Here is a 71547-nt window from a genome sequence, read left to right on the forward strand (position 1 = left end):
GCCATTGTGCCACTGCAGAGCCAAGGAGACCATTGTTATATCACTGGGCCTCATGGAAACAAAGATCTGTGGTGATCCTACAGGGCCTTATGGAACAAAGGGGCAATTTTGATGCTGCAGGGGCCCAAGGATCCAAGAACATGGAACAGGTCTGGGTGGCTGGGCCTCCTGGGGGCTGCTTGACTGGTCCAGCTGGCCTTGGCATGTTGAGAGTTGCTTCTTATCAATCCCTGAAACCCCGGAGTTCTGTGCATTCCTTCCTGTGGGAAAGAACTGTCCTTCTCCAGGGGTTCAACGCTGAAATTAGGATTCCACCTCCGAATTTGATTATATCCAAGAATTATTCCCATATGAAACCTGCCAGGACAGACTGCTCTGGCTGGCCTTGGCCTCTTGGGGGCCACTCCTCATCTGCCTTCAAAACACTGGGGGCCCGTTCTTTTCTTCCCATTGAAAAAAACACTTTCAAGTCCAGACATCCATGGCCAAAATTGAGAATCCGCCTCCAAAATTCCTTATACAGTTTTCCAATGGTACCTCCCAGACAAAAGTTGCCAGGGCTATCTAGATTCCCTTGGCTGCCCTGGTGGCCCTAATGTTGCTGCAGGGCCTGAGTGCTCTTGGGGCCGGGCACAGTCCTGGGTGTGGCAGTGCCGCGGCTGCAGCAGGGACAGGCCATGGGCACTGCTGGGGCAGTGCTGACGCCTCAGGCCAGGCCCTGGGGGCTCCAGGCTCCTTGCCCAGGCTTTCTCAAGAACACAGCCAGGCCAATGCTCAGCACAGAAAACCCCGTGAGCAGTCCCAGGCTGGCCGTGGGCAGGCTGGGAGCAAACAGCATGGCTGGGGCTCTGCAAGGGCCCTGGGGGAGATGGGAAGGAGCAGCAGAGCAGGGGCTGATCCATCCCCAGTGCGCTGCACAGCCCAGGACAGCGTCCCAGAGCGTCCTGATGGAGCTGCCAACAACATCCCCCCTCTGCAGCCCTGGCCTCTCCCCCAGCTCACACAGGTGCCCCATCCTTGCAGGCACAGACACGGCAGCACTGGCTCAGCAGCCCCTGTTTGCATTGCACACAACAGGCAGGAGCACCCCCATGCTCTTGGTGTGGGGACATGAACGTGAGGGAGCACAAATGCCATCAGCCCCTGGGGCCAGCAAGGGTTGAGGGACACCAGGGAAACCACTCAGCTTTGTCCTGGCCTCTGCAGTCAGCCAGAAAGTTTGTTCCCATCAGGTGGGAGTTTCCTGTCCCACTGCAGACGCTGTTGCTCAGAGCCAGGGCTGCCTGGCAGCCACCCCCAAACTTCCCTGAGCATTTCCTTGGCTTCACCTTTGCTTTCTTTCCTCTTCCTGCTGCAAATTTCTTCCTATTGCCCACCCCTCTTCCCTCCCCTGCAAACAGCTCATCCCTGTTTGCCCTTTCCTCTCTGGCTCCACTCCCCATTGCAGTTCCTGACTTGGCCCCATGGGAACATCCCCTGGGGAGCAGAATCATCCTACAAGTGCTGCAGGAATTGTCTGCAGGCTCCTGCAGTGCCTGGTGCTGCTCCCTTGCCAGAGGCACCCCAGGCCAGGGGGGCACATCTGGGCTGCTGTGTCTGCCTCTGGGGCTCCCTGTTCTGGGCAGTGAGGAGGAGCTGCAGAGGCTCTGCAGGACTGACAGGATGGGCTTTGGGGCTGGCAGGAGAAGCTGAGGGACCTGGGCTGCTGGAGCTTCTCAAGAGGGGGCCCAGGGCTCATCCTGCAACTGCTCCAAGGGTGGTTCCAGAGAATCCCAGAATCAGCAAGGCTGGAATAGGCCATGGAGATCATCAAGTCCAGCCTGTGCCCTGACACTGCCTTGTCTCCCCTGAGCCTCCTCTTCTCCAGGATAAACAACCTCAGCTTCCTCAGCAACTCCTTACAGCACTTGTGCTCCTGACCCCTCCCCAGCCTTGTTGCCCTTCTCTGGACACGCTCCAGCCCCTCCATGTCTTTCCTAAATTGGGGGCACCAGAACTGCAAACAGCACTTGAGGTGCTGCCCAAGCATTGCTGAGCACAGGGGAAGAATTCCTGCCCTGCTCCTGCTGGCCACACCATTCCTGAGCCAGGCCAGGAGTCATTGGCCTTCTTGGCCAGCTCGGCACACTGCTGCCTCATGCCCAGCCTGCTGTCCATCAGTCCCTGCAGGTCCCTTTCTGCCTGGCTGCTGTCTGGCCCCTCTCGCACCTTGTGGAGGAAGGGAAGGGAAGGGAAGGGAAGGGAAGGGAAGGGAAGGGAAGGGAAGGGAAGGGAAGGGAAGGGAAGGGAAGGGTCCAGATCCAATCCTTCCTGAAATGTGGGGTTTGCTGGAACTGCCAGTGCCTTGACCTGAAAATTTCCCTATTCTGGCACAGCTCAAGTGCAGCAATTTGCTGGCACAGAAATCCAAAACCCGGCAACTTCCTGCTACTGGGTCTGGCACCTCCCATATCTTGTGTTTGCTGCCCCAGTACCCAGATTTGGAAATTTCCTGGTGCCCGCACAACCCAAGTCCAGTGATTTGCTGGCACAGAAATCTAAAATTTGGAAATTTCAAGGTTCTGACTCCAGCACCATCCAGATCTAGTGTTTGCCTAGACTGCCAGTGCACAGATTTGGAAATTTCCCGATGCCTTCACAGCCCAGGTCTAGCAATTTGGTTTTAGCTAGCTTAGGAAGAGAAGTTCCTCGGACTGTGACTTTCCTTTTTCTTGGAACTGTTTAAACCTGCTCTGGACTGAAAACCCAGACAAACACCTGCAGCTCACACCTGTGGCCCCCCGAGCTCTGGGACGCTGCATTCCAGCACCAGAGGGACTTAGAAGAGACCGAGTGAGCCAACTACAACCCACAACAAGGACTTTCTGAATTTTCCATCTCTTCAGCACTGTCAGAGGTTTTATTTAATATTATTCATTTTTCATGCTTGTGAATACTTTACTTGTTTAATAAACTGAGGTTTTTTTCACTTTTCTCGAGGGAAGTCTTTTCCTGAACTAATAGGGGTAGGGGCTGCTTGAACTTTCTTTCTAGATGTATTCCTTTTGGAGATTTCCTCCCAAAATTTGCCCTAAGCCAGCACAAACAGTCACAATGAAAACTTCACCAGTGGCATAATTTCCTGGTGGCAAATCTTGTGACAGAAGCTTGACCTTGTTCTCCATGAGAAATTCTTGGGAAGAGCAGACAGGAGAAGATTCCTGTAAAACTGAAACAGCTTTCCAAAAGTGAAATGAAAATGGAAGAAACAATCCAAGATGTTTTCCTCTATTTATTTCTATGCTCCCCTTTTCCATGCTGCATCCCAGTAATTCCAGATGTACCTCACCTCTAAGATCAGTGACTTAGGGATTTTTAGGCGTTCTAAAATACCATGAGCCACACACAGTTTTCCTTCTCCTCTTTTTACTGGAAAGCAACACTGGACATGTAAGTGCAGTGCTGGGCTCAGGTAGGAATCCTACCCCAAGGGAAGGTGGCCCGACAGTGTTTGACCCTCAGCAAGGACAATGCACAGCAGCAAGCGAGGGGATCGCTGTGCCAGTGCGCAGGAGTCAGGGCTCTGCATCTGGGCTCAGCGCTGGAAGGTTCCCGTGTTTGGGCAGACGGAGGGGCTGTCCCCAGGGCGCGCGGGGCTCGAACGTGGGGCTCGTGGGGCGAGCGGGGAACGGACACGGGGACGAACGGCCCCGGTGCCTCAGTTGCAGCGGCGGCAGCGGCGGCAGCAGCGGCAGCAGCAGCAACAGCGTCGGCAGAAAAAAGACCACAGACCCTAAACACTGCTTCTCATTCTCATTCTCATTCTCATTCTCATTCTCATTCTCATTCTCATTCTCACTCTCATTCTCATTCTTCTCTCTCTCTCCCGCTGTCGGGCGCCCTTCTCTCGGGGTCCCTTGCCCGGCGTCCCTCTCCTCTCCCCGCCTCCCTCTCCCCTGCCGGGCCAGGCCATGCCCCCGGCCCGCCCCCGGCCCCGGGCGGGGCTGCCCCGTGCCCGGCCCCGGCCGTCCCGCCGCGGTCTCGCCTCCGCCTGGCTCTGGCCGTACTGGCGGTGGCGCTGCTGGGCGGGCATCAGTGCCTGGGGCGGGGGCGGCATCGCGGCCCTTCGGCTCCGCCTGGCCCGAGCCCGGCCCCGGCCCCGGACCCGAGGAAGGCTCTAGTCCCGACCCCGGCCCCGGCCCCGGCCCCGGCTCCTCCCGGGACCCGCGGAGGACACACGCGGCGCGGCCGCTCCCGCCGCTTCCGCTGCGGCTTCCCCGGCCCGAGCTCCGCCTCTCGGCAGCGCGGCCGCCAGCCCCGAGCCTCCCGTGCCGCGTTCCCGGGAGCGAACGCCTGGGCATGGCCGGCCCGGGGCGCTTGAGAGGCGCTCGGGGGCCGTTGCTGGCCCCGGGCCGAGCGCTGACCGCCGCGTCCCGCCCGCAGGGCAGACTCAGCAGGGCCTGCAGGAGCAGTACAGGCTGGGTTCGCTGCTGGGGCGCGGCGGCTTCGGCAGCGTCTTCGCGGCCACGTGGCTCTCGGACGGCGCCCCGGTGAGCGGCGGACGAGGGGAGGGGGCGGAGGAGGAGGAGGAGGAGGGCAGAGAATGGGGCTGGGCAGGGAAGGCGGTGAGCTGAGCCCTCTGCTCCCCTTGATTTGCAGGTGGCCATCAAAAGGGTGCCACGGAACCGCGTCCTGCACTGGGGCAAGCTGGTGAGTGAGCAGGGCCAGCGGCAGCAGCCAGACCGTGCCGGGCGGGAATGAGCCGAGGCCCGGCACGGTGGGAGCCGCCAGGACGCCCCGAGGGAGAGCAGGCGTGGGGCCAGCGCAGAGCGCAGAGCATCCCGGGCTGGCTGAGGGCTTCACGAGCCCCGGCACGGCATCGGCTCCACTGACGGCATCGTGCTCCTCCCGCAGCCCGATGGCACCAGCGCACCCCTGGAGATTGTGCTGCTGGCCAAGGTGTCCACTGGCTTCCCCGGTGTGGTCCAGCTGCTGGAGTGGCTTGAGCTCCCCAAGGACATCTTGATGGTGCTGGAGCGGCCAGAGCGGTGTCAGGACCTGCATCGTTTCATTCGGGCACGGCGGTTCCTGCCCGAGGAGGAGGCACGGGAGCTGTTCCGCCAGGTGCTGGAGGCCGTGCGGCACTGCACCAGCTGCGGGGTCCTGCACCGTGACATCAAACCAGGGAACATCCTGGTTGATCTGGCCACCGGGCAGGCCAAATTGATTGACTTTGGCTGTGGCACCTACCTGCAGGACACAGCCTACACTCACTTTGCAGGTGAGCCCACGCAGGGCTCCTGGGCTCAGCATCTCATGACCCAACATCTCCCAGCCCAAGCTGACTGTGGCAGCAGGGATTCTCTCTTTTGCGGCCCTTCATGTCACTGAGTCTTCAGCGAGTTTCTTTTGAAACTCAGGGCTGAGTGGGTAGCCATCTTCCAGCCCTGCTGGCAGCCTTTGCCCCCCACTCTGCCCAGAACTGGTGCTGGGGCAGCCAGCCCAACAAAAATACCCGTGGGTGGGGGTAGCAGAGAGGGAGAACCAGAACCTGTGCCCAGCCGGTTTGGTGTGCAGGTGAGAAAGGGCTTGGACTGCTCCACTCACCTGGTCTGTTGGGGTTCATAATGTTTTTTGGGGCAATGCAGGCAGGGAGGATGAGAGCATGGTTTTTCCCAGCACTGGGTAGGTTCTTCCTTATGGTCAGGCCTTGCCAGGGCTTCCACTGCCCTCTTGAAACACCAGTGGCTTCTTTTCCAACCCCAAGTCTGTACACAAGTCCCAGGTGCTGGTGAGAGGGCAATGCTCACCCTGTGTGCCACTGGGGCAGCCCCCACATGCCTAGGGATGCTGGGGCCAGGCTCTGGGAACAGCCTCATCCCCCTGATGAACTCCATCTGCATTCCATAGGAACACGGTCATACAGCCCCCCGGAATGGACCCATTTTGGCTGGTACTATGGCAAGCCAGCTACCATCTGGTCCCTGGGCATCCTGCTGCACCAGATGGTCTGTGGGGAGCACCCTTTCAGGAGGTGCCAGAACATCAGCTGGGACCATCAGCTCTCGCTGCCACAACGGCTCTCTCAAGGTGGATCCTCATCTCTGGGCACGGGGGGAATCCCAGTGCTGGGAGACAGCAGCAGGCTCGTGGGCATCCTGCACTGGCAGCTGCTGAGGAGGTGGCAAATGTCCTGCTCTCCTCCAAAACAGGGAATGGATGGGAAAGTTTAGGCCCAGCTTTGAGCACATCCAGCATGGCCTGTGCATGGGAATGGTGGGGCAAAGCCAATAGGAGCCTTCTCCAACTAAGTGGTGGTTTCTGGTTTCTCTGCCCAGAGTGCCAAGATCTGATCAGGCGGTGTTTATCCATGCTGGACTTGGAAAGGCCCTCATTAGAAGAGCTGTTCTGTCATCCTTGGATGCAGGATATTCATCTGCCCTAGAAGAAGGGAGAGAGCCACAGGCATACTTTGATCCAGGGCCCTGGTAAGTTCCAGCTCCACACATGCCTTGGCAATGAGAAGCAAAGGAACCCAGCCCTTTTTGTGCTGCCAGTGTCACTGCACCGGGGTCATGGGATGGGAACACGCAGCCCTTGGGCTGGAGCTGAGCTGCTCTGCCCAGCACTGGTGGCCGCCATCCAAGCTGGTTTTGCTTGTCCTGGTTCCCTGACAGCTGGGGCCCTGGGCAGAGCCCTGGGAGCCTGGTCTCCCCCCAGGGAAGGAGAAGAAGCCCCTGGAGAAGCTGTACCGGGTGGGGCTGCTGCTGCTGGAGAGAGTGAGGAGGACACCAAGGATGACAAGCTCTTCCTCAGCCTGGCCAGCTGAAGATGATGGACTTTGATTCTGGCACCTTCTTCAAAGCCAGGCTCCACAGTGAATTTGCAGATGAGTCCACAGGCAGGGGGATGCTCTCAGATTTGGGCATTGCCCAGCCTGGCTGGGAACCAAAGGTTCCCCCTTTGCTGGGGCAGATGCAACTCATTCTTCAGTGGCTGCCCAGCTGCTTTTGGCAGGGCTGGGGCATGGGCTGGGGTGGGTACGAAATGGGAGTGGGCTCCTGGCCCTGCCAAAAGCCCCCAGCACCCACCGTGCCCCGGGCTGGGGCTGGGGCTGGGGCAGCCAGGCCAACACAAACAAACCCCTATGGTGGGAGCAGAGGTGCGACTCCAGAACCTGTGCACAGCTGCTTTGCTGTGCAGGCAAGGAAAGGCTTGGGCTGCTTCACTGCCCTTGTTTGCTTTGGGGTCACCGTGATTTTGGGGGGCAGTGCAGAGGGGAAGAGAGAAAGTGTGGGCTTCCCTCACCCATGGCTGGGTTTTTCCCTGGCATGTGAGGGTTGGGCCTTCCTCAAGGCCCTGACACAGATAAGAGTTTTTACCGTTTTTCTTGTTTTCCCTTTTTGCATCTAATCTCTTTTCAATAATGTGTTGTTTATTTTTCCAGAGGAAGCATTCAAGGTGGTCCAGTGTGGATGGGGAAGTGCTTGGGAGCAGCTGTGGTGTGGATGGGCCATGCCCTTGGAGAAGGCTGAGGCCGTGGTTTGGGAGCAGCTTTTCTTCCAGCTGTGGCTGGTGTGAGGTGGGTCCCTGTGTGCTTGGCAGGGTGGGATCAGAGCTTTTGGGAGATGGCAGCGAGCACAGGAGCATCCTGCTCTGGGCAACTGCTGAGGGCTGGATGTGCCGTGGCTGGCTGCAGGCTGGGCACATGTGCTGCCCTCCTGCTCTGCTACCAAAGGCAGCAGGGATGGGCACAGCTCTGGGCACAGCCAGCATGGCCTGGGCACCGCATGCCTTGGCACAAGGGCACAGGAGCCCTCAGCTGACGGGAGCTTTCTGCTTTCTCTCCTTGCAGCCGGGCTCTGCGGGTGCTGAGGCTGCTCTGGGCTCTGCCAGGGCTCTGCTGGGCTCAGCCCTAGGCCCAGCTGGGCTGGCTCTGCCCTGACATTGCTGTCACAGCTCTGCATCAGACGAGCCCGTTGCGAGCACAGTGCCTGAGCTTTCTGCTTTGGCAGGTGAGTGAGACTCTGCTGCAGGCCCAGAGATTGCAGCTGGGGACACACATCCAACTGGCAAGGACCCAAACTCTCCACAGTCCCAGCTGAATGCCTGGATCTGCACAGGGTGTTTTGTCTGTTCCATTCTTCCTTCTTGATTGGCTGGAATTGTGCAATTGCACTTTCTTCCTCCTCTAGAAGTGCCACAAGTGGGCCAAAGCTGGCAAGTGGGCCGTGCTCCTGAGGCAGTGCAGTCTGGAGCTGGTGGATGGAGAATTGCCCTTCTGCACTTCCAAACCAGAGCAAAAAGCCGTAAGTGGGACTTTGTGTCTCTAAGAAATCCCTGACAGTTTCAAAGGGAATGTGCAGCTCATTTTCAGGCTGAGAAGGAAGGTCATCTTCTGAAGGATTTGGGGTTTGACAGAGTTTCCATTCCCAGTCCTGCTTGGAGCTGGAAGGGCACAAAGCAATTTCTTCTTGCTTCGAGCACAATTTAAAATACAAATTTCGAATGTTTGGAAACAAAGCCCAAAATCTTTTAAAAGGCTGCTGAGGTCAGTAAAATGGATGCATGCCATCAGCACATTTACAATGTAAATACCTGAGTTCTCTTTTTAAAAAGATCATTTACCTCTTAATGCAAAGAATTTAACTTTGCCTTTATGTTTTGTTTTTTCACTAACACCTGGATTTTATTCCTATCTTTTACAATTTACCTATTTTTTTTCCTTTTTCCTTTTTTTTCCTTTCAATAGAAAACATGTCCTATCAAAGGAATGTCCTTTGCTCCTGGTTCCCGTGTGGAACAGCTCCCTTCCTGCTGGCTGAGCTGCGCAGGCAGAGCCCGGCAGCTCCTGGCCCTGCAGGGCTGAGGCTTTTCCCCGTTGCTGGGCACAGACTGATGGAGCAGCACTTCTGAACACGGGCACACAGAGGGAGCAGCAGCAGCTGCCTTTGGCCACCTGAGGCTCCAAGGCCCAAACTCTGAGCAGCCAGGGCTGGAAGAGACTGGCAGGATCTGATCCCTGACTCTGGGCAGACAGGGCTGCACAAATGACCCCACAGCAGCAGCAGCAGCAGCAGCAGATGGAGCTGACTTTGAGCACAGCCCCTGCCCCTCTTCCCTCCCGTGTGCAGCGGTGTCACGGCAGCCTGAGGCACCTGGGAGCCCCCAGTGCCAGCAGGGACTGGAGATGGCAGCCCGGGGCTCCTGGAGGCTGTGCAGGGAACGGAGCTGGGCACTCCCTGTCCATGGGGAGCTTCCAGATGGAAAAGGCTGCTGTGCCCAGGCAGCTCCAAGGGCACAGAAAGGAGGCTCTGGAGCACTGGATCTGTGCCAGTGCCACAGTCCTGGGCAGCAGCCAGCGAGCCCTGGGGAAACAGAGGGCACAGCAAGAGGGACAGAACCAGGCAAGGGCAGAGACTGGAGAGAGCCAGGCCTCGGAGCAGGAACAGCTGCTCCATTGCACTCTTGGAGAAAGCTCTTGGCTGGTTCAAAGCGCTGAAAGGCGTGAAGGGCAGAGAGGAGGCCACAGCAAACAATGCTCCTGTTTGCACAGCCTCCCCTCTCCATGTCCCAGAAGGAATTGCATGGACTGTGTTCTTCTCTCTGATTCGTCTCGTTCAGCAGGAGCAGCTCAGCACCAGGAGCTGAAGGAGCTGAAGCCTCAGGCCACAGGAGCTGGGCAAGAGGGAACTTTTGGAGCAAAGTAATGCTGCTAAAATAGACCCAGCTGAATGCAGTGGATAGAATAATGGAATCACAGAATCCTTTCTGTTGGAAAAGCCCTCTGAGCTCACCCAGTGCAGCCGCTCACCCAGCAGTGCCAAGCCCAGCACTAAACCACGTCCCTGAAGTGCCAAGGCCTGGACACCAGCCCTGAGTGAGGCCTGGACAGCAGGCCCTGAGCCAAAGGTGGCCTCTGGATGAACCTTCCAAGCAAACGTTATCTTTGTATCTGCTCCCTGATGACATATGCATGGTCATCAGCCCTGTGATAGATGTAGCCACTCCTTAGTGAGACATGGATTGACCTTTGTGTATTTAGAAACCAGATAAGGCCATGAAATCTGACATCTGGCCTTGTTTGGGGCTGTATGGTCAAAGTCAGCTCCCTTGGTTCCTCCTTGATCCCTGGCCAGGCTTTGAGAGAGACCCAAGAGGAGGATGAAAGCAGATGTTGCCACACTAGCAGTGCTGTCAGTTTGTTCATTCAGCACTGTCAGAGCTGGGCCCTCTCCCAGCGGGGTTGGAGCCTCACCTGGGGCTGGAGGCACCTGCAGGCATTCCCAGTGCCCAGGAGTGGCTCTGCAGCCCTTGGCTGTGACAGCTTCCCCAGCTGCTGTGTGGGTCCGGGGGATGGTAAAGCCTGAGGGTAAATGCTGCTGGATCTTTGTTAATCTCTGCAGGCAATCTTTGGTGGGGATGGTTGGGTGCATTGCTGAGCTGCTCCTTTTGTGATTCTTTGCTGCTCTGAACTGCAGGAAATGACCCTGATCCCTTCAGTTGGTGTCTGTGTCTTTGGTGCTGACCCTGCCCACTGGCAAAACAAAACTGGCACAGTCTGGCCAGATCCCAACAAAATGTCACTTGTTCAGTGTCAGTGTGAGGAATCAGTCCCATCAGAAATTCCTAGCTGGGAAGCCCTTCCCTGGAGTTCCCTGGCTCTGGAGTGGGCTGAGGTTGGAGCCCCGTGTGAGCAGTGAGACTGTTGGGTAAAAGGAGCTGCACCCCTGGATGGCTTCAAATGCATCCAAAAATTGCAAATGGAAAAGGAAAAGACCTTGTGGATTTGGGCAGACAAAGATGAATTTGTTGAGAGTACATAGGAAACAGCACCTTCAGAAGGAACAATCATTGTTGGAATGCTCCCACATGGAGCAACAAAAGAAGGTTTTCATCTTGAGCTCAGATGCCCTTGTGCAAGTGAAATATCAATATAATAAATAACTATATACATATTTATAGTATAATAAGACCTTCCTGTTTATATTTATAGATTTTTATGTATATATGTCTATATCTACATGTCTATATCTGTATTTATATATAAATATGTACATATAATAATAATGTGAAATAGTGCTGACAATACTAATTTGGTATCTTTGGCTGCTCAGGGATGTAACACGAAATACCCTACAGAACAGGATTGGCCAGGACCCTAATGTCAGTGGTCAACTTTGTGAGATTGTATACAATGGAAAAAGGAGGAAGGGAGGAAATTGGCTATTTCTACAGGGTGTGCTGATACTGTGATGCAGAGTGTTTTGTCTGTTCCTGTGAAAAATACAGTGATTTTTCCTGCAGGGTTTTTCATGTACTAGACTATGCACAAGCTGCAGGATTGGTTGAAAGGGTGAAGGGGTTGTTAAAAGAGCAGTTGGAAAGATGAGGAGATGGGAACCTTTGTCCACGGAGAACCCATCTCCCAGATGTGCTCCATGCCCTTCACAATGGCCCACGGGGGAAATGAAACCCCCTGGCTGTGCACGGCTGCCCCCAATTTGCAAATCCAACCATTGGCAGTGAGACTTGGGCTGCCTGGGAAATTGTTCTGGCTGTGATGGCCCCTGGCAGGGCCAGCCCAGAGGCTGCAGGGCTTGGCCTTCATGCACTGGAATTCATTAGGAGAAATTCAAAGCAAATGAGAGCTGTCAATACTGAAACAGGAATTCAGATTCCTTCAGGACACTTTGCTTTGGTAACTGCTCCCTTGGAGCTTGGCCTTGCAAAGTGTTCCTGTCATGGCAGGAGGAATTGATGCAGAATATCCAGGAGAAATTACAGTAATTCTGTTAAACAATAATGAACAAGATTGGATTATTCAACCCCATGACAGGGTAGCACAATTATCGATATTGCAGTTTTAAGAACAATTGTGAAAACAGGAGATCCAGCTCCAGTCACCACCGTTTGTGGAGATAAAGGGTTTGGATCCAGTAGCGCTAATAATGGAGCCAGAGTGTGGGTCCGGAGGCCAAAAGGCCCTCCCGAGGCAGCTGAAGGAGCAGCTCCTAGGAAAGACAACTGTGAGTCCTGAACCCTGGGCAGGAACAATGGGAATGTGTCCCTGCAGCCAAGTATTGTGTGTGAGAACAAGTAGATCTGACAGGATATTGTTTTACACATCCTGCCAGACCAGACCTTCCTGTTTGCCGTGACACTGAGGGACTTGCACAGGAATTCCATTCAGGAGCCTGGGTGCCCCTCAGGGACTGGGACCCGGCCCCTTCCAGCCAGAGGGGAAAGGGGCCCCCAAGCCTTGTTAGCCACAGACAGCATGGTAAAGCTGAACAGCAAAGGGCCTCGGGGCATTATTCTGGAATTAACTGTGGGATCTCAGTCTCTCAGAACTGGGGGGCTCGGGAGTCCTGGAATGTTGCCAGAAATGTCTGGTGGCTGGACTTTGATCCCACATGGGAGATGACATCAGTATGAGGACGGGAGGATTTCACTGGGGTGAATGGTGAAGGGACAAGTTAATTGGAGTGTGAGATACAGGGTTTAAGATCCCTGTACAGGGGGGTCTAGAGAGGTAAGATGGAGGAATTGGGGCGTGCCCTTCTCCTTCTTCTTCTTCCTCTAGGCCTCCATCTTCTGTGGTGGAGTTGGCACTCCAGGATTGGACCTTACTAGAGGAACACTGGTTAATAAGAGTAGAGGGTATTGGAGAAAAATGATAAATATTGTATACGTAACTCCGGGTATAAAGATAGGTGGCCGCCCCAGGGGCTCTCAGTGTGTGCCCATGGCTGACTGCTGAGCAGAACTCTGTCAGGCCAAGAGAAAATCTTTTAGATAAGCAATTAATAAACACCGAGACCGAGAACAATTCTGAAGCTTCCTCTCGTCCTTTCGAACCCCGGGGGCCCAAGGCCATCTTTGGGCTTTTCCCAGACCATCTAAACAGCACCCAAAATCCGACAACTGGCGTCCGCTGTGCGGGCTATCTCCCACCAAACCTTTCGGGGGGGGGAAAGCCCTGAAGAGCTGAAGAGCCAAGAGGACAGCACTGACAACTCCTGAGGAGGGAAGCCTGAAGAAAGAAAGAAGAAAAAGAAAAAACCGGCCGGGAGAAGCTGCAAAAATCAGCAGTCACTGAGAATCCCATCTCTCAGCTTCTGCTGAAGACAGTTCGTAGCAGAGCGGCCTGGACTGGGACCAGAAAGGCGCCTCTGGATCCATCTCTTTTAATCTGCTGGACGGAGAACAGGAGCCTCCAGACCACTCTGACGACAGGTTCGGTAAGAAGGCCAAAATAATATCATGGGGGCCACACTCTCCCAGGAACAACGGGAAATCTTATCCACCTTACAAAGTGTAGCAGAATTATATACAGAAGGGATCCCAAAGAAAGAATTAAAACAGCTGTTACTATGGGCAAGGCTTAATTATCCACTTGCAGAGACATATCTGTTGTTCGAAGTGGGGTTTTGGCAAGAAATTAATAGGCATTTATATATTTTAGCAACAAAAAAAGATGAGACAGCGTTAAAGCTACTCTCGCCGGCAAGAATCATGTTACAAGGTATTTCAGTGCAGTCTAAAAGACTGGAAAAGCAGCGAGAAGCTGCGGTACCCTCAGAGAAGGGGGCGGAGCGGCAAAGCTCCGGGAAAAAAATTGCTCTGGCTTTAAAAAGCCAGGGGGAAAGGGCTCTCGAAAAAAGAGAGCAGGAAAAAATATTAAAACCCCCGATCAAAAAATGCAACAAACCCCAAGGGCGTCCTGAAACTCCAGAGAGTGTGGAGGAGTCAGGAGCGGAAGGGGGGGGAGCAGGAAGATAAGGGATCGGGGGGGGGCCTGTTCGCGGTGAAAGCGGCGACGCGGCGGCGGCGGCAAACGCGGGCAGTGCGGGTGAAGATGAGGAGACGCGCGCGGAGGGCGAAACTCGCAAAAACCGGGGTGTAGACTCACACACGGGCGCGGGAGCGGCGAACGCGGAAGGCGGGCTGAAGGAAAATGTGCAGGCTCAGAGGGCCGCCGCGGTGAGACGCAGGAGGTGCGCGGTTGTGACGTCAGACCCGGTGCGACGGTCAGCTCGAATCGCGGGGAGAGCCGGAGTGCCGGTGGGAGAAGTGAACACAGCGTCAGAGGAGGAGGGGTTGAACTCTGGGACAGACCGAGGGGCGGGAACCTCGGAGGTGGGACAGGGGGGAGACGATGACGTCAGCTTGGGGGACACAGGGAGCAGCTCGGAGAGTATGCATGCGCAGAAAGTAGGACGCGGGCGGACCCGAGCCCGGTCCCCTGTGACGTCGCGGGTGAGGAGGGGCCGTGTTAGGGATTCTACGTCCCGGGGCTCCACACCGTCTCCAGATCTGGTGCCTTTGGTTCAGACCCTCGGAGTCCCAGTCCCTTCCCTTCACGGGAGACGCCGAGCAGGAAGAGGAAGTGGGGCACTCGAGCTTGCTCCGTCATCCGAGCCAGGGAGGCCGGTGGCAGCGCCACCTAGTGGCAGGAGGGCGGAAGTGCACGACATGCCGGGTCGGCTCGGCGGAGCCACAGCGCCATCTCGTGGCGAGACTGCAACAATGCAGCAATTTTTTCCAACAATATATAAAGAGAAAAGCACCTCGAAGAAGACAATGTTAACACAACAAAGGGATTATCCATCCTCGGAACCTGATCCACCGATCGTGAGACATTTTCTAAACAACACACAGGCAAAGCTAAGGGAAAATCCTTTAGTTTTGATCAGAAACCCAGAGACCAGACAAATAGAGGGTCCTTTCAAACTAATCACTTGGGGAAAGGGTTTCGCTTGTATCTCCACAGATCGAGGTCTGAAGTGGGTGTCGGCACGGCACGTGAAGCCATTCCGAACGCGAGAACACGAGAATGCTGATCCGAGAAGCAAAGAGACGAGTACTCAGACAGAAGTCGAGACTCAGACTGCGAAAAACGACCCAGAAGAGAAATAAAAAGAAACTAAGGACTTTGGGGGGTTTTCACATAAAAGCAAAAAAAAAAGGTCTTTTGGTGCAAACAGAAGGGGGAGATGTGGGATCTCAGTCTCTCAGAACTGGGGGGCTCGGGAGTCCTGGAATGTTGCCAGAAATGTCTGGTGGCTGGACTTTGATCCCACATGGGAGATGACATCAGTATGAGGACGGGAGGATTTCACTGGGGTGAATGGTGAAGGGACAAGTTAATTGGAGTGTGAGATACAGGGTTTAAGATCCCTGTACAGGGGGGTCTAGAGAGGTAAGATGGAGGAATTGGGGCGTGCCCTTTTCCTTCTTCTTCTTCCTCTAGGCCTCCATCTTCTGTGGTGGAGTTGGCACTCCAGGATTGGACCTTACTAGAGGAACACTGGTTAATAAGGGTAGAGGGTATTGGAGAAAAATGATAAATATTGTATACGTAACTCCGGGTATAAAGATAGGTGGCCGCCCCAGGGGCTCTCAGTGTGTGCCCATGGCTGACTGCTGAGCAGAACTCTGTCAGGCCAAGAGAAAATCTTTTAGATAAGCAATTAATAAACACCGAGACCGAGAACAATTCTGAAGCTTCCTCTCGTCCTTTCGAACCCCGGGGGCCCAAGGCCATCTTTGGGCTTTTCCCAGACCATCTAAACAGCACCCAAAATCCGACAATTAACATGGTGGCAGCTCCATGCACAACAGAATTCTTGTTCCTAATTGGAATGAGATTGAGAAAAAAGAATGAAGAACGGTGTCACTAAAGTACAGCTGATGTCTGTAAGGTGTACCTTGATAGTCAGCCAGAATCTTTGTCTGCCACAAACACCTCTGGTGTTTCACCAATGGATTGGTCATCAAAATGTGATGATGGGTTATGATGGATTGCTGAGCTTCTTTTGTAATTCTTTGCTAATGATGATGTGCTTTGCTGAGCTTATCCTTTTGTAAATCTTGGCAGCTGTGCCCTATATAAATGACACAGTTCCTTAAGTTGGTGTCTGTGTCTTTGGTAGTGACCCTGCCCACTGGTGAAACAGGGCCCCCTCTTGCCTAAGTGTTCCCTGGGAAGGCAAAAACCCTCCCTCCAAAATTCCCCCCTTCCTCCCTGTTCCCCCCTTCATACCCTGAGCATGATGTGCTCTTGTCTGGGGTACCCCGGGGTCAGTTGGGGTCCCCTGTCCTGGCTGTGTCCCCTGCCCAGCTGCCCCGCAGCCCCAGCCCCTCCCCAGCGTGGCTGGACGAGGGGCAGGACAGGCCTTGGCTGTGCTGCAGCTCAGCAAGAACAAAACCATCTCTGCGTGCTCAGCCCTGTGCTCAGCACCCGGCCCAGCAGTGTCTCAGTGCCAGGGGCTGTGCCCTCAGTCCCTGCCAGGGGTTTCCATGGCAACTGCCAGGACAGGTGACCCAGGTGTCCCCCCCAGTGCCAGTTGCCATGGAAACAGTGCCCAGCCCTGCCCCTTTCTGTCTGGCTGACCTGGCCTTTGGCCCTGGCAGTGCTGTTGGCTGCTGGTTCCTGGTGCCTGAGCGGCCAGCGCGGCACAGGGCAGGTGGCCATGGCACAGCCCCCAGCAAGGGATCCCCTCTGGCTCTTGGCAGTGACACCAGCCCTGAGCAAGGGCCCAGGACAGCTTTCAATGGCCACCAACCATCACAAGGGGGCCGGGCATTGGTTGCCATGGCACCAAACCAAGGAATGGTTCCTCATGGCCATTGCCATGGCACCTGGTGGCACCAACGAGTGTCACTGCAATTGTACCTGGAACAGCCCTGGCACCGCTTTGTCCCATGGTTGCCATGGCAACCGAGGGCAGCAACAGCTCTGCAGGCAAGTGGCCATGGAACCTGGCTGCAGAAATGGCTCCTTGAGCTGGTTTCCAAGGAAACCTGAACTGATGGGGGTTGCCATGGCACCCAGACACGGCATTGGGGTCCCTGAAGTGTCCGTGGAACAGTCCCTTGCAATGGCACCATTGCATGTTGGGATGATGATGCACCCTCACAGCTGGCCCGGGACAGGTCTGGAGTGCTCTGGGTGGCACCTGGGGCTTGGCACACACTTGAGGAGGATGTCTGTTTGCAGTGGGGAAACTCAGGAGTTTTAGATTGCTTCAAAAAGAAATGAAGAAAAATCCCTCTTTGGCTGTGTGCAGCCAGTTCTTCAAGCAAAGCAGGTCCCAGGTGAGTGAGGAGGGACACGATGGGCTTGAGGAATGTGGAGCAAGTTTGTCTACACTGGCTCAGAGCTCAAGACACAGCTTCTGTCAGCAGGCCAGACCTCCTTAGGAGAGTCCCTGCATCAATATCAGTCACTGAACGCTGCAATCATCTCTTGTGTAATAGGAACAGCAATAAAAGACACCCTTTAAAATAGGACTACATATTTCCTGGAAGCTCTTTGAACTATTTCTCCATAACTGTCAAAGGAAAACCTCGTAATGAACTACACTGGAGCAGAGGGAAATCAAGGCAGAGCCAGGGTTTGTCAGGACTTGCTTGATCCTCATGAGCCTCACTGTGCATTTGGAGCTGAGCCCTTGAACATCAGGGCCTGGGAGGAGATTGCACAAACCTTGCCAGGAGTCAAAGGCAGAGGAAACGCCCAGAGTGTCTCCAGGCATTCATGGCTCCCACTGAGGTCCCTCTCCAACACAGGCTCCTCATGGACTCCTTGGAGGAAAGAATTGGTGGCCAGGATGGCACAGAAACCTCTCAGACACTCAGTGTGGGAAGGAAAATCCAAAGTACCTTCAACCCATTGAAGTGTCTCAAAGCATTAATTGAGGCCCCTGGGATGTGGGCTAGGGGAGGATGCTGAGGGCAGGACAAGGGGCTGACAGTGCCTAGCCTGGCTGGGGCTGTGCCAGGAGGCCCCAGGGCCTCAGGACAAGGTGTCTCCTCACAGCCCTTGGTGGCACAGACCCTGCTGTGCCCCAGGGCACCAAGACTTGGCTTCTCTTTGTCCCCACCTGTTGTCACTTCCTCCAGTTCTCTGCTGTGCCTGGGGCCTGGGGACACTTTCTCAGTCGTGTCCCTGACAGGGATGTCTTCAAAGTACAAGAAACTTCAGTGTTTCAATGGAACTGAGTTCTTGAGGGTTCTTGAGGGTTCTGTGACATCACAGAGCTGGCTGTGACATCACAGACCAGAGTGTGAGGCTATAGAGCAGAGTGTGCCATCATAGAGGGTGGCTCTGAGGCATCAGAGAGTGGGTTGTGACATCACCTGGTGACTGTGTAACATCATAGAGGAGGCTATGACATCACAGAACAGATTGTGACATCACAGGGTGACTTTGTGACATCAGTCTTCTGTGATGTCACAGCATTGCTGTATGAAATCACAGGGTGACATAGAGTTGGCCCTGTGACATCACAGGGTCAGTGTGACATCACAGGGGCAGTGTGACATCACAGAGATGGCTGTGTGATATCAAAGGGGCAGTGTGACATCACAGGGGCATTGTGACCTCAAAGGGCAGTGTGACATCCCAGGGGCTGTGTGACATCACGGGGGCTGTGTGAGGTCATCACTGGGGAGGTCACTCTGCCCTGGCCCCCCTCACAGCTCCCCCCAGAGCAGTCCAACCCTGCTCGTGCACAGCAGGGTCCCCTGTCCCCCCAGGTCCCCCCGCCCCCGGCCCCGCAGCATCCCCCAGAGGATGTTCCACGAGATCGACCCCAGAACCTGACACAGGGATGGGGGGACAGGGCCCTGGGGGTGGCACAGGGGGACAGGGACCCCCTGGCAGCATCCCCCTGTCCCCCAGGGCCAGAGCCTGGGCCAGGGCTCCTTCACCCTATTACCAATGAGGCCTTGAGAGCGCTGAAAAAATCTCTGGCAAGGGATCAGCAAAAACCAGATTTAATATTAAGGGACAGCAGCACAAAGTTCCTTGGCAAGAGTCACTCTGCTCCTGACTGGAAACTTGAGGCACACCAAGGAAACAAAGCAACAACACCAAACAAAATCCAGGCAATCAAACCAGAAATGAACTGAGAACTGTCCCTGTGTGTGTGTATGACACATGCACAGTGAGGGCAAGGATAAAAGGAATATAGCCTAAAGCTTAACAGGCCTCACGCTTAACAGGACTTAACTTACACCTTAAATGTAACCGATACCTTAAACATCAAAGTTTAGCAAAACAACAGCACTAAACAGTATTTAACTTTACTTATAGCCTATGACTTAGCAATTTAACAGAGGAATAACACCTAACAATATTTAATTTAGCTAACAACTTAAATTAAACATAAAAATTTTGCAAAAGAACACCTCTTAATAGAATTGAAGTTAGCTTAGACCTCATGACTTTACATTACTTACAGCTATCTGGATATCTGACTGACTCAGCTATCCAAGGCACTCAAACCCCTCAGAGAGCAGCATTTCTGCCACATTTCCCCAGCACAGGCACTCCTGTGTGCACACAAAGAGTCAGTGCAAGGCACCTGGGAGAAATTCCCCTGAGGGCAGAAAATGCTCCCTGTGGATCCTTTGGCATCTCCCCAGTGGGTGAAGGATTGAACCTGGAGGAGTGTGGTGATTGGCCCAGGTTCCGTCGTTGTTCAGGATCCCCAAGTGCAGCAAACGGGAGAGTTCCCGGCAGGGAGAGGCCCCACTCAGAGGGAGTTGCTGGCTCAGGAGAGCTCCAAGGGCTCCTTTTGGAGCGCTGTTTGCGGGGCCCCAAGAGAGGGGCTTCAGTCCCAGCAATGGTTCATCCTGGCTGCACTTGGCATCAACAGCTTTCTTTGGCAGGGTGAGAACAGGGATGTTGTGCCACTGAGGGAACAAAAACAGTTCCCAGGGCTGCTCCTACAGAAACCAGGAGCTGGTTGGGCAGCAGCAGTGGCTGGAGCACACAATGTTTGTGATGAGCTGCAGAGGACTGTGGAGACCATTGTGACACTTTGGGGTGTCATGGAACCAAGGGACCATTGTGACACTGTGAGACCCCATGGAGCCAAAGGTCCATTGTGACATTGCAAGGCCTCATGGAACCATGGACAGACTATTAAGATACATCACAGCCTCATGGAACCAAGGGGCCTTTGTCACACTGTGGGGCACCATGGAATCATGGAGAGCTCTGTGACATTGCTGGGCCTCATGGAATCATGGAGATCATTGTGACACTATGAGGCCCCATGGAACAAGCAAAGCATTGTGACACTGTGAGGCCTCATGGAACCAGTGAGACCACTGTGACCCTGGAGGTCCCCACAGAACCAAGAGGACCATTGTGATACTGTGGGGCCTTGTGAAACCAAGAGGCCTTTGTGACACTGCAGGGCTGCATGGAACCAAAGGTCTATTGTGACAGAGAGGGGCTTCCTGCCATCAATGGTCCATTGTGACACTGTGGAGCCAAAGGAGATCATTGTAGCACTGCAAACCTCCAGGGTCCAAAGGTCCATTGTGACATTGCAGACCTCATGTAACAGAGGAGCTGCATGACATTGTGGGGCCTGGGGAACAACAGACCATTGTGACACTGCAAGGCCTCATGGAACCAAGGTGTCGTTGTGACACTATAGGGCACCATAAAACTAACGGAACGTGGAACAGGTCTGGCTGGTTTGACCTCCTCTTCCCCCTCACTGGTCCAGCTGACCATGGCATGTTGAGGGTCTCTTCTCATCTGCTATTGAAACACGGGGGCTCTGTGATTTCCTTGCTATGGAAAAGAACTGTCTTCTCCTCCAGGTGCCCATGGCCAGAATTGGGATTTGACCTCCAACATTGCCTTTTGGGAGAGACTGGAGGAGACTGTTGGCTGAAAACATTTCATGTGTGGGGAATGAAAAGGCAGGTCCAGCCTTGCCCTGCCCTGGAACCCCAGTCCCCCCAGAGCCTCTATCCCAGCCCAGCAGTGTCTGCCAGTCCCTGGCACAGCACAGGCAATGCTCCACAGCCACCTCTGCAGCCCCCAGCCCAGCTCCTGAGGGACCAAATGAGCCCAAGTCCCACCTGGGGGAAGGGCCCAGGGAGACCAAGGGGTATTTAAAGCTGACCACAAGGCAAGCACACATCTTGACCCTGCCTCCTCTTGGAATTTCCATCTGAACACTGCTGGAATCCAGGAGTTGGTAGCTGTGTGTTCTTCTCTGTATCTTTTATGTCTTTCTTGCTTTCTATGTCTTTTTCTTCAGTTTCTGTGCTCCTGCAAATTTTGATTAACTTAAAGTTGAACAGACTTAGAGTTTGTGAGGTTGAATGGGCCAAGTCAACGCTTTGAGAAGTGTTTTTTGTTGACTGAATATCTGTCATCGTTTGACATGAGAAGAATTTTAAAAAGTAATACAAAACTTTTTGTGTAACTGACAATCTGTTAAACCACTAAGAGACTGAACACATTTCTGTGAAACACAAATGTTTAAGATGAAAAAGCCCAGGAACCTCCTCTTTCTTTTCCAGTCAACAAAGAAGCAGTGGGCCCCTGCCCAAGACCCCATCTCAACCAAACCAAACCCAACCAAACCAAACCAAACCAAACCAAACCAAACCAAACCAAACCAAGCAGCCCTGGCATGGGCTGAGCCCCTTCCCCCCTCCCCAGGCTGCCCCTCCCCATCAGATCCATTCTAACCAAACCAAACCCCAACAACTACCAAACAGGAAAACAAAAGTGGCTACAAAACCCCAAACAGAACAAAGCCAGCCACAGCTATTAAAATCTTATCATCAAGCCGTTGTCCCCCCCCTCCCAACACAACTCAAATCAAAAACCCCTAAAACCTGTAACGCATAAAAAATAACCCTACAACTAAAATTAAACACAAAAATACCCCCAAAACCCCAACCATAAAACCAATCCTAACACAACCCAAAACCAACTCCCACCACAAGTTACTGGCAGGTCAGGTGTTAATCCTTTCAATACATCAATCCTCCATTGAGTAAAAGAAAAAACAAAATGCAAACATATTAAAAAACACTCCTCAAAGTCAGTAAAAAAGAAATGCAATCCCAAATAAAAACAAAAAAGAAAAAATACCTTATTCTTAAATCTTAAATCCTCCTATAAAGTATGAAAAAACCCTCTTTTTTATAGCACATAAAATTATAAAAAAATATTCAAATAATTATCAAAAAAAACCCTACATACTAAAATAAACAAATGTTAAAATTACTGTAATTTTATTAAAAGTTTAAAAAGTAAAAGAAAAAAACCCATAATCCAATACCTTCAAGAGAAGAACTCTATTCCGGAAGATAAAAATAATTTTAAAAGTAAATAATAAAACCTTTTACCTTTAAAAAACTCATCTTTAAAACAATACCTCATAAGTCAGCATGGCCCATCAACAAGCAGTAAAATGGCTTATAGCAATAAAAGGAACTTCACAATACCCAAGTTCCCCAGACAACTGTATTCATGACAAAATTAAGAACCACAAAAAAACTGGTTTTTCCTCCTGTAAAAATACTCCATAAGTTTAACATGAAAAACTTCTCTCTCAAAGTATTCTAAAAAAAAGGCTATTCTGGAAAGAGTAAACTAACTAGAAATTTTAAATTTAGTTACTTCACATTGTCAGAAAAATTTGGAAGAAAAAAAGTGTACTAAAGAGTTAATTTTAATTCCTTACTACTTTCTTCTTTTTTAATTTATTTTTAATAAAATTTTCTTTATACCCTTTTAAAATTTTAAGACTACTTTACCTTTCTCGTAATCCTGTCTCACAATAAAATAAATACAGAAATAATTAATTGACACTAAAACCCACAACACTCATCAATACATTAGTTAAGAAATCTCAAGATTAGAAAAATCTTAAATTAACAAACCAAAACCACTACAATATTGTAATAAATATTTTGCCAAAGTTTCTCTGATTTTCTAAAGTTGCCAGTAAAAGCTGTTTGGTTGTTTTGAGTGCCTGAGAATCTCTTGTTGTTATTTTCCAGGGAGTCCAACTCAGAGGACACAAACAATTGTAATTCCTTTTAAATCTCTCTTCGAGAGAGTTGTCTGGGAGATGGGAGTCAGGGCTTGTATGTCCTGCTTGGCACAGCCCAGGCAGGGCTTTCCCAGCCACATTCCACACTCCATTGCCCAGCTGGAGCCGCTGGTGCCTCTGAGTTGTGCTGCCCCAGCCCCAGGGACGCTCTCCTTGTCTGCCCATTCCCCCACGGTCTCTGGGCAGGGATGGCCTCAGTGGGGGCTGCTGACATCCTCAGCAACTTGGAGGCTGCTGCTGAATTTTCCTGCTCCAGAGGCTTGTTCAGCCTTCAGCTCTTCAGTGCAGGAATTCAGTGTCCCAGGGCTCATTAACATTCAGAACACCTGAACAAGTCAAGCCTCTGGGAATAATTTGATTTTAATTTTCAAATCCTTTGCATTTAATTAGATCTCAGTAGTGTATTCAAAGTGAATACATGATATTTAAAAAGACAGCCAGAAAAGATTTTTTTGGTCCTGTTTAGTTTTGTTTTCCTGTTAATTCATTGCTATGTGCAATCTCCAATTGACACTGAATCCAAGTACCTCCTCATGCAGTTTGAATAGATATGAAAATCAAGATCCTTCATGGCTGACAATCAAGCAGACTCTGTCCCTACCCCCACCCCACCATTCCCCCCATCCAAGCCCTGGCACTCAGAGCAGCCTTGTGCAAATCTGAGCTGCCTCCAACCCAGGCTGCACCTGCAGCTTTCAACTCCTTGGCTCCAACTCCCACCTGCTTTCCTTGGAGAAGGAGCTGCCCGAGACACAGAGGGATGTTCATTCATTGTCATCTAACAAACCCAAGGGGAGGCACAGCTCCATCAAATGCAAAAGTCATTCTTCTCCCTGGCTCTGCCCTGCCTCTGATCCCCACAGCCTGTCTTTTTTCCTTCATCCCTCCTTTGCCAGGGACTTTGTGGGACAAGGGAGCACTGCTCTGGCTATGGAGGGAAGTCCAAGTGCATCCACTGTAGTGGGAACCACAACTCATCTGGTTTGTGTCCTTTGAGGGACCAGGAACTGCTGAGACTCAGAGGCACAGAAAGGATTCTCTTCATGGCCAACATAAAAAATGTGAACATGATAAATTTTAATAAACATCAAAACACTTCTCTGAGCTGCTTGTAACATGTCAGCAACATCTGACATGTCCACCATCCACAAGTGATTGCCATACAGGAACGATTTTGGCACAGACGAAAAAAGAGGTAATATAAAAAATAAAACTACAACAAAGGTGCTGACTAAGGAGTTATTTAAACTTCTGAAAGATTGGGCAACTCCCTGATGCTCAAAGCATGAAGCCTGTTAAGGGAGATGCATTGGAATGATCAGAGAACAGCTGCAGAAGGAAATCTGGGAGCAGCAGCAAGGACATAGATCCAGCTGCTCTAAATGAAGAGACATCCTTAGACATGGCCATTTAAACAGGAGAGCTGGAAACACCCAAAGGAAGAAGATAATGAAATATTAGACTAAATGTTGGTGGCAAAGGCAGAAAGGAAGATCATTATTTCTTCTGCCATCAGCATAAGAATGTAGTAGATCTTCAGGATATCCCCATTCCTAGTCAGAAAATTCTGTAATTTCTTAAAAGTACTCAAATGACCCATATAATAAAGATTTTCTTGTATATTATGAAACTAACAGGTACTAAAACCTGTGCCCCTGTCCAGGCAGACATCAGCTGTGTGCCCATGAACAGGCAGTGCCACTTGTGCCCTCAGGTGCCCAGCTGGGATTGGATCTCTCCAAGAGCACCTGAGGGACAGCAGAGCACCTTGCAAGCTGCAGGTCCCAGCCAGCCATGCAGGGCTCCTGTCCCATAAACATCTGCTCTGCTCCAGTCTTAAACAGGGCCCAGCATGGTGCCAGGATCATCAGAGAGTTGAGGTGTGTGCTGGAATTCAATGCCCTCCTCATCGCGCAGCAGCCCTGCATTTCCCTCCTGCAGCCTTAGTCTCCAGCACAGCCATGGAGGCTCTTTGGGCTCTGCACTGTTCCTGCAGCCCCCAAGGGCAGCTGAGCTCTGCCTTTGGCTCAGTCAGGTCTGGCCAGCACAGGCCATGCTCAGCAATTGCTTGTGTGTGCCTGGCCTTGCTGTCAGCCCCGGCAGCGGCTGCGTGGCCCCTTTGTGGCCCTGTGCTGGCCCAGCCATGGTGGCCCAGCCCCTGTGCAGGCCCAGCCCAGGCCAGGAGCATTGCGGCTGGGAACGGCCCCTGTGCCGTGGTGCCCACGGCAGCCTTGGGGCGCTGTGCCCCATGGCCTCCCTGCTGGGAAGCCACTGCCAGCTCCTGCAGAGCCTGTGGCACCTGTGGGGCTGCACAGACAGCTCTGCCCTGGGCTCTGCCGGCCTCTGGGCCAGCAGAGAGGCCGGCCAGGGCTGGCCATGGCCGGGAACAGGCCCTGAGCCCCACAGGAGGATGGAGCTGGGCCACAGCCAAACTCAGCCCAGGCAGAAGCTGGGCTCAGCAGCTAGGGCTGCAAAGGCCTGGGCACAGAGACTGGCGCTGACAAATGTCCTCGGCCCCCTCCCTGCTCTGTCCATGCCTCCAAGGGCACAGAGCAGCCTCCTCTCTGGGCCACTTGCCTGTTTGCAATGCCTTGCACAGGTGGTGGCTCTGCCCCACAAGGCCTGGCCTGAGTCCTGCCCCTGCACGCTCAGCCAGGCTGAGATGGACACTGATGGTTTCTTGGCCAGGCTCTCTGAGCCCAGCTCCCTGCAAGCTCTGCCAGCTGCCTGAGCTCTGGGCAGTACCAAGGGCCTTTCCCCAGCCCAGCCGGCTCTGGCTCCACAGCTCTGCTCAGGCCAGGCTTCTCTGGCCACTGGCCCCATGGCCTCAGCCCCTGACAAGGGCACAGCAGCAGCTGCAGCTGCCAGAGGACTCAGCCCTAGCCATGGGGGAAGGCGCTTGGCCAAGGCCAAAGGAGGCTCCCTGGCTGCCCTCTGCCTGAGGTGCTGAGAGCTCTGCAGCCCCTGGTGCCATCCCATCTGCCCAGGGCAGCACAAGAGCTGTGGCCTTGGGGCCCTCAAGAGCTGCTCCTGCTCCAGGCCCAGGGCCCATGCCAAAGCTGGACAGTCACAAAGCTGTGCCCATTTCTGTTCATTGCTGCTCTGATGGGGCTGAATCCTCAGCCTCTTGGAGGTTGCTGATGAATTTTACTATTCCAGAGGCCTATTCTTTCTGGAGCTATTCAGCTCAGGAATTCACTGAAAAAGGCTCATATATATGTGTTCACAATACCTGAGCAAAAAAACCCCCCTGGGAATAATTTAAATGTTCAATTCTTCGCTGGTTAATTGAAGAGATTTCAGTAGTTTATTTAATGTGAATATATTGTATTGAAAACAATGCAGAGAGAACTGTTTTGTCCTGTTTTCTTTTCCTGTTATAGAAGGTTATCAGCAATGTCCAATTGATATTGACCCCCAATTCCTTCTAATGCAGTCTGAACAGATATGAAAATCAAGACCCTTCACAGCTGACAATCAATCACACTTTGTCCCCACTCCCTCCCCACCATTTCCCTCATCCAACCCCTGGCTCTCCTATGGATCAGGAATGGTGTCGCCAGCAGGACCAGGGCTGTGATTCTTCCCCTGTGCTGGGCACTGGTTGGGCAGCACCTCGAGTGCTGTGTCCACTTCTGGGCCCCCCAATTTCAGAAGGACATGGAGAGGCTGCAGCATCTTCAGAGAAGGGCAACAAGGCTGGGGCGGGCTCTAGAGCACAAGTCCTGTGAGGAGTGGCTGAGGGAGCTGGGATTGTTTATCCTGGAGAAGGGGAGGCTCAGGGGAGACCTCATCACTCTCTACAACTCCCTGACAGGAGTGTGCAGCCATGTGGGGGTCCAGCTCTTTTCCCAGGGAACTGGGACAGGACAGCAGGACACAGCCTTCAGCTGCACCAGGGGATATTTAGGCTGGACATTAAGAAATATTCTTCACACTAAGGGTGATTGGGCATTGGAAAGGGCTGCTCAGGGAGGTGGATGAGTCACCATCCCTGGAAGTGTTTAAGGAAAGACTGGATGTGGCACTGAGTGCCATGGTCTGGGGGACAAGGTGGTGTTGGGTCCCAGGTTGGCCTTGATGCTCTCCAAGGTCTTTTCCAGCCTGGTTGATTCTCTGATGATTGTGACACTGCAGGGCCCTGGGGAAGCAAGGGGCCATTGTGACACTGTGGGGCCTGATGGCACTAAGAGGACCATGGTGACATTGTGTACGACATGGCAGCACAGAGCCAAGGGGCCATAGTGACACTGTGGGGCTGAATGGAAGCAAGTAGTCCATTGTGAAAGTATGGGTACTGGTGGAACCACAGAGGCCACTGTGACTCTGCAGGGCCTTGTGGAACCAAGGGGCCATCGTGCCACTGCAGAACCAAGGAGACCCTGGGGAGAGCCTGGGGACAATGGAATCAAGAGACCATTGCTCCATTGTAAGGACTCTGGGAACTGAGGGAACAATTGTGACCCTATGGTGCCCCATGGAACCAAGGGTCCCTGGTGACAGTGCAGGATCATGTGTCACCAGAACTCCATTGTGACACTGCAGTGCCAAGGAATTCCTTGTGGCACTCTGAGGCCTCATGGAACCAAGAGGCCACTGTGACCCTGCAGGGCCTTGTGGAACCATGCAGAGCGTTGTGACAGAGCAGGACCTGGTGTCAGATGGGGCCATTGTGACACTGCAGGGTCCCATGGAACCAAGGGGCCAGTTCTGCTCCTCAGGGACTCCTGGAATGAAGGAAACATGCTTGACACCATGGTGGCTGTTGGGACCAAGAGGCCATTGTGACACTGTGGAAGCAATGAGAGCATTGCTGCACTGCCAGACCTCATGGAACCACGGATTGTGACACTGCAGGGCCTGGGGGAACCACGGCACCATTGTGACACTGTGGGGCCCAAGGACCCAAGGGACTTGGTGGCACCAAGGGGTCCCATGGAAACAAACGGACATTGTGACACTGGGAGACCTCATAGAAATGTGGAAACCATTGGGACGCTCTGGGGCCTCATGGAACAGGCTGGATCCAGGGTCCAAATCCATCAAGGTGAGGTTTAACAAGTCCAAGTGCTGGGTCCTGCACTTTGACCACAACAATCCCTGCAGCGCTACAGGCTGGGGACAAAGTTGCTGGACAGCAGCCAGGCAGAAAGGGACCTGCAGGGACTGATGGACAGCAGGTTGGACACGAGGCAGCAGTGTGCCCAGCTGGCCAAGAAGGCCAATGGCTCCTGTCCTGGATGAGGAATGGTGTTGCCTCCAGGAGCAGAGCTGCTGTGCCAGCACTGATCTGCCCCCTGCTCTGCACACAGACATTGCTGCTGCAGCTCCAGAGAAGGCAGCCAAAGTGCATCTCTGCAGAAAACTTTGCTGGGAGATCCTTTAGTTCCTTTAATGCCACTGAGAGCGCAACCACTCATTGACATAGTCTTGGACCACAGGGAAGGCGGAGAGAAACAAAATGAGAAATGGCACAAACAATGACATTTCTATGTGGACAAGATAAAAAAATTAAAATAAAGGGAACCCCTCCCTCCACAATTAAACAAACAAGAAGTATCAAAGATGACTTTTATTAGAAGTGATTTTCAGAAATTTGGCAGCAGTTTAATGTTTCTGAAAGCATCCAGCCATTAGTCTCCTCACAGCAGCCTTGAGCTCCTGGTTCCTCAGGCTGTAGATGAGGGGGTTCAGGGCTGGAGTCACCACCGAGTACAGGACTGACAGGGCCAGATCCAGGGATGCGGAGGACATGGAGGGGGGCTTCAGGTGGGCAAAAAAGCCAGTGCTGATGAACAGGGAGACCACAGCCAGGTGAGGGAGGCAGGTGGAAAAGGCTTTGTGCCGTCCCTGCTCAGAGGGGATCCTCAGCACAGCCCTGAAGATCTCCACATAGGAGAAAATAATAAACACAAAACAACCAAAATTTAAACACACACTAACAGCAAGAAGCCCCAGTTCCCTGAGGTTGGAGTGTGAGCAGGAGAGCTTGAGGATCTGGGGGATTTCACAGAAGAACTGGCCCAGGGCATTGCCATGGCACAGGGGCAGGGAAAATGTATTGGCTGTGTGCATGAGAGCACTGAGAAAGGCACTGGCCCAGGCAGCTGCTGCCATGTGGGCACAAGCTCTGCTGCCCAGGAGGGTCCCGTAGTGCAGGGGTTTGCAGATGGACACGTAGCGGTCGTAGCACATGATGGTCAGAAGGTAAAAATCTGCTGAAATGAAAAACATAAAGAAAAATACCTGAGCAGCACATCCTGAGTAGGAGATATCCCTGGCGTCCCAGAGGAAATTGTGCATGGCTTTGGGGACAGTGGTGCAGATGGAGCCCAGGTCAGTGAGGGCCAGGTTGAGCAGGAAGAAGAACATGGACGTGTGCAGGTGGTGGCCGCAGGCTACGGCGCTGATGATGAGGCCGTTGCCCAGGAGGGCAGCCAGGGAGATGCCCAGCAAGAGGCAGAAGTGCAGGAGCTGCAGCTGCTGCGTGTCTGCCAATGCCAGCAGGAGGAAGTGCCTGATGGAGCTGCTGCTGGACATTTGCTGTGCCTTGGCATGGGGATCTGTAAGAAAAGCAATCATGGAATAGGTTGTAGGAGGACACAGTATGGGTAATGTAGAATGTAATCTCTTCCCCCAACAAGTTGCAGCTGCACCCTACTACTAAAGATGAGAAACAGGCTGGATGATAACAGGCAACACCTGTAACCAATAAGAACTAGTGGTATAAAAGAGAAGTCACTGGAGTCCGATGGTTGCTGCAAGGACCAAGAACAGTCAGTGCTTAGAGGAGGTATGAAACTCTGAGGGTATGAAATCCTTGCACAATAATGATAAGAGAACTCTTGATATATAAGACAATGTAAGACAACAGAACTCTTAATCTCTGAGACAACATATAATGATAATTGAACTGTTGTAATATATAAGACAACAATAGGTGGGTTTGGAGAGGACTTGAAATATCCCAGCACAGCCCTGGGGGAACTTTCCCCCCTTCTGCCTGCCCAGGGCTCTGCTGCCTGGAGCTGTCCCTGCCAGCAGCTGCTTCCCTGTACCCAGGGCTGGGCCCTGCCAGTGCTGCCAGGGCCCAGCCCAGGCCTGGGGGCTCAGCTCTGCCCTGCAGACCCCTCCCACCTCTGGCACTGCCCAGGGGCAGCTCTGGCTCTGCAGGCTCTGATGGTAACGTCAGAGGGACCCTGAGGAGGCAGAAAAAGTGACACTGATGCAGCCTCTAGGGGGTCCTGTGTTGATTGCTGTTGCTGCCTGGTTTACTCAGATTGGGAGATTATTTTTATATTTCACAACCTGAAATGAGAGATGAATATGTATGTTCAATTTCTAACTCAGAGCAGTAGATAAAAAAGCAGGATTTTCCCTTTTATGCAGCCCCTGTTTCAATATGCTCCCTGTGTAATCTAGTTGGAAGTGCTGTGGCCTTAAATGCCATCCTTGAAGCAGTCCTGAACAATGCAGCATCCTCTCCACACAAGGAGAACACGTCCAAGCCTTACCAGCTGTCTCCTCCCACCCAGATCTTGTCCCCCAGTGCTGGAAGCAGCTGCCAGGGCTGGCTGAGAGCTGTCCCTGGCAGGCAGCAGAGTCCCTGCCCCAGCACAGCGCCCTGGGCTGCAGGACCCTGCTCTGCAGGACAGCCCTGGGCACCCCTGCCTGCTCTGCACAAGAGACAATCAGAGAATGTACTCACAGGGTCTGTAGGCATTGGGATGTTCCAGCTATAGGACATGGCTCCAGCAGCTGCAGCTGCATTGTCCTGCAGCCAGAGGTTCCTGTGCCAAGGGCTGGCAGTGATTCTGCCCCAGGCACTTCTCAGCATCTTTCCAGCCCTGACTGATTGAAGCTCTCTGTGCCTCTGTGCTGTGCCTGGGGTGGCTGCAGGCAGTGCCCCAGCCCTGCTGGGCTGGCAGAAGAGCTGCTCATCAAGAGAAATGTGCTTTTGAAGCTCTTCTTGGTTACCAGGAGCTGCCTCTGTGCCAGGAGCCCAGCCCAGCTCAGCAGCACAGACACAGCACAAGGACTGTAATGAGCCTCTGGGGCTTTGTGCTCAGGCCTTGAACATCAGTCCCTGAGAGGGAGCTGAAGAAACCTCTCCAGAACTCCAAGTCAGAATCCAACTCCAAAGTTTCTTGGACTTGTAATGGGTCCCAGTGAGGGACACAACTGAGAAAGTGTCTGTCCCCAGGCCCCAGGCAGAGCAGAGAACTGGAGGCAGTGATGACAGGTGGGGACAAAGAGAAGCCAAGTCTTGGTGCCCTGGGGCACAGCAGGGTCTGTGCCACCAAGGGCTGTGAGGAGACACCTTGTCCTGAGGCCCTGGGGCCTCCTGGCACAGCCCCAGCCAGGCTGGGCACTGTCAGCCCCTTGTCCTGCCCTCAGCATCCCCCCCTAGCCCACATCCCAGTGGCCTCAGGGATCTGCTGGAAGGAGTCCCTGGGGAGCCTTGCTCAGCAATGGCCCTGGGGGCTCCTTCATGCTCCCTGCAGGGACTGCAGGTTTTTCAAAGGACTTTGAGTTTGGCTTTTGCCTTGGAGTCTCTGAGAGGTTTGTGCAATCATGGCCTCCAATTATCTGCTGTAATAAGTCCCTTGAGAGGCTTTGTCAGTAACAACACTCAGTGGGGCTCATTAATGCTTCAGAGTACTTCAGTTCTTTTAAGGTACTTGGTGTTTCCCTTTTGATACAGACTCTCTGAGAGGTTTCTGCAATCATGGCCCCAATTATCTGCTTTAACGAGTCCCTTGAGAGCTCTGTACTGACACTCAGTGGTGCTCATTAATACTTTGAGGTACTCACGGTTTTTAGGGTACTTTGGAATTTCCTTTCTACACTGAGTCTCTCAGAAATTTTTTTGCCGTCCTGGTCTCCAATTCTCTCCTCCAAGGAGTCCATGAGGAGCCTGTGTTGGGATGGACCTCAGTGAGACCCATTGGTGCCTTGAGACACTTTGGGGTTTTCCACTGACTTTGACTCCTGGGAAGGTTTGTGCGATCTCCCGTCAGGCCCAGGATTCCAGGGCTCAGCTCCAAATGCACCACAGGGCTCATTAGGATCAAGCAAGTCCTGACAAACCATGGCTCTGCCTTGATTTCTCTCTGGTCTGGAGCAGTTCATCAGGAAGTTTTCCTTTTACAGTTATGGAGAAATATTTCAAGGAGCTTCTGAGAAATATGCAATCCTATCTTAAAGGGTGTCTTTTATTGCTGTTCTTACTATAAAAGAGGTGATTGCATCATCCTGTGATTGATGTTGATCCAGGGTCTCTCCTAAGGAGGTCTGGCCAGGTCAGTGAAGTTGTACCTAGGAGCTGACCCAGTGTGGACAACGTTGCCCCAAATTCCCCAACCCATGAGAGAAATTATTTTTACTTTCAAAAATTTAAATGGTTTATTGAGACCTCATGAAAATACAACAAAAACTGAATAAAGAAAAGGATACAATGCTGGGAGCAAAAATTCAGTCACTGTGTGCTCATCTACAAAATGGATATTCTGTCTTTTACACCTCTAGCCCCTCCCAAAGTCTTGTGAATCGATTCCTTGTTCACTCTCCAGTGGTGGAGATCACTGTCTAACACCTTGATTGGAGGTCAGGTGCTGCAACCGTAAGAAGCCGACCCTCCTAAATGGCCCAACTACTGAGGCCATCCTGTGATAACAATGCAAGGGGGAGGGGAAGGATAACTATACATCTACAAAACTTCTCTTAACATATATATTTAATATTCACCCCTTAACTGTGAAAATCAACCATGGAATTACACATCTATAACAAGCCCCCATTTTCTTTTTCTATAAGTCATTTTGTGCGAACAGTTAGGTAAAAAATTTTCTGTCTCTCTTGAATGAGTCATACCAGCATCTGTTGATGTGGGCAAGGACACTGGGAACAGCAGAAAAAACCTCAGGTTTTCCTTAGACACACTTATTTGGAATGAACAAAAGGGCATCACAGAGGTCCAGTATGGCTTTGACTCCCATCTACAATGCCTATGTGCCTGATACCCATAGTTGGTGTTTCTTAGGGGTGAGTACAGAGGCCAACTCAGTCTTGCCTTCAGATTTCTGTTGAATTAAAAGACAACTGAGGAATGATAGAGGTCTGGTATGGCCTTTTGTCCCTACCTTACCATGCCTATGGGGTTCCTACCCACAGCAGGTCTATGGAGCCTTCTTGGTAGCAAGCAAAGGGGCCAACTTGGTCATGCCCTCCTTCCTTTGTCTTATTTTCTTAAGGAAGCTGTCCCACTGCCTTTTACAGTCCCTTGTGTACTTCTCCTCAACAGATGCTGGTAAATCTCTGCTTGAGAGTCAATCTTGTTTCACCCAGCCTGGATGTTATAGTCCACTCTTCGGGTTCCTCTCCTGGGCCTTTGACTCTGTTGGCATGAGTCCATCCCCGCTCTGCAGTTTGCACGGCTGATTCAGTGGTGAGCAGTACCTGAAAGGGACCTTCCCACTGAGGAGTTAGAGGCTGATCTCTCCATGGCTTAATCATCACCCAATCCCCATTATGGATTCTGAAATCCAGGGTGGTAGTTTGAGGAATTGCCCCTCTATATCTTAGCCCTTATAAGGTTTGTGCTATAGACATCACTTATTTCTTGGCATTGGCTTCCCCTTTCTCATAGGTGGCAGCCTTCTGGGGTGAGGTCAGGAAGGGTAACCCAAACATCATTTCATAGGGTGACACCCTCAGATCTGACTGGGGTTGAGTTCTAATTCTTAATAAGGCCAAAGGGAGACATTTTATCCTTGATTTGGGTTTAAATTATTAGCTTAGCTAGAGCTCTTTTAAGAGTTTGATTCATTTTCTCAACCTGACTGGAACTCTGTGGATGCCATGGAGTGTGTAATTCCCATTTTACTCCCAGGGCCTGAACAACTTTCTGCAATATCTTTGATGTGAAATGAGTTCCCCAGTCTGAATCAATCTTGTTTGCCATCCCATATCAGGGAATGATTGATTCTAGAAGTGTTTTACTCACAACATTGGCATTGAATTTCATAGTGGGTACCACCTCTACCCAATGAGTCACGTGATCTACTATCGCTGGCAAAAACTTCCACTGTTGTACCTGGGGAAGCTCAGTAAAGGCTACTTGGATGTTTTGGAAGGGCCATAAGGCTAATTCTTGCTCTCCTCTGGGTGTTTCCCTCATTATTTTTTATTAACTTGTTGACATATCACACACTGTTCAGTTACTTGCTTAGCTATTCTGAAAATTCCTTTGCATCCCCAATCCCTTAAAAATTGATCACTTAGCACTTGGGTACCCCAGTGTGTTTTTCCATGTATGCCTTCTAGCATTTTCCTGGAAAAGGGTTTATTCAATATTTGCTTCCCATCTGCTAATCTCCACTTCCCTTTATCTTTCTTTGCTTCTATTTTGAGAAATTCTTCCTCTTCTGTCCCACTGAATACAGAGACTTTTTCCATTTCTCTCATGGGTGGTAATACTATTATTAGTTTTTCTGTCGCTGATTCAGTGGCATTTTTAGCTTCTAAATTGGCTAAATTGTTCCCTTGCTCCCCTTTTTGATGTCCTTCAACATATACCACCACTACTTCTCTGGTAATTGTACGGTTTCTAACTCTTCTCAGACAAATTTTTTGTGAATCGGTCCCTTTCCCTTTGAATTTAATAGCCCCCTCCCTTCCCAAATTTTTCCAAATATATGCACTATTCCAAAAGTGTATTTTCAGTCTGTATATATTGTTCCCCTTTTCTATGCTAATATATCCAGAGCTTGTTTTAGGGCATACAACTCAATGCCTGGGCTGACCAGTTGGAAAGTAACTTTATCTTTTCTATGGCTACCAACCCTTCATGCACTATAGCGTACCCCGATAACCTGTGCCCCTTTATTACCTGTGAAGATCCATTGATGTACTATCGTTTTCCACCTTGGAGTGGTTGATCTGTTACGTCCTCTCTTACTCTAGTTTGACAGTTTATAACCTCTAGGCAATTATGTATTAGTGCCTCATCTGGTTCTCCATACAAAAACGGGGCAGGGTTGAGTTGGTTACTCACAATTAGCTCTAAACCATTTTGTATTAAGATGGCTTCATACTTTAGCATTTGGGAATCAGTGAGCCATTTCTCAGCCTTTTGGCTCAGGATACTCGTTACTGAGTCTGGGACATATATCTTCAATTTTCCCCCAAAAGGTTAATTTTTTGCTTTCTGCTATGAGTAGGGCAGTCACTGCCACACCTGAATGCAGGTTGGCCACCCCTGGCTGACAGGCTCTAGTAATTATGATAAATAGGCCACTGGTTTCCTGGATCCTCCTCAGTCCTGGGCTAACACTCCATGTGTTACCTCTTTTTCTATATCCACAGACAGACAGAAGGGTTTGTCTAAGGCAAGAAGACTCAGGGCTGGTGCACTGACCAATTTTTGCTTCAAAGCTTCAAACTTTTGTTCATAGTCTTTTTCCCACCTAATCTCTTCAATTAACTTTTCATACAAGAACCAGATGGCCTGCGTGTATCCTCCAATCCATAGCCTACAATATCCCAAAAGGCCTAAAAACCTTCTGACTTCTCTCTTAGTTTTTGGTGGGAGTGAGACTATCCCTGTAATTCTCTCAGGGTTCAGCCGCCAGCTCCCTTGGAGCTGGGTATATCACAGATCCTGGGTATATTACTTCTCTTTCTACAAATTCGAGTTTCCCTTTGGATACCTGAAATCCTTGGCCCCCCAGAAAATTTAATAACACTATGGTGGATTCCCAAACTTCTTTTTCTTCCTGTCCTGAGAAAAGCAAATAATTTACATATTGGATGAACTTTATCTCAGGTTTAATGGAGAAGAGTTGCGTTACTTCTCCTAGCGCTTGACCAAAGAGGTTTGGGAATTCAGAAAACTCTTGGGGTAACCCAGTCCACCGAAGCTGTTGCTTCCTCCCAGAATCAGGGTCCTCCCATTCAAAAGCAAAGATAACCCACTTTTCTCTGCCAGTGGGTATGCCCAAAAAGCATCTTTTAGGTCTATCATGCTAAACCACTGGCATGTTGACTTAGGTGTGTATAGGGATTAGGCACTACTGGGTTCCGATTCACAGTTCTTTTGTTCACTTCTCTCAAATCTTAGACAAACCTGTAAGTCCCATTTGACTTCTTTACTGGTAATATGGGTGTATTATGGGGGGACATACATGGTTCTAAGGTCCTGTCCTCAAGTAGGTCCTGGATCAGCGGCTGTAGTCCTTGCCTCCCCTCCAGGGAGAGTAGATATTGTCATAGCTGAACTGGATGGTTCTCATTAGTTATTTTTATTACTATAGGTTTCATGTTCAATTTACCTCAGTTTTTTGATTTTGCCCAAACCATCTCTTGAGTTTTCTCCTCATTTTCTTCCCTTAATTGGAGAAGCTTAACTACCATTTTCCCTTTCTCTGGGAGCACTCCAGAGAATGTCAAAATGCACCTGTAAATCCTTTCCTAATAAATTTCACCCTGCTTCTGGAACTAATAGAACATCCCTGATTCATATTTTATTTGTTCCTCCAAACTTTGTTTGCTTTATAACTGAGGCTTTGAAACTTTCCCCTTGTTAATGTTTGAAAAGACAGGTGTCAGCTAATCAAGGCAGGAGCTACCCCTGAAATGGAAAATGTAAACCCCCTCCCTCCAAATTGTTATAATTTTGAAATTGAGGGGGCTCTCAGGCAAAGATATGGGAGCAGGAAATAACAGTTCTTTAATAGGGAAGAAAATTAAACAAATAAACAATGCAGTACACTAGAACAACATTGACAGAGTCACAACTCAACCTGACACCCTGTGGGTCAGGATGTTGGTAGCAGTCCAATTAGAAATGTGGCTGCAGTCCTCCTGGAGTGTCAGGTGTGGTTCTGTTGGAGCAGGAGGTCCTGTAGAAAAGGATGTATTCTTCCTCTGAAGATCCAGTGGGAGACAAGGCAGCTGCTGTTCCTCTGGGGAATCCAGTGGAGAAAGCTGTTCTGGTATTCCAGAATCTCCAGATTAGATCTGGGTAGCAATGCTTGGCTCCTCCCTCTGGGCGGAGCATCTCACAGTCAGATATTAGAGTTCTTATCAGTCATGCAGTGACATTCAAATAGCCCATTATCAGCAGATGCCCCTCCCAAGGGAGAAGTGATTGTGATCAGTCAGAGAGAGAGATAAGGAAAACTGCCCACTTGACAAGACAACTGCCATACAGATGGTAATAGAATACATCTTGCCTTCAATCTGGAACAACCCCAGAGCCATCAGCCCATCCCTGCTGGTTATGTGATGAGGCCTCCAAATCCCATCTTGGGAGATTTTTGGTTCCTCTCCAAAGTCTGTGAAAATGGAAAAATGTAGTCAAAGGCATTTCCTCGCAAATCTTGCAGTGACAGGCTCAATATCTCTAAATGGAATGAGGGTGGATTTACATTTGCTAGAAAGAGGAAATATTTTACAATTATGAGAGTGGCACAAAATGGCAACCGTTTTTCCAGAGAATGGGAAGCCCCATCACAGGAATTGTCCAAGAGCAGGAGCTTTGTGCAGCCTGACCCAAGGGAACCCTCTCATCCCCTTGGACAGAATTCCTGTTTTGTGGTTCTCTGATGTCCTGGGTGCCCCCACAACGCTTCTGGCCAGAATGTCTGCTGAGGGCAGCCAGGCTGCTGCAGGGGCAGTGACCTCACAGCCATCACCATGGCACACCTTTCCCCTGGGCCTGGCTCTGCCCTTTCCTCTGCCCCTGCCTTGGCTCTGCTGGCATGAAGAGTTTTGTCATTAATATCTTGTCCCCAAGGTTCTGGGGCCAATGGCTTTCCAGTCAGGCTCCTGGAGCAGAAGTGGCTTTTCAGGGCCCAGCCAGGAATGAGCCCTGAGGCAGCAGCTCTGCAGTGGTGGCCACCAGGCCGGGCTGCCAAGGGAGGCTTCTGGCCATGGCCTGCAAGCAGCTGCTGCTGCCAAGGTGCCTTTGGTGCCTCCGGCTCTCCCTGGCACAGCTCCCAGCACGGCACTCTGCCCTTGTGCCCAAGGCCTTCCCTGTGCTGGGGCTGGCCTGGGGCTTTTCCTGCAGCGGGACCTGCCCTGCTCATGGCACAGGAAAGGCAGTTCCTGCTGGAGCAGGAGGCTCTGCCTGCAATGGGCTGCAGCAACTCCAGAAAGGCCCTATTGACTTCAAAATTGCTGCCCAGAGCACGATTTTCTAATTATTGTTATGGCTCCTGATCTGTGGAATAAATAACTGTGCTAGTGATCTTTCCATCTGATCATGATGAGAATAAGCTAGAGACATATTTATTTAAATTATTCGGGTATTCTATCATTGATTCTGCAGGACAAATTGTGTTAAATTTGAATTCCACCTGTTCAATCTTTTACACCTTTGACAAATTCTGGGGCTGGGATTGGATCCAGCCACTCCCAGTCTGCTCTCTTAAAAGGAATTTCAGAAGTCTAGGGGCCCTGCAGGGATTTGAGGAACCATGATGGCTACTGGGTGTCATTTCTTCACCTCATGACTCAGCAGGAGTTTCTCCAATAAAGAAATAAAGCTTTTGCCTGAAGCTCCAACTGTGCCCATGACAGGAACCCCTGTGAGTGTCTGGGGCATCCCGGCTCTTTGGCAGCCTGGGGACTCCTGGGATGTCACTGTGGAGACGCTGTGAGTGCCTTTGACAGACCGGTGCCTTTGCCGCCTAAGGTGCCCTGGGTTGTCACCATGGAATGGCTGTGACTGCCTCTGACCCCACGGCTCTTTACCATCTCCAAAAAGCCCTGGGAGGTCTCCATGGAGCCCCTGTCCCTGCCTGGAAACAGCCTGGAAACTCTTGGAAAGTCCCCATGGAACCCCTCTGAGGGCCTGTGACAAATCTGATCCTTAGCAGGCAACCATCACCAGCCCCCTGTTGCTATGGTCAGTCCCTCAGGAGCTCCATGGAGACCCTATGCCAGGCATGGTTGCCATGGACACCAGCTCAGGCCTGCAGCCACAGCTGGTTGCCATGGCAACCATTCCCAGCCCCCATCCCCAGGCTCACGGGATCCCAGAACCACAGAATTGGCTGAGCTGGGAGGGACCCATCAGGATCCTCCAGTCCAGCTGCTGGCCCTGCACAGAACACCCCAACAATGCCAGCCTGGGCCTGGCAGCGCTGTCCAAACGCTGCTGCAGCTCAGAGAGCCCTGGAGCTGGGACCCTTCCCTGGGGAGCCTGGGCAGGGCCCCAGCAGCCTCTGGGCAAAAACCTTTTCCTGACATCCAACCTGAGCCTGCCCCGACTCAGCTGCAGCCGTTCCCTCCACTCCTGTCCCTGGGCACCAGAGGGAAGAGGTTCCCACAGACCCAGCCAGGGACCCGCTCCCAAGGCTGTTGCCATGGTCACCAGGGCTGGGACCAGCTGGGATGCTCGGTTTCCATGGGCCGGGGTTCAGGAATGGGATACCCCAATTTCCTGCTCCTGCTAAAACCACGCTGCCCTCACTGCCCTCCCACCCCCAATGGAAAGCACAATAGGCAAAGATCCCGGGCTGGGATAAGAACAATTTATTGGGAAATGCAGCAAGATAAGGAACAAACAAGAACAGAAATAATACTGGTAACAGAAGGGATAAAATAAAGGGAAAACTACAACATAACTGACTGTCTCTTCCCGGCCACAATTTTCCACTGCCTGGAAAGGACACCCTTCTTCTCAGGAGAGAGAGAGAGAGAGAGAGAGAGAGAGAGAGAGAGAGACAGTCCCTTTCCTGCCCCAGGCAATTTCCTGAGGTGGGAGAGAATATAATGACATGGTCATGCCACGACCCTCATGTGTTTTTTTCAGAGCCACATCATGTCCATTGGCAGGGGCAGGAAAAGGTACAAGTGTTTTCCCAGACTGGATCATGGGGAATATGGATCACCAGGGCTCTGCTTAACATGGGTCCTCCATGGGGGTTGAAGCTGGAGCAGTGCACGAAGCTCCTCCTGCACTTGGGGCATTGGCAGAGATTACTTTACCAGTGCCTCCTTTGGTGACTGGTCAAGTGAGAGCTCCGGGCAAAGCTCTTCCCACACTGGGGACACTTGTAGGGCCTCTCCCCGGTGTGGATGCGCCGGTGTCTGATGAGGTTGGACTTTTGCTTGAAGCCCTTCCCACAGTAAGGGCAGAGGAAAGGCCTCTCCTTGGTGTGAATCCGCTGGTGCAGGAGGAGATGGTAGCTGGTCCGAAACCTCTTCCCACACTCGGGACACTCGTAGGGCCTCTCCCCAGTGTGGATGCGTTGGTGGGCCACAAGGTTGGATCTGTAGCTGAAGCCCTTCCCACATTCTCCACACTCGTAGGGCCATTCCCCGGTGTGGATCATCTGGTGGCAGATCAGGCTGCTGCTCTGCCGGAAGCTCTTCCCACACTCCAAGCACTTGTGGGGCTTCTCCCCATCATGAAGCTGCTGCTGGGCCATCAGCTCCAAGAACTTGCTGAAGCTCTGTTCACCTTCCTGCCTCTGGGTAAGTCTTTCCTCCTCAGAGCACCCTGGGCTGGGTTTGGAGCCCCTCTTCCTGCAGGATCTCTGGGGATTTTCCTCCCCATTAGAATTCTGCACTATGGAGTCACTCAAAACAGCCTCTTCCATGAGGTTCTGCCAAGGAGATTTTTCCTCCCTGGTCTCCATCATCAGCTTTTTGTTTGGGGAAAGAAGGGCAAGGAGAAGATGGGATTTGCCTCCATTCCAGAAGGAAGGGGAAGGAGATTCCCCCAGTGCATCCCCGGCAGGACGGTCTTGGCACCAAGGTTGTCCTGCAGCCACAGGCTGCGCTGGGCTGGGAGATGGAGCAGGATAGAGGGGGAAAGGGGCACTGACTTCCTCCTCACCTGCCTGGGTATCCCAAGGCTCCTTCCTCTTCCTCTCAGCCTCCTCCTCCATCCAATCAAGGTTTGGGAATGGGAAATCCTGTTCTGGGAAGAAAACAAAGGGTGCACACATTGTCTTTTGTTCTGGTTTGAAGGCAAACTTGGGGGAGAGTCTAAGTCGTAGTTACAATTTAAGAAGAAAATTTAGATCAGGGCAATGATACAGAAACACTGCCTTAAACTGACAGAGTCAGGATATAACTTGACACCCTGTTGGTCAGGGTGGTGGCAGCAGTGCCATTAAATGGTGGCTGCAGTCCTGTTGGAGTGATCAACGTGATTCTGTCACAGCAGTGATCCTGTAGATGGGTCTGGTCTTCCTCTGGAGGTCCAGGGGTGGTTATGGAGATCTTGTCCTCTGGGAATCCAGTAGGCAAGCTGCTCCTGCTGTAGGCAAGGCTCAGCTTATATCCAGGTAGGAATGCTTGGATCCTCCCCCTGGGCAGAGCATCCCACAATGGGATGATGGAATTTTATCAGTCCTGCAGTGACACTCAATGGCCCATTAGCAGAAGATATCTCCACTGGAGGGCATTATATGGGCTGAGTCATGCAAGAGATAAAGAACACTGCCCCACCTGTTTATAGCAGTTGATGAAGCTGGGGATTGAAAACATGCATTTGGTTACATCTTGCATTGCAACCTGAAACAGTGGGGTAACCCCTGCTCAGGCCATGAATAACCCTCCCCTTACCCAAACTGGCTCAGGTGTAAAACCCCCACCCTGGGAAGGGCACACACACAGGGGACAATGTCACACTTGGCTCCCTCCAGAGGAGGTCTCTGTCCCTTGCTCTCTCCCCCTTCTGTCTTTCTTTCCATCTTTCTCTCTACCTCACATTTACTGTTCAATAAAATCCATTTTGGATTTGGTCTCGTGAGCACCTTAACTGGGGCAGAGGAATCTCTGTAACAATTTTCTTAACCAGATTGTGACATTGTTTTGGCACAGTGAGTTTAGGCACTGTTCTCTGACTCCAAGTGCCTTTGACAACAGCATGGTTCCCTTCTCTGAGGAGGTTGTGGTTCTTTCTGGAAGAATTCTTGGAAACTTGGAAGGACTTGGAAACTGTCCCTCCTTCCTCCTGGGGAACTTATGGGAGAAATGATGAAGAAAATTGCTGTTCTGACTGACCAGTGAAAAAGAAAATATTTTGTTGTCCTTCCTTGAAAAGGGTTCTTGGGGCAGTCTCTGTCTCTCTCAGCCCAGGGGATGCTCGTAGGTCTCTGTCCCCTCACCCTGGGGGATACTTGGGGGGTCTCCATCCCTCTGGCCTCAGGCAATGCCTGTGCAGGGCTGGGGACCAGGGGCTCTGTGTCCCTCTCACCGCTGAGGGTGCTCGGGGCTGGGGGGGCTCTCCCACCTTCTCACCCCTGGGGAGGCTGGGGGGGTCTCTGTCCCTCTCAGCCCTGCTGTGACCCCACCCAAACATCATCGGGGTCAGAGGGACAGAGACACCCCCAAAGCCCCAGAAGGGCTGAACCTGGGATTTGGTTTGGGGCTGAGGATTTAGGAAGGGGCTAGAATTGGGGCTGGGGTTGGAGTTGGGGCAGAGATTTGGATTAGAGCTGGGATTGGGGTTAAGGCTACGCATGGGATTGGCTTTAGGGCTGGGGTTGGGATTGGGTCTGGGGCTAAACAAGTTTGGCACTGGGATGAGATTAAATACAGAACTGTGAGTGTGTCTCCACATGGAATGAGACTGAGACCAGGGTCAGGGTCAGGTTTGGGACTGAGCTCACCCAGAGCAGGACAGGGGGGATGTCACTGCAGGATGTCCCTGGCATCATCCCAGCCCTCCTCAGGCACATCCAAACATGAGGGGCAGCTGGGTGCTCCAAGATCCAGGTGCTGCCACGCTGCCCCTCAATACCAGGCGAGCATTCCCTGAGGGCAGCCCTGACTGTGACGCCTGGGGCTCTGGGATCAGCCCTCACATCCCTGTGGGAGCAGCTGCAGACAGGATGGGAGATTCCTCTGGGCACTGGACAAAATAAACTTGGCAGAAATCAAACCTGACTCTGCATAAATCGCTTTGATGAATACTTGTTTTTCCCACAAGTCATATGTGATGAAAATACAAATAAATTGCAAACATGAATAAACCAAAAATAGAAGCAATTTTGTGGCAATTCCAAGTTTGATCAGTTCCTGAACAGCTCCAGCTCAGCTGCTGGTAGGTTCCAATAAGAGCAAAGTAGAAATTCGGCCCAATACAGATTATGAAAAGGAAGGGAAAGCTCTGTGTAGCTGTCACAAAGCTGACACGGATGAAGAGAAAAATTATTCTCACATTTGGCAAAGCCCCCACCCAAGCCTGTGAATTCAGAAGTTATCCTGGAATTTAGCTACTTGAGTGGGGGTTCTTGTGGGACTTTCCACAGCCTTGTGTTCCTCATCGTGGGGTGAATGAACCTTGTCAGTCTGGCTGGTAGCATTTGCTCCCTTTCCTCCAGCGATTTTAACAAACTTTTCAAGGAAGGACAACAAAATATTTTCTTTTTCACTGGCCACCTCTAACAGCCATTTTCCTCATCAGTTCTCCCATAAGGTGCTCAGAGGAAGCTGTGTCCAAGTTTCCAAGAGTTCCTCCAGAGAGAACCATAACCTCCTCAGAGGAGGGAACCATGCTGTTGTCAAAGGCACTTGGGGTCAGACAACGGTGCCCTGAACCCACTATGGCAAAATAATGTCGCAATCTGCTTAAGAAAATTGTTGGAGAAATTCCTCTGCCCCAATTAAGATACTAACAAGACCAAATCCAAGGTGGATTTTATTGAACAGTAAATGTGAGGTAGAGAGAGAGTTGGAAAGAAAGAGAAAAGGGGGGAGAGTAAGGGAGTGACAAGGGACAGAGACCTCACATGGAGCAGGGCCAAGTGTGACATTGTCCCCTGTGCATGTGGCCTTCCCAGGGTGGGGGTTTTACACCTGAGCCAATTTGGGTAAGGGGGGTGGTGTTCACCCCCTGAGCAGGGATTACCCCACTGCTTCAGGTTGCAATGCAAGATGTAACCAAATGCATGTTTTCAATCCCCAGCTTCATCAACTGCTATAAGCAGGTGGGGCAGTGTTCTTTATCTCTTCCATGACTTAGCCCTGATAACGCCCTGTAGGGGAGATATCCTTGTGAATGGGCCATTGAGTGTAACTGCAGGACTGATAAAACTCCATCATCCCATTTTGGGATGCTCCGCCCAGGGGGAGGATCCAAGCATTCCTACCTGGATATAAGCTGAGGCTGGCAACACCAGCAGCACCTTGCCTACTTGGTTCCCAGAGGACAAGAGCTCCATAACCACCACTGGACCTTCAGAGGAAGACCAGACCCTTCTACAGCATCACTTCTTGGACAGAATCACGTTCATCACTCCAACAGGACTACAGCCACCATTTAATGGGACTGCAGCCACCACCCTGACCAACATGGTGTCAGGTTATATCCTGACTCTGTCAGTTTAAGGCAGTGTTTCTGTATCATTGCCTTGATCCTAATTTTGTTTTTGAATTGGAATTCTGACTTAGACTCTCCCCCTGATCTACCTTCAATCCAGTACAAAATTTAGTGTGCTCATTTCTTGTTTTCCTCCCTAAACAGAATTTCCCATTCCTAAAACTTAGCCAGATGGAGGGAGAGACTGCAAGGAAGAGGAAGATGCCCCAGGTGACCCAGGCAGGTGAGGAGGAAATCAGTGCCCCTTTCCCCCTCTCTCCTGCTCCATCTCCCAGCCCAGCACGGCCCCTGGCTGCAGGACAACCCTGCTGCCAACGCCGTCCTTCCGGGGATGCACTGAGGGGATCTTCTTCCCTTTCTCTCTGGCATGGGGGAAAATCCTATCCTCTCCTTGTCCTTCCTCCCCTAGACAAGAAGCTGAGGATGGAGACCAGGGAGGAAAAATCTCCCCAGCAGAACCTTGTGGAAGAGGCCGTTTTGAGCAGTGCCATGGTGCAGAATTACAACTGGGAGGAAATGCCTCAGAGATCCCACAGGAGTAGGGGCTGCAAACCCAGCCCAGGGTGGTCTGAGGAGAGAAGACCCACCCTGAGCCAGGAAGGTGGACAGAGCTTCAGCCAGAGCTCAGAGCTGGTGGTCAGTGAGCAGCTTCATGATGGGGAGAATCCCCACAAGGGCTCAGAGTGTGAGAAGAGCTTCAGGCACAGCAGCACCCTGATCAGCCACCAGATGATCCACACTGGGGAATGGCCCTACAAGTGTGGGGAGTGTGTGAAGGCCTTCAGCTGCAGCTCCGCCCTCATCACCCACCAACACATCCACACTGGGGAGAGGCCCTACAATTGTCCCCAGTGTCAGAAGAGGTTTCAGACCAACTCCAGTCTCCTCCAGCACCATCAGATTCACACTGGGAGAGGCCCAACGAGTGTGGGGAATGTGGGATGAGCTTTAGCCAGAACTCTAACCTGATCTCCCACCAGAAGACCCACACCAGGGAACGGCCCTATGAATGTGGGGAATGTGGGAAGAGCTTCAGGCAGAAGTCTCTCTTGAGCTGCCACCAGAGGATCCACACTGGGGAAAGGCCATACAAGTGTGGGGAATGTGGGATGACCTTTAGTACGAGGCCCCAGTTGATCATCCACCAAATGACCACATGGGGAGAAGCCCTACAAGTGCCCTGAGTGTCAGAAGAAGTTTCACACCAGTTCTCATCTCCTCCAGCACCAATGGATTTGCACAGAGGAGAGACCCTTCTGCTGCCCTGACTGCGGGAAGGGCTTCAAGCAAACTCCATCCTGATCACCCACCAGCACATCCACACTGGGGAGACGCCCTATGAGTATCCCCAGTGTGGGAAGAGCTTCGCCAGCAGGTCTCACTTGACCAGACACGAACGGAGTCACCAGTAAAAGAAACCCTGCCCATGCCCCAACTGCAGGAAGACTTTCATGCCCAGCTCCAGCTTTATCCCCCATGGGAGAACCCACGTTGGGAAGAGCCCTGGTGATCCATGTTCCCTGTGATCCATGCTAGGAAGACACCTGTACTTTTTCTTGCCCCTGCAATGATATGATGTGGGATGGAAGAACATGAGGGTCTGGCTATGGCCCTGTCATTACATTTACTCCCACCTCAGGTCATTTCCAGGGGCAGGAAAGGGACTCTCTCTCTCCCTGAGGAGAAGGGTGAAATTTCCAGGCATGGGAAATTGTGGCCAGGAAGACCCAGTGAGTTGTGTTTAGTTCTCCCTGTAAACAGTTTTATTTATCCCTTCTGTTACCAATATTGTTTTTGTTCCTGTTGGTTCCTTATCTCGTTGGTATTTCCAGTAAATTGTTCTTATCCCAGCCCGGAATCTTTGCCTTTTGTGCTTTCCATGGGAGGCGGGAGGGCAGCGAGGACAGCACGGTTTTAGCAGGAGCAGGAAATTGGGGAATCCCATTCCTGAACCCCGGCCCATGGAAACCGAGCATCCCAGCTGGTCCCAGCCCTGGTGGCCATGGCAACAGCCTTGGGAGCGGGTCCCTGGCTGGGGCTGTGGGAACCTCTTCCCTCTGGTGCCCAGGGACAGGAGTGGAGGGAACGGCTGCAGCTGAGTCGGGGCAGGCTCAGGTTGGATGTCAGGAAAAGGTTTTTGCCCAGAGGCTGCTGGGGCCCTGCCCAGGCTCCCCAGGGAAGGGTCCCAGCTCCAGGGCTCTCTGAGCTGCAGCAGCGTTTGGACAGCGCTGCCAGGCCCAGGCTGGCATTGTTGGGGTGTCCTGTGCAGGGCCAGCAGTTGGACTGGAGGATCCTGATGGGTCCCTCCCAGCTCAGCCAATTCTGTGGTTCTGGGATCCCGTGAGCCTGGGGATGGGGCTGGGAATGGTTGCCATGGCAACCAGCTGTGGCTGCAGGCCTGAGCTGGTGTCCATGGCAACCACCCCGGCATGGGGTCTCCATGGAGCTGCCAAGGGACTGAGCACAGCAACAGGGGGCTGGTGATGGTTGCCATGGAAAATGACCATAGCAACAGGGGGCTGGTGATGGTTGCCATGGAAACGGACCATAGCAACAGGGGTCTGGTGATCATTGCCTGCTAAGGATCAGATTTGTCACAGGCCTTCCAAGGTGTTCCATGGGGACTTTCCAAGAGTCTCCAGGCTGTTCCAGAGCTGGAATGTCACAGGCACAGACAGGGGCTCCATGGAGATCTCCCAGGGCTTTCTGGGGCTGGTAAAGAGCCCTGTGGGCCGAGGCAGTCACAGCCATTCCATGGTGACATCCCAGGGTACCTTGGGCCGCAAAGGCACCGATCTGTCACAGGCACTCATGGGGGCTCCACGGTGACATCCCAGGAGTCCCCAGGCTGCCAAAGGGCCAGGATGTCCCAGACACTCACAGGGGTTCCTGTTACGGGCACAGTGGGAGCTTCAGGCAAAACCTTTATTTCTTTATTGGAGAAACTCCTGCTGAGACGTGAGATGGAGAAATTACATCCTGCAGGCACCATGGATCCTCAAACCCCTGCAGGGCCCCTAGACTTCTAAAATTCCTTCTGAGAGAGGAGACTGGGAGCGGTTGGATCCAATCCCAGCCCCAGACTTTGTCAAAGGTGTTAAAGATTAGACACGTGGAATTGAACTTTAATGCAATTTTCCCCCCAGGATTAAAGATTGAATACCAGATAAATTTATATAAATACAGCTCTGATTTATTCTGATCATGATTAGACAGAATGGTTCATTCCCACCACAAAGTAAATGACAAAAGGGAGTTGTTGTTGCAGCCTGAGGTGGTCTGCACACAACCTTCCCCGAGAGTTTCTTGTGCCAATGGGTAGGAACCATGAGAGCACCAGCACACAGACACAAACACAGACAAACACACACACAGACACACAGACACACACACAGACACACACACAGACACACACACACACAGAGAAATGCTGAAAGTGTCCAGGGGCCAAAGACAAAGACAAAGGAGAGTCCAGGGTACAAATACAGGGAAAGAGGGTGCAGAGTAGAGCACCGGGGATCCAATGCTCTGAGGGTTCAGGGGCGGTACACATGGAAGGGATCAATAGTAAATGCCAGTGTGGATGGGCAGGGTTACACACCAGTGGGAAAACAGGGAAGGGAGGACTCACCAGAACATGAACATATAAGGGTTATAGGGGTAGAGAAGTCCAAGGGAGAGTATAGAACTGGGACAAATTAACATAGTGCTGCAGAACACCATGGGGAAGCCTCTTTCCTCACCCTGATCTTTGAGGAATGCCCAGAGCCTACAGTATGTCTCTCCAGGGCATTTCTGCTGGCTTTTCCCTGGTAGGCTCACAGGTTTCCACAGTTGTGCAGTGTCACAATGATCTCCTTGGTTCTGCAGCCATGCTGTGGCTGCTGTGTAACAATAGACCTGTGATACCATGAGGCTCCATAGTGTCACCATGGTCCCTTTGGTTCCACAAGGCCCTGCTAGGACATGATGGACCCTTGGTTCCATGAGGGGCCTGGGCTCCCACAGCCCCTCACAGGGCCTTAAGGCCTCTCCAAGTTCCCCATGGCCCCTCATGGCCTCTCAAGGCCCTTCATGGCCCTTCATGACGGATGGCCCCTCACAGCCCCTCACAGCCCCTCTCAGCCTCAGGCCTGGGGCTCCACCCAAGGCAGGAGAACAGGTTGGGCCCTACTTGTTCTCCTTTCATTTCAGTCCCTTCATGGCCACGAGTGCAGAAAGGCTGAAATGGAGCCTTTCCCCAGCGTTTCCCTCAGGGTTAACTGCGGGCTGAAGCTCTGTGCTGGTGCTGGCCCGAGCGCCACCATCCCTGCAGCCGCCAGGCCTTTGCTGTCCCCCCGTGTCCGTTCCCTGTGCCCGAGTCCCGCCCGGCTCTGGCAGCAGCAGCAGCCGCAGCACAGGGGGCGCCGGCCCGGCCCAGCCGGGGCTCCCGGCCAGGAGCAGCAGCAGTGCCGGCCCCTTCCCGCCTGCTCCTGCCTCGGCTCCCAAGGGCTTTTTCCAACTCAATTTTGGAGCAGAGCAACCAGCACCCACACACAGCCCTGACTGCTCAGGGCCCGCCTGTGCTGCCCTGAGCCAGCCCTCAGAGCAAGAAAGGATTGGGTTCCAGCGCTGTTTTCAATGCTCTTTTACTCACCCTGAGGTGACAGGAGGAGGCTGCTGGTGCCTTTGCCTTGGGAATTGCAGATCATGGCTGCTCTTGGCCCTCTTCTGCTTGCCACCTGAATTTTATCCATAAAAATGCAAGTGCCTCTTTCAGTTGGTGCTACCCACAGTGCTTTCATGACAGTGAAGTCAGTATTTTTGTCACAGGCATAAAGATCAGCAGATTCTGGAATGCTCACCAGCCCCTGAACTCTAAGATGAGGGGAATTAAAGCCACACAGGCCACATTTGCAGCACTCAAACACAGCCCTGTTGCTGGCGTTGTTGAAATAGAATAAGCTGACAGAGGCTGTCACAGAATTTGCCTCCACAATGTGGAATTAAATCAAAAAATCCACCAGGAGAAGCAGAAACCAGAACTTCTCAACTCGCTTCATTGTTCCTTCCCAGCAGCAGGAAACACAGATGCCCAGAGGTGTTTTGCACTGCTGCTGCCCCCAGTTTGAGCCCGGGCTCTGCCCAGGCCCAGCGGGAACCTGAGCCCAGGCCAGGGAGCTCAGCGCATGCGGGGCCAGGCCCAGAGCCCCAGGCACGGCCGCCCATTGAGGGGCAGCGGCATAGACGGAATGTCCTGCAGCCCAAACTTCCTGCTCCTGCCACACAGAGCCAGCCTTCTCCCCCTCCTCCTCCTCTCCCAGCACGGCACATATTCCAGCTTGGAGGAGGCTTCCCCAGAGAGGGATCCAGCTCCTGTGCCAGCCTGAGTGTCCCTGCAGAGGAACAGGGCATCTTTCAGCCACTTCCACAAGCTCACGCTTCTCACCTCATGGGGAATCTGGGATGCAAATGGCCTTGCTAAGAAAGCCAAAAGATGAGGGAATGGATTAGTAATTATTAGAAAAATTTGCCCTTCTTCCAGGCAAGGTTCACCTGGTCATTCCCTGCATTTCTCCTTTTCAGATTGTTTCAGTCAGCTACTCTGAGAGGTCCATCTTGTTCTGGTGCTTATCATGAACTGATTGTGCTCTTGATTTATGCACCAAGGCACCAGATGTGGAATCATCCACACTGAATTCAGAAACAAACTCCCTCTGTCAGAGCATTTTCACATTCCAGAAAATTTTCAAGATGTCCAGTGACAGGTTGGAATGATCATCACACAACTCTCCACTTGTGGCTGCAGGCTCTGGAGATTCTTTCTCTGCATTCAGCCAGGCTTGTATTCCCTAACAATTCTTTGTACCACCTCCTATTTTCTTAGCCTGGAACAGTAACAATGAAAACCTTACCCATAGCACAACTCCCCAGTCCACCAGCAAAAGAAAGGACAAGTTGTCAAGTCCTCAAAACTTTTGTCCTGCTTTGCTGCAAGAGTCCTGCTGCAGGCACAGTGTGGAAAGCCAAGAGAAGCCACAGTTGGTGCCACATCTTGTGACAGGAGCTCAACCTCATTCTCCAGGAAAGGTTTTTGAAAAGAGCAGACAGGATCACAGAGAAGATTCCTGGAAAACTGAAACAGCTTTGTGGGATTTCTGGGCTGTTCAGATGGTCTGGGGAAAAGCTCAAAGATGGCTTTGGGCCTCCGGGTTCGAAAGGATGAGAGGAAGCTTTGGATTTGTTCTCGGTCTCGGTGTTTATTAATTGCTTATCTAAAAGATTTTTTCTTGGTTTGACAGAGTTCTGCTCAGCAGTCAGCCATGGGCACACACTGAAAGTTTCTGGGGCGGTCACTTATCTTTATACTCGGAGTTACGTATACTATATTTATCATTTTTCTCTAATACTCTTTACTTTTATTAACTAGTGTTCTCCTAGTAAGGTTTAATCTCGGAGTGCTAACATCACCACAGAAGATGGAGGTCTAGAGGAAGAAGAAGAAGGAGAAGGGCACGCCTCAATTCTTCTATCTTACTTCTCTAGACCCCCTTGTACAGAAATCTTAAGCTCTGTATCTCACACTCCAATTAACTTGTCTTTTCACCATTCACTCTAGTGAAATCTTCTTGTCTTCATACTGATGTCATCTCTTATGTGGGATCAAAGTCTAGCTACTAGACATCTCTGGCAGCATTCTAGGACTCTCGAGCCCCCCAGGGGGGGTCTTGTTCACCTTGCACCCCAGTTCTGAGAGACTGAGATCTCACATCTCCCCCTTCTGTTTGCACTAAAAAGATCTTTTTCGCCATCTGATTCATTGCATGTTTTAAACATGCAAATATGCATGGGACAACAAGTATGAGGACTAGGAGAACTATTAAAACATAAAACTCTATTTTTAAGATTCTTCTCTAAATGGGAGAGATGTCAAAGAATTTTGCTAATTGATCGATTTATGATCTTGTGATCTCACTAAGCTTATTTATGCTGTCTTTTATATTTTTGATATTTTCATGAATTGACTTTGAATGATCTGAGAGATTCATGCAGCACATCTCTTCGAACTCTTCACACCTATGTCTATGAGCGAGCAATAGATAATCGATTGCTGCTCTATTTTGAAGAGTCGCTTGTCTCACACTACTGACGTCTTTTAACATATCATCTAATGTGACAGACACAGACTGCGCATGTTTGCTCACCTAACAACTCATGCGGTCGATCTGAGTCAAGGCCACCCCCGATGCTGTCTGAGGTGAGAAGATTGCTGTAGCAATACTCGTTTTCTTGTCTTAAGAAAACATTTCATCATTGCAATCTGCTGCATATTGCTGTATTGATCTTTTTTCTCTGTGCCTTCTCTCTCTTAACATGTTCAAATCAGGCGATAGCATTGAAATTTCTTCAATGTTGCATGGACTTCTCGTGGCATTAGCAGGAATGCTGTGCTAAATTCTGTCTCCGCAAATTAAGAACAGACTCCGCGGCAATTGCACTGGAACTTGGATCGATTTTTTGGTAGTTCTCTTTGTATATTTACACTAAGCTGAGGCATTCTTATAAAATTCATGAGTGGGAGTTAAATCAATAGTTTTCACCTTTGTGTCTTTTGGAGCTTCAAACTGCATGCAGAGTTTCATTGTTATGGACTCAAAAATCTCTAATTCTTGAGGTTCTGTAGAAGCTACAGGAAGCAGGTGTGTCTAAGCACACTACTCTTTTATAGGATTTTTAATGACTTGCGAAATGTTAATTGCAGAGTGCTCTGGAACTGGCCATTGGTCTACTGGCAATCTAACTATGCATGCTGAAAACGGTTTACTTGGTCTTGAATGTGTTAGGCAGATGCTGTCTAAATTCGCTGCTCGAGCTAAAGCTTCTCATACATTTTGCTTTGGTTGACTAACAGGTAAATCTCTCCCACTGCTTACTGCAATGAATGAAAGAACGATGCACATAAACATCATGAAACTCATTACTTTGCTTTTGTGTGAAAACTTCTCAAGGTCTTTGGTTTCTTTTTTTATTTCTCTTCTGGGTCGTTTTTCGCAGTCTGAGTCTCGACTTCTGTCTGAGTACTCGTCTCTTTGTTTCTTGGATCAGCGTTCTCGTGTTCTCGTGTTCGGAATGGCTTCACATGCTGCACCGACACCCACTTCAGACTTCGATCTGTGGAGATACAAGCGAAACTCTTTCTCCAAGAGATTAGTCTGAAAGGACTCTCTATTTGACCTGTTTCTGGGTTTCTGACCAAAACTAAAGGATCTCTTTTTAGCTTTGCTTGTGTGTTGTTTAGAAAATGTCTCACGATCGGTGGATCAGATGGATAATCTCTTTGTTGTGTTAACATTGTTTTCTTCGAGGTGCTTTTCTTTTTATATATTGTTGGAAAAAATTGCTGCATTGTTGCAGTCTCGCTACGAGATGGCGCTGTGGCTCCGCCGAGCCGACCTGGCATGTTGTGCACTTCTGCTCTCCTGCCACTAGGTGGCGCTGTCACTGGCCCCCCTGGCTCGGATGACGGTGCAATCTCGACTACCCTACTTCCTCTTCCGGCTCGGCGTCTCTTATGGAGGGAAGGAACTGAAACTCTGAGGCTCGAGACTAAAGGCACCAGATCTGGAGACGGTGTGGAGCCGCGGGACGTAGAATCTCTAACACGGCTCTTCTTCACCTGCGACGTCACAGGGGACTGGGCTCGGGCCCGCCCGCGTCTTACTCTCTGCGCGTGCGTGCTCTCTGAGCTACTTTTGGTGTCTCCCAAGGTGACGTCATCATCGTCTCCCCCCTGTTTCACTTCTGAGGTTCCCGCCCCTCGGTCTGTCTCAGAATCTGACTTCTCTTCTTCTGATGTTGTGTTCGCCTCCCCCGCCGGCACCCCGGCTCTACCTGCGATTCGAGCTGATTGTCGCACCGGCTCTGACATCACACTTGCGCGCCTCTTGCGTCTCGCCGCGGCGGCCCTCCGGGGCTGCGCGTTTTCTCTCAGCCCGCCTTGCGCGCTCGCCGCCTCCGCGCTGGTATGTGAGTCTATCCCCCGGTTTTTGCGAGTTTCGCCCTCTGCGGGCGTGTCTTCATCCTCACCGGCGCTGCTCGCGCCCGCCGCCGCCGCCGCGTCGCCGCTTTCGCCGCGAGCAGGCCCCCCCCCCGATCTTTTATTTTCCTGCTCCCCCCCTTCTGCTCTTGACTCTTCTACACTCTCTGGAGTTTCAGGACGCCCTTGGGGTTTGTTGCGTTTTTTGATCGGGGGTTTTAATATTTTTTCCTGCTCTCTTTTTTCGAGAGCTCTTTCTCCCTGGCCTTTTAAAGCTAGAGGTAATTTTTTCTCGGAGCTCTGCCGCTCCGCCCCCTCCTCTGAGGGTGCCGCAGCTTCTCGCTGCTTCTCCAGCCTTTTAGACTGCACTAAAATACTTTGTAACATGATTCTTGCCGGCGAGAGTAGCTTTAACGCTGTCTCATCTTTTTTTGTTGCTAAAATATATAAATGCCTATTAATCTCTTGCCAAAACCCGACTTCGAACAAAAGATATGTCTCTGCAAGTGGGTAATTGAGCTTTGCCCATAATAACAGCTGTTTTAATTCTTTCTTTGGGATCCCTTCTGTATATAATTCTGCTACACTTTGTAAGGTGGATAAGATTTCTCGTTGTTCTTGGGAGAGTGTTGCCTCCATAATATTATTTTGGCCTTCTTACTGAATCTGTCGCTAGCGTGGTCTGGAGGCCCTTGTTCTCTGTCTAGCAGATTACGAGGGATGGATCAGAGGCGCTTTTCTGGTCTCAATCTAGGCCGCTCTGCTACGAGCTGTCTTCAGCAGAAGCTGAGAGATGGGATTTCTCAGTGACTGCTGATTTTTGCAGCTTCTCCCGGCCGGTTTTTTTTTTTTCTTCTTTCTTTCTTCAGGCTTCTCTTCTCTGGAGTTATCAGTGCTGTTCTCTTGGCTCTTCAGCTCTTCAGGGCTTTCCCCCCCCCGAAAGGTTTGGTGGGAGATAGCCCACCCAGGGACGCCAGTTGTGGGATTTCTGGGCTGTTCAGATGGTCTGGGGAAAAGCTCAAAGATGGCCTTGGGCCCCCGGGTTCGAAAGGACGAGAGGAAGCTTCGGATTTGTTCTCGGTCTCGGTGTTTATTAATTGCTTATCTAAAAGATTTTCTCTTGGCTTGACAGAGTTCTGCTCAGCAGTCAGCCATGGGCACACACTGAAAGTTTCTGGGGCGGTCACTTATCTTTATACTCGGAGTTACGTATACTATATTTATCATTTTTCTCTAATACTCTTTACTTTTATTAACTAGTGTTCTCCTAGTAAGGTTTAATCTCGGAGTGCTAACATCACCACAGAAGATGGAGGTCTAGAGGAAGAAGAAGAAGGAGAAGGGCACGCCTCAATTCTTCTATCTTACTTCTCTAGACCCCCTTGTACAGAAATCTTAAGCTCTGTATCTCACACTCCAATTAACTTGTCTTTTCACCATTCACTCTAGTGAAATCTTCTTGTCTTCATACTGATGTCATCTCTTATGTGGGATCAAAGTCTAGCTACTAGACATCTCTGGCAGCATTCTAGGACTCTCGAGCCCCCCAGGGGGGGTCTTGTTCACCTTGCACCCCAGTTCTGAGAGACTGAGATCTCACACAGCTTTCCAGAAGTGAAATGAAAATGGAAAGAAATCATCTGAAATGTTTTCCTCAGTTTATTTCTGTGATCCCCTTTTCCATCCTGCACTACTTCTCCATGCCATGAATTCCAAATGCATCTCACCTCTAAGATCAATGACTTAGCGAGTTTTAGACACTCTAAAAGACCATGAGCTGCACAGTTTCCATTCCCGTTTTTGTTGGAAAGCAACGCTGGAGACACAAGTGCAGCGCTTGGAATCCTGCAGGCAGGGAATGTGCCCCGGCAGTGTGCGACCCTCAGTAGGGACAATGCTCAGCAATCCTGCAGGCAGGGAATGTGCCCCGGCAGTGTGTGACCCTCAGCAGGGACAATGCTCAGCAATGCTGCAGGCAGGGAATGTGCCCCGGCAGTGTGTGACCCTCAGCAGGGACAATGCTCAGCAATGCTGCAGGCAGGGAATGTGCCCCGGCAGTGTGTGACCCTCAGCAGGGACAATGCTCAGCAATCCTGCAGGCAGGGAATGTGCCCCGGCAGTGTGTGACCCTCAGCAGGGACAATGCTCAGCAGCGTTGCTGTGCTCGGTCCCCATGGAACCATGCCAGGAGCAGCTGCTGAGCTCAGAAGCCATTGCAGCCCCTGCCCTGCCCATAGCCCCTTGGCAGGGTGGGCTCCTGCCCCGGCTCTGTGTGCCAGGAGCTGGCAGCGCTGGGTGCAGGGAGCCCAGGGAGGGCACAGAAACGCTGGGTGAGAAATGCTGGGGCACAGCGAGATGGGCGAGTGCAGCCGGCCAGGGCAGAGGAGCAGCACGCACAGGGGGCACAGCCTGCAGGACACATGGCCAGGGGGAGAAAACAACAAACTGCTCAGGAGGGTGGAGAACAAACTTTTAGTTGCAAACTTCAGAGAATGAGGTACTTGGGAAATCTGAAGCAACATGGAATTGCAGTAAATCACTTCATAAAGCACTGACTTAGCAAACTCTAACCTGTCCAATTGCAAGTTAACCAGATTTTGAGAAGAGTAAGTCAGGAGAAGAGAGAGAGGGAGAGAGAGATCCACAGTCAGTCTTGGATCTCAGCTGCTGTGAGCTCCGGGGCCGTGGGACGTGTCAGTGTCACACCCGTGTCACAGCCAGACCTGCTCTGGTCCCTCTCCCAGGTGGGGTTTTTGGTGTTCCAGGGGCTTGGCAGCCACTTTGGGGCTGCACCAGAGGCTTCAGTGGCTGGGGTGTGGCAGTGACCACCCCACCTATGCAGAACTCTCCCTGCCCCAAACACACACTGGAGATGTCTGGGGCCATTCATCATTTCTCTGCTCTCCAGCACCGAGGCAACGGACTCTGGCTACAGCTCTGAGCTCGTGCCCAAGGCAACCACCTCTGGCAATGGGGCTCCATGGAGCTGCTCTCAGGAAACCCCCAGGAGCTGGGGAGTGCCCAAAAAACACCTCAGAAATGTGAGATCCCTCAAAATCTCTTCAGGAATGTGGATTATTCAAGAACTCATTCAGTAATGGGCTCCCCTTCCCTTCATCATCCCCAAACTTTGGCGGTCTCATTCCAGACCCCAGCCCACCTCCCCAATCCCAACCTCAACACATCCCACCACTCCTGGACATCAACGCCCCCTTCCCAAGCCATATTTCCCCCATTTCCCACCTCCCAAACCCCATCCCACCCATCCTGCCCCACCTAATGCCCATGTCAAGCCTCCTGATTTGAAGCCCACTTTGCTCAATCCCCTTCCAACACCATTCCACACCAAAGAGCTGTGGAATCCAGGAATTTTGGAGTGGGATTGAGTAGTTTTCAGTGGCATTGAGGTGACAGATTGAACCCTCTGGTCTCTTTCAGTGCCAAGAAAGGGAAACAAGTACACCAAATACCCCCAAAACCCCCAAATTCTCCCAGTTATCTCCCTGAATCCCAGATTCCCCTGAAACACAAGTAAAAAATGAAGCTTTAGATGTCTTTGATTAATTTATTGATTTTTACCCCAATTTTCTCTGTTTTAAAGGGATGAAGATGAATAAAAAAAAAAAATTAGGTCCAAAATAAAAGAATAACCAGCCCAGTGTCTTCCCAACATGGATCACAGGGAAAGTGGATGGCCAGGGCTCTGACCAACATGGGTCCTCCCATGGGGGATGAAGCTGGAGCAGTGCATGAAGCTTCTTCTGCAGTTGGGGCACTCACAGGACTGCCCTTACCAGTGACTCTTTTGGTGTCAGGTAAAGAACGAGCGCTGTGAGAAGCTCTTCCCACACTGGGGACACTCGCAGGACCTCTCCCCAGTGTGGATGCGCCGGTGCCTGATGAGGGTAAAGTTGTTCTTGAAGTCCTTCCCGCAGTCAGGACAGCAGAAGGGCCTCTCCTCTGTGTGAATGCGCTGGTGCAGGAGGAGATCGGAGCTGGTGTGAAACCTCTTCTGACACTGTGGACACTCGTAGGGCCTCTCCCCAGTGTGGATGCGTTGGTGGGTGACGAGGGCGGAGCTGCAGCTGAAGCCCTTCCCACATTCCCCACACTTGTAGGGCCATTCCCCGGCGTGGATCATCTGGTGGCTGATCAGGTCGGAGCTCCGTCTGAAGCTCTTCCCACACTCCAAGCTGTTGCAGAATGGCTCTCAAGTTCAAACTTCCTTTAGGTCCCTGTTCGGGCAGCCATTTGTTGCAGAATGAAGCCTTTGTCGGGGATGAGCCTTTTGTCGGTGAGGGGAGACTCGGGCACTCAATATGAGTGATAAGCAAGTTCCGTTTATTGAAGAGAGCATTAGACACTTATACAGCAAGTAATAAGCTTATGAATATTCTGTAAGCCAAGCGATCTATTGGTTAAACTATACCATCAACTCTTCCTCATACCTTTGGGCCTACATTCCCTATTTCCCACTTCTCTCTGTCCACTTGTTATCATACCCAGCTAGGCCCAAGGACACGCTATCTTGCAGTGGCAAAACTCAAACTAGCTGTGTTCGGTACTTTCCCAGCTCCTGGTCGGCTAACAAGCGAATGTCTGCGTGACCTCTGTCATGTAGCCATTTCTCCACACTTACCAGTGAGCATTTTCAGTTCTGCCACCCATGTTTAGAGCAAGTTTTCTGGGACTCACTGCACCAGGTCAGTCCAAAGAAGAGCATTAGGAAGTATCCAGCTGTATTTTCTCTTCTTCCTTCTGTGTACATGCTGCTTTTTTGAGCACTCTGGCTTTCTGAGCTCCCTCACATGTCTTGACCCTTTTCTGGATAACCAGAGGGATATCAGGATTAAATCCTGTCTCAGCTCTGAGGTCTGGCTTTTGAAGAGCCCCAGTCATCCTCTCCTACTCATCTCATCCTGGTCTTGGTGGAAATATTATGCCTTCATGGGATTGTTATTCAGCTTTGGGGCATTCTGGCACTGCTGTTCAGTGGAAGATTTTGAGACTTTGAAAGGTTTCCTGATGTGGCAATGACAATCCTCAATCCTAATGCTTGATGGGGGTTGCAGTTGCCTCAGCTGTGAAACCTCCTGAAAAACATTGTTTGCTCTTTTCTCCTTGACTTTTCCTTGACTGTTTTCATCAACAGATTAGGAGGTTTGGGGATATCTTTTCAAAGGGAACTTCAATTAATCTCCTGTCTGGCATTTCAAAGGGGAACAGTGGTTTGGTTTTTTTTAACCAGCATCTGCTTACCATCCAATTAGCTAACTGCCTTTAATTAACCATAATACATTCCAGGAGAGCAAAATAACAAGGGAACAAAATCAAGTGGTGACAACTCTGTGACTGAACCTGGACTTCCCCTTTCCCAGGTGCAGGATTCTGGGTAACCCTTTGCTGGCCACTTTGAGCTCTGCCATGCAGTGCCTTGGGTTTCTGGGGAGGGAAAAGCATCCAGTACCTCACCTCCAGGTTCACATCTGCAAATCCAGAGGCCAGTGGATAGTTCTGTCCATGGGATTTGCACACTGGATGCTCCATAGGATTCTGGTTGTAAGCTTTCCTCAAAAACATGGTGAGATGAGGTGTGCAGGACTCATTTTCTCAGAAGGGCAGGAGAAACCTCTGAAGGCCTCCCCTAAAGGGCCTCCTTACCCAGCAGTCTGACACAGATTTGCTTCTGAAGAGCTTTGTAATTTGTCCTTATTATGTTCTATGTGTGATTTAATGAAAGCCTTTTTCTCTACTGTAATTGAGCTCTTAATCTCATCTGAAAAGCAGAGCACAACCTCTTCAGAGATGGTGTTTGAGTAACAGCCTGTTTGTGTTTCCTCTGCTGTGGTGCTGCTCATGGAGCTGCTCACTCCTGATTTAAGAACAGAAAATAAACAGATTTCTCTGAGTCAAAAATAAATCAGTGATGGCACATAGAGTAGGTTTGAATAAAAACCTCTTTTTTCTATTGGGCAAGAGATCTTCCAAGCAAGATCTTTCCTGGTTCTGCAAAGAATATGAAGGAGTGAGTTTTCCTTAGTGAGCCCCTGAGGCTTCATGTAGGTGATGCTCAGAAAATGGCACATGGGCATGGCAGCTGTCAGCAAAACAATTGGCTCTGGGCAGGTAAAAGTTGGCAGGAGGTAAGAGTGGAAAGTCAAAACAACAGGATGCTGAAAAACTTGTAAGAGGAATAACGACTTCAGTGAAAATCCCTCATCTTAAAGTTTCAAAACACATTTTTACAAAAATCCACAAAGGTGTTCTGATTTTGATCAGTCTGGTCTTCCTAAATAGCATTTTACAATCAGAATAAGGAGTTGAGAGACACTAAAGGAGGCTCAGCAGAGGATTTTTCATTGTGACCTTCGTATATCTTTTTTACTGTGCTGTAGTTTGGAAGGAGGCCCCAAGCTCCAGCTGCAGCCTGGGGAGATCCTGTTGACCTAAACACTCCCTAAAGCTGCTGTGGGACTGACCCAGAACCAGAATCTGTATGGAACTGGGTATAATACTTCCCACTAGAAAACACTTGCAGCTTGATGGTGATCCACCATTCCCAGTTCAGACCACAGGCAGTGCCAGTAGTCACCAGTTTGCTGCCTGCTCTGTGCATAGCTGGTGGCTGTGAGTGGCAGAGCTGTGGGGTGAACAGGCTGGTGGCTTTTTGGGGCACACAGAGCCTTCCATATCTACTGCTTTGTCCCCACTAAAGGGTGGATTTTCTTAGAGAAATACCTGGAAAGTGGGAAGGATGAAGAGCAAATCATTCCCTGCCAGTGGATGCTGTGCTTGTTGCAAACACAAGTTACATCTGGTAGGAGTCCTTGCTGTCAACCCTCAGGGATTCCAGGCTGAGATCAGCTCAGCTCTGCAATTTGCCAGGGGAGTCAGGATCAGACTCCACCACACCTCCAGAGCTGGGGACGAGTGGGTTGAACCACATCCAGAGCCAGGATGAGGAATGGACTGTGTTTTGTCTTGCCATGCACAGCAGATATCCTAATTTAAAGCTGTGCTGTCTTCCCAGATTCTGCTTCTTCCTCTGAGAAGACCCATCCATTTTGATCCTGTTCCTTCCCACCCATCCCTCTAAAGATCTCCATTACTGGAGTAATTGGCACTATTGGATCAACCTTTGATGTGATGAGCAGTGGATTTTTGTAGTCAACATGCCAATTTAAAGTGCCACCAATAAAAGATCGATTACTTCTTTCCTGGAGAAGAAATTAAGGTAAAATCTTTCAATGTAATGGGCTGAGTGTACAAAGCTAAAGAGGTAGAAGATTTAAATGAGACTGTCTCCTGAGAGGATGTGTTTTTAATGTAAAATAACAAAACCAACCCAAAGAGTGAGAGAGCATCACTTGAGCTGCACCTCTGTCAGTAAGGGATAGATCCCTCCTGCTCTTTCTCCTGCCTGGGGCACCTGTGTGGGGCTGGTTGTCCCTGTCATTTACCTTTTGATTGCACAACCATTTCTTAGAAAACAGTTGGCTCTTCAGACTCTCCTGGGCATTCAAGTGAGTCCAGGAGATGTGGGGGTGAGCTGATAAGTGGGTTTGGATGGTCCTGGCTGTTAGGTGTTGCTATGTTTCCTGATGCTGGTCTCCAAAGCAATCCCTGGCACGCTGCTTTTGTGGAAGGCAGAACAGCTCTGTGCTTGAAATTACCTGTTCTGGGGAAATGCAATGAATTTTCTGCTAGGAACTGCATGTAAGCAGAGATGGAGCCTGAATTAGGGATCTGCCCTTGTGGGGATCCCTTACACTGACACAAAGCTCTCTGTGCCTCTCCAGAGGGCTGTCACCCTACAGAAACATGTCACTTCAGGGCAGGGAGGGGGATTTGACATCACAAAACATCGAGGGAAAAACATCGAGGCAAATTCTACTTTTCTGGTCAGGAAAACCAGAGTGTGTGCCTGCTGTGTTCCACGAGCAGCAAATCAATTGCTGAGGGATTTCTGCTGGGAGATTTGTGCTTTATGAAATTCCTGCCAGTGGCAGAGGGCTGGGGAGCTGGAAACGATAGCGCTGTCTTCCTCCCCTCTGCTGCTTTAATTGTCTGTAATGATTTAATAAGCAGCACTATTCTTCCCTGCAGCAAACACAGGTGGCATTTTATTACCTTTATTAGGGCCCCTGTTTGGAATATCTTTGCTGTATTTCCTTCTTTGCAGGCTTGGTCCAAAACTTGGAGAGGTCAGTGTAAGAACTGGACTTTGTGCTGTCAATATTCTGAGTGTTGAGCCAGCACCAAATCCATGCAATTTTATGGGAAAGAAATAATAAGGACAAATGATATGATTTAAACAAGGAAATGCTCTTGGCTTTGGCTTTTTATGTGCACACCAGGAGAGAAAGAGCAAAGCAGGTACAAGCTCCCAGTACTTGCAGAAGAATAAATGGAAACAACTTCCCGTTTAGGCTGAGAATCAGGAGAAAATTTATACTCATCAGACGGGTGTTGAAGAGGAGCAGCTGCCTAGTGACAGCAGACAGGTGGAGAAGGGAAACCCCAAATTAAAGGCTTTTAATGTGGAGTTTTTTGGATGTTGGGGTCTTTAGAAGCAGATTTTGTGAGTCCCATGGACAATGGAGGTGACTTCCCAGGGGAGCATCCCTGTCCCATGCCTGGGATCTGCTGCCCTGGTCCCACAGAGTGATTTGGGTTGTACCTGATGGCTCAGCAGAGCTTAGGGAAATGCCTCAGTGTTGGTTGGATTTGAATGGCATTTGGGTCAAATCGAGTTTCTCCTCTGAGGATGGATTCTTGACCTCTCACAGGTTTCGCTTGAGTATTTCTTTAATCTGTCCCCCACCCCAAAACCCCCCAGCAGATCCCCTGCTCCTGCCACTCTGTGTCTCCCACAGCTGTGATCCTTGCATTGAACCACTCAAAGCAGTAATTTCTTCCCAAAGAGTAGATGTAATTCCATTTTTTGGGTGAAAAAAAATAAGTAGTAGTGGACCAAAGGAGCTTCAAGCTGATCTTTATTTGCTGCCAATGACTGAATTAAATGCACAGGGTTCCTATCAGCTCTGCCAGACAAAACATTGTATTTGGGTTATTGGGGGTTTTGTCAGAAATCTCTGTAGCATGAATAGTTCATGGACTTATCTCTGCTGGCTTCAGCCATTCCTGCTGTCCATCATATCTTGCTATTATAAGGCAGCTCTTTTCATTATGTTGTCTTTTAATTCAGATATCTGAGCCTTTTTCTACTTCTAGACCCACTTTTCAGTAGGACAAACATTTTCACATTATCGGTGAGTGTATTCAGTGGTGGCCACACAAGTGAAGGCAAGGAGCTGGCAGGTGATAATTTATGAAACTTTCTATAATGGGAAAAAACTCAGCATTCAATTTCCATCTCCTTAGAAATCTCTATTTCTTTTCTTATCTCTTGTGCTCTTTGTGGCTGGTCTGAGTTTAGTGCTTGGAAATGCAATTATATGGATTCCAATTCTTTTGAGAGAGAATAATCTTGTACACAAAGCCAAATAAATTTAACTTTTCAATATTAGAGCAGTTTGACATCCAGGTTGGGGACCTGGCAGTGGTTAGTCTCAGAACACAGAGTTTGTCTGATTTAGGTGAAATTTCATTCATTGGAGACAAAGTAAAATTGCCTCTTATTTGCTCAGCACTAAAAATCCATCTGAAGCTGATTGCCAAGTGATGGGAATAACTCCTGCAATGGCACCATGAAATGAGAGACGGAGAGAGGAATATTAAAAAATGGCATTTCCAACCATGTGCAGGCCCTGATGTCCTGCTGTTGGCTTGGTCCTGTCAAAGGGGCTGATTTTGATGGTTTTAGAGGCACTAACCTGGGCAGTGAAATGCACCTCAGGCAGCAATTGCTTCTCTGGTGTCTGCAAGTGCCTTTATCTCCCTTCGTGCTCCTCAGAACTGAAATCCTGCACAGACCGAGTGAATCTGAGGCTTTGGGAAGGCCCAGTGGTGACAGATTTTGGTGAGATTTGAGTCAGGAGATGGAAGCAGCAGCTGAAGGGGCTGTAATCTTCATCCTTGGGCTCTCCTGCAGGCTGATGCGGTGTGAAGGAGGCAGGGATTCCATAAAGCAGCTTCTGTAGCTCCTGAGGGAAAAAAAAACAAGTGGAAAGTTCTTTAATTTGTTAGAGTTTCAGGCTGTGCTGCACCTCAGGGCCAGGCTCTGCTTCTCTCTGCTCCAGGTGGTGCTTCCCAGCTGTCCTCTGTGGTTTTTATTTGCAAACCACCTCCCTGCTTTCACTTTGCTTTAAAAAATTCAGCACCACGTTTGTGGCTGAACAGGTCCCAGAGCCGGGGAGAATGGTTTGAGATGCAATTTGCATCACAGAGTTGTTATAGCAGGGAAATTGTCCCATCCCTCCTGTGCCTGGATCTGCTAATCTTGTTCTGAACATTGAAAACCTCTTCAGCTTCTCTCATCATACTTAAATTTGATTACTGCTTTGATTTCACACCTCTTTCATGCAGGCTTTTCCTCTCTCCTTGGCTGGAATTCTCTGAAAAGATAAATTTTATCAAGCCTTGGGAAAGTTCCTGTCATCTATCTCTGCTCCTAATGCTGTTTTTAATTATCTTGGGAACCTGAGCATGAGGGAAACTGGGAGGAGTTTAGTGAGAAGAAAAGGAAGGCACAGAGGCCAAAGTGTAAATGCAGAGTCTGGGTCACCAGAGTCTGCAGTGTTGTGGGGATCTGGGCCATGCAAAGTGATGTTTTTCTCTGTGAATGCCTGATTCCTTCTGTATCTCCTCCTGAAATTCCTGTGCACCAGGGCTGGTGCTGGAACTGCAGCCACACGAACTCCCCATGGAGCTGTGTGGGACACAGAGGGAATCATTTATTTGCTGTTTTTGATGAAAAGTTGTGACATGAACCTCAGTGTCAGGGAGGTGACACGTTAACGCTGCTGCTGTCAGACAGTGCCCACACACTGTGTCTGGAGACAGCTCAGGAGAAGATGAAGAAAAACCAGGATTAAATCCCATGTGCCACTGAACTCTATCAGAGATAAACTGCTTGGAGTGAAGTCTGTGAAGTGACTGGGGAGAGCTGGATGAAAGGGACAGCTCTGAGAAGTGTGTGGTACGTCAGTGATGTCCTAACACTCATCTTTGCACAGAGATGAAAAAGTATCAGTTTGCATGGCCTGAATGTCTGGGTGTGGAAACTGTGTGTTGCACAAGCTGTGCTGAGCTCATCTGGCTCTGAAATATCATCTCTGCACCTTAGCCAGGAACAGCAGCAGAGTTCTGAACAGATTAATAAAAATCAGTCCTAACCCAGAGGCAAACCTTGGCAATACACATCTGTGGCAGATGAGGAGACCAAAAGCTTTCATTATTGTTCAATAAAAAAATCCTCTCTCTTGGCATTAAAATGCTTTAGTTTCAGCTCTGCCCCAGACTATCAATGTCAAGTGTTTCTCTGGCTGTTGGGGGTAGGTTCTCCCCCATAGCTCTCTGCAGGTTGGTGCTAATTAAAGATGTTCTGTCAGGTTCAGATGTTTTGGTGCCTGACCAGGGAGTGCAGAACAGGGATTACAAGTGCTGACATTTACTGTACTAGAAAGTCCAAGGGATAAATTTGTGCCAATTAACACCTTTATCTAGGAGGATCAATTCCTGTTGTGCTTGTACCAGAGTCTGGGCACAGATGGGGTTTCCAAAGGGAAATCTTGGTCCATGTAGGGCTGGGGCTCCCTCCAGGCTGGTCCAGCCCCTCAGGGTGCTCAGGAACAGGGGTTCCCCACAGCCCAGTGCACCCTCCTTAGCCCTGGGGCTCCCAAGGGCAGAGCCATGGCTGAGGCTCTGCATGAGCAGGCAGGCTCAGCCCTGCTCCAACATGGGATCCCATGGGACAGGGCACGCTGGGATTTGCCCCTGCAGCTACCAGGTGTGTCCAGAGAAACTGCAGGGAGGGGGTGACCTCTGTCAGTGGGACCCCTCTGTGCACAGGTGCCCCCACTCCTGGGGTGGCTGTGCCAGCTCCCCCGGGGACCTCCAGCCCTGAGAACCTGGAGCAAGTGGAAACCACAACTTTGCAAATGCTGCCTGTGCCCAATGCAAATGGTAAGAGAACGGAGTTGTGAAAAAAAAATTTGTTTATTACAGAAGAACATCAACAACAATACAGAACACTTTAACAATGTAAGAACACTTGTAACAACAACAATCCGTAGAACGTATATGCATAAGAACCTATCTAGCTAAAATATATGAAATGCATTTGTAGAAGATAAAAAAATTCTAAAAGTCTTAAGTCCCAAATCCTATTCCTAAAGACAAAAACCTGTAGAACATATGTACAAAAGGGTGGCATCTCTGTCCGGAAGGTTCATCAGTGCTGGAAGAAAAGCAGGTGCCATGGTCACTGCAGTCAGGCACAGACGGCTCTTCCATGTGTCCCCAGGTAGGCACATGTGGGCAAAGCAGGACTCTGCTACCAGAGCTGAGCCTGGCTGGCTGTGGGATGGAGCTTGAGTGGCCCAAAGAGAGGACAGGGCAGGCAGTGTGTGGCCACCAGACTCCAGTTCGCGAGGTGCCATGTCTCTGCACAGGGACCAGCCTAGCTCCAGTCTGGCAGCAGGGGACCCACTCTGCCTGTGGGGATCACGTGCCTATCCTGCTGCTGGCATTGGTCTTCATCCCAAAATCATATCCTCTTCCTCATCTTTTATATCAATGTCCATGTCCTCAATGTATTCTTCCATTTCCACTTCCATGTCCTCCTCTTCCTCATAAACATCCACCTCCATCTCTTCATCCACATCCACCTCCATCTCTTCATCCATATCCGTATCCACCTCCATCTCTTCTCCAGTCTCTTCCTCCATTTCCACATCCTCTACTGTAGGACTCGGGACATCCACCTCCATCTCCTCCACTCTGTCCATGACAGCCTGCAGAGGTGGCAAAACCTCAGAGTGGGGTCCCTGTCCCACACCATCCCCACGGACCTGCAGCCCACTCGGGCAGCTGGAGGTCTCCACCTCCATGGAATGGCACCATACCTCCCTCAGCTGACAAATTAGACAAAGGATAAACGTGAGCATCTTGAAGTGAGGGGTGACAAAATCCAGGCACTAGGGAGCTCTCAGGACTGATGGGAGTAGCAGAGGGCAGGTGGCAAGAAGGGCGGCAAGAACAATCACGAGGGTGAGCAGGTGCAGACCAAATGGTAGGCTGACACAAGGGCCAGTGGTTGATTTGTCCTCTGTGCTGGGTGGTGGCAGTTCCAGTTGGAACGTGGGAAGTGAGATCACACAGATTCCAAGATTCCAGGGTCAACAGAAGTGGTCACTGGGGATCCCTGAATGGTTGGGCTTGAAACGGACCCTGAAGATCATCTTGTTCCAAGCTGAGCAATCTTCCCCCAGACCTTGGGGGAGCCCTGTTCCCAAGGATGGGGCATGCACAGCCTCTGTGCCCAGCCTGGGCCAGTGCCTCACTGTCCTCAGTGTAAAACAGCAGCTTCCTTAGATCCACCTTCAATCAGCCTCCTGCAGTTGAAAGCCATCCCCCTTGCCCTGTCACCACAGGCCCTGGTGAACACTCTGTCCCCTTCTTTCCTGTGGGACCCTCCCAGTCCTGCACAGCCACAGTGGGGCCTCCCAGTGTCTCCTCTTTTCAGGCTGAGCATCCCCAGTCCCACTTGGACAGCAGTCAGTCAGATCAGGGGATGTCAAGGCTGAAGGGTAGCAAATAGCATCAGGAACTGAGAGATGGAAGTTTTAGACCCAGATTTGCCTCTAAATGTACAAAATTAATAACAGCGGAGGGAAAGATGGTGGGACACTTGTTCTAACTGGTGAATTTTATTTTTTTCTTTTCTGTCATGCTGACGGTTTTTCTGTTTGAAAGGAAGCTTGGCACAATGTCCACTGTGTTCTCCATTTGTGAAACACCAAGCACAGTCTGGGCAGGCTGATGATGCAGAGCAAAACCTGCAAATATACTGGTGATCCTGAGTCTAGGGATGCAGCTAAACCCAGCCAAAAGTAATTTCTGGAAAGTCAAGCCTGGTTTACATTTTCTTGAGTTTGGCTATGCCAACTTAACCAGTCATTTATAAAAAAGCAAATAAAAAGCTCAAACCAAAACAGACAAAAACCCAAATAAACAAACCCACACAAACCAATCAAAAAAATAAAAAACCCCAAATAAAACCAAAGGGAATAAGGAGTTAGTGTTAGTTTTGAGGATATCACAGCAGGCAAATGGCTGCTTCCCACAGGATCACCATAAAAAGCCACATAAAACAGCTGCTCCAAAATATACCCAACAGGAGAAAAAATAAAAAGTGATACATGCCAACTTTGGGGGCAGCTCCACATTAAGGTGAAGGATGAGCAGTGGTTCAGACCCAGCATTCCCCACCCTCCAGGCTGCTGTTTGCTCCTGATAAAAGACCCTTGCAGGACTGTGGCCCCTCTCAGTGCAGTGTAAATCATCCCCACAGCTCTCAGCTGAGCCACTGGCATTTCCAGAGCAAGATCCAGGCACAATCCTGAGCATCTGTGGAAGATCCTGAGCATCTTCATGCCCAGAACCACAAAACAGCTCAGGCTCTCCCTGGACTGGGTTTTCAGGGGAGGTTTCCATATGCCTGTGGGATCTGTTCATCCCTCAACATATCTGACTTTATGTACAATGATGCATTTTAGTTCCTTCCTTGCTCCTGTGTGCCAGTGAGGAAGCATCCATGTGAATGGAGGATGTTTTGCACAGGAACATTTATTCCTGGATTGCCATTTTGCTTCACTGTCACTCAGCTGAACATGGTCCTTTTCTAAGAGGGACTTAGAAGAAATGTGTAGGAATTTTGGCTCTGAGAGGAGCAGAAAGCACATTTTCTACACCCCATTCTCAGCAGATGCAGTTTCCTTGGCAGAACAGTGATTGCCATTCATCTTCCTGGGAAGATTGTTGGAGACATTCAGAGATCACAGGTTCAGCTGGCCTTTGGCTTTGTGTCCCTCATTTCACATGGCCAGTTTCAAGGGCCATTGAAAGAGGCTCATGTTTGCCTTGCTACCCAGAAGTGCTGTAGTTATTTCCAGGAGAAAACAAAAAATTGATTGTCCTCTGGTGTAGAAATCCCACCACAATTGTGAGTCTGTGAGCAAAGACAGCCTGTGCTTTTTGGGGCTGTAACAGCTGAGAGTGTGGCACAGCAGTTTTTATATTATTTTTAGAGTGCTGAAAACATTGTTCCCAAAACAATCTTTCTCTCCTGTCTTCTATCATAAACTGTGGAACAGAGAAAATGGAAAGGAGCAGAGGTTTGTTTAAATTGGCTGGGGTTTTTAAAGTCTTAAAATAGTGTCAGCTTGATGCATGATACTGTAGATATTGGATTAGTAGCACCTATTTTATCCTACCAGAGCGGTGGGATTGAAGACTTCCAACAACAGAAACACTAGATGTGGAAGAGCTCAGTTTTCCACCCCTCACACAAGTGTCTTGCTGTACTATTTTAAGCATCTCAGCCAGATATATTAAAATATTGCTCCAAACAACAACAGAATGAAAATGTTCCACCAAATGGGGAAAAATAAGAAAAGTGGGCGGCAGCCCTTTCTGAAGAGCTTGTGTTGATTTTGCAAAGTTGGATGCAAACAAGGTTTGCCATATTTCTTTCCTAGAAAAATGTAGATATTTAATAGAAATCTGTGTCTGAGGCTGCTAAATTTGGTATGATTTTAGATCTGGGTGGAGCAGAACAGGTTCCAGAGAAGCTGTGCTTGTGTCCGCCTTGGAAGTGTTCAAGGCCAGGTTGGATGGGGCTTGGAGCAACCTGCTCTAGGGGAAGTGTCCTGAGTATGGTGAGTCCATGGAAAGAAACTTTTGGTTTTCCTCAGGTGATGCCCTTGCAAGGGGAGCTCAGAAATATCCCATAGTTTGAAATGCTCTGAGCAGAACCCAGCTGTGCTTTCCACAGGTGATGAGGGATTCTCACTTGTATTTTATGGGGGATTTTCAGAGGGCAGTGCAAGAGCAGCTGAGTGTGTTTGACAGGCAGAGAGGGCCAGTGTGGCAGCAGCTTAATGCAATGGAGCTTTTCCTTCTGTGATCTTGTATAACCTGAGGCACTCTGGGGCTCTTGGACCCGGCAGCTGGACAAGTTAATCATTGTAACAAGTGATAAATTAACCTGCTCCACTCTCCTTAGCATGGCTGTGATGAGCATTAAGTAAACCAGCGAGCCCTTGCCAAGGTGGGAGCTTGTTCTTAGCCAGGGAGCAGGGAGAAAACATTGCTTGGAGTAAATAAAACAACTCTGCTTCCCCAGGAAGAGGAAAAGAAATAGTAATTAAAAAAGTAATTAAATATGTGAGTGCTGCATGGAATAATTTGCACAAGGATACATCTTGTCTGCTATGCAGGAATGTTCCCAATCAACTATGCTTCTCCTGACCTTTATTTTTCTGTATTTCTACCACATCATATAAGAGACTCTTGATTTAAAAAAACCAAAGCACCTTGTCTCTTGTCTCTTTCAGTGCCAAGAAAGGGAAACAAGTACACCAAATACCCCCAAAACCCCCAAATTCTCCCAGTTATCTCCCTGAATCCCAGATTCCCCTGAAACACAAGTAAAAAGTGAGGCTTTAGATGCCCTTGATGAATTTATTGATTTTTACCCCAATTTTCTCTGTTTTAAAGGGATGAAGATGAATAAAAAAAAAATTAGGGCCAAAACAAAAGAATAACCAGCCCAGTGTCTCCCCAACATGGATCACAGGGAATGTGGATCGCCAGGGCTCTGACCAATGTGGGTCCTCCCATGGGGGATGAAGTTGGAGCAGTGCATGAAGCTTCTCCTTCAGCTGAACCACTGCTCATCCTTCACCTTAATGTGGAGCTGCCCTCAAAGTTGCCATGCATCATTTTTTATTTTTTCTCCTGTTGAGTATATTTTGGAGCAGCTGTTTTATGTGGCTTTTTATGGTGATCCTGTGGGAAGCAGCCATTTGCCTGCTGTGATATCCTCAAAACTAACACTAACTCCTCATTCCCTTTGGTTTTATTTGGGGTTTTTTATTTTTTTGATTGGTTTGTGTGGGTTTGTTTATTTGGGTTTTTGTCTGTTTTGGTTTGAGCTTTTTATTTGCTTTTTTATAAATGACTGGTTAAGTTGGCATAGCCAAACTCAAGAAAATGTAAACCAGGCTTGACTTTCTGGAGCCAAAAGAAATTACTTTTGGCTGGGTTTAGCTGCATCCCTAGACTCAGGATCTTTTTTTCTCTTTGGAAAAGGAGGAAAACAGCTAAGGACTCATCTCTGCCTTCTCCTCCCAGTAGCTGCTTTTTCCCTTTTTCCAGGGAAAGGTGCCTGATAATGTGGCTGTCAAGGGACTGAACCTGCTCTAATGAGAGCTGTACAGCACATTACATTTTAGAAGTCCACCTTTTACTTAGAGAAATGGTCTGGATCCTGGAAGAGTTGATCAGAGCCCCACACTTCTCCAGACACTGCCTCTGAGACAAACAAAAGAAAACTTAGATCTCCTCCAGCCATAGTTTTGGCAAAATCATAACTGCCCTCAGTACTTGAGGCAACTGTATAGAAAACCAGGCATTGTAAACACCTGCTTCCATTCAAAGAAAAGGTACTCTTTAGCATTAATAAATGGAATTGATTTAATGATTTATAGATGGAGAGAAATACCATAGGAACTATTCTGTCCCCAGCCAAACCTCCTAAAAACAGAAGAAAATCTTTCAACCAGCATGAGGTTGTGCCACCATTCCAGTGAGTGGCCCACAGGAAAACAGTGAAATTGTGCAAGTGAGTGCTGACCTGAAAGAAAGGATCACTTTCATCTGTGACATTGGTGACTGCTCCACCCACTCTTCAAACAAGGACATTTGAATCCAGCTTTCACATTGTTTGTTCTCCTCGCAGATTTTTGATTATTTTGTCCTGAGAATATCTGACAGCCACAAGAAAGTGAAGCAGAGGGCGCTGGACGTACTGGCTGAAATCACAGGAGCCCTGAAAGATGCCCTGAACCCGGTGATCATTGGTTTGGTGGAGGGAATAACAAAGAACCTGAACTCAAAGGATCCCAGGGTTCGTGGGGCAGCTGTGAAAGCACTGGAAGAATCCATTGCTCATTTGGGTAAGGCTGAGCCCTGGCAGGGACTCTCCTCAGCTTCGTCTCTGTCTCTCCTGCACAAGAGAGCGCTGAGTGCCTTGACAGCTGCTCTTGTCTGTGGAACACTGCAGCTGACACCCACCAGAGGCTGTGCAGGTGCAGTCCTTATGCACCATCCCCAACAGGCTGGAATGGGATCAG

Source organism: Melozone crissalis, unplaced genomic scaffold (genome assembly GCF_028551555.1).
Source record: "Melozone crissalis strain CALT ecotype California unplaced genomic scaffold, PUWL_Pcris_2 ptg000159l_1, whole genome shotgun sequence".
NCBI lineage: Eukaryota > Metazoa > Chordata > Aves > Passeriformes > Passerellidae > Melozone > Melozone crissalis.